The 72,089-nt window shown below is 44.1% G+C and overlaps 1 protein-coding gene, 1 long non-coding RNA gene and 1 pseudogene across 3 annotated transcripts; all 3 read left to right on the forward strand.

Moving 5' to 3' along the window:
* The first annotated feature begins 14,904 nt into the window (after window positions 1–14,904).
* Window positions 14,905–16,573, forward strand: LOC133905985 (uncharacterized; annotated as a pseudogene).
* An 8,756-nt stretch (window positions 16,574–25,329) lies between these two features.
* Window positions 25,330–26,287, forward strand: LOC133906574 (uncharacterized). Its single transcript, XM_062348517.1, has 2 exons — window positions 25,330–25,682; window positions 25,760–26,287. The coding sequence occupies exons 1-2, from the start codon at window positions 25,365–25,367 to the stop codon at window positions 25,766–25,768; spliced, it is 327 nt and encodes a 108-aa protein (XP_062204501.1). The 5' UTR covers window positions 25,330–25,364; the 3' UTR covers window positions 25,769–26,287.
* Window positions 26,288–43,233: 16,946 nt separating this feature from the next.
* On the forward strand, window positions 43,234–44,142 carry LOC133905702 (uncharacterized). Of its 2 annotated transcripts, XR_009907676.1 has the most exons (5): window positions 43,234–43,395; window positions 43,493–43,561; window positions 43,639–43,707; window positions 43,788–43,865; window positions 43,999–44,142. It is a non-coding gene; the product is annotated as an uncharacterized LOC133905702 (long non-coding RNA). The 2 variants fall into 2 exon arrangements; XR_009907675.1 differs by lacking the exon at window positions 43,234–43,395 and having other exon boundaries at window positions 43,424–43,561.
* Window positions 44,143–72,089: the final 27,947 nt, after the last annotated feature.

Consider the following 72,089-nt stretch of genomic DNA (forward strand, 5'->3'; position numbering starts at 1 on the left):
GGGCACCCAAATATCTCGAGGACCCACAGAAGGAAGCTCCGGGAGAGAGTGCTCGGGGCTACGTGCAGGGGCCCCCGAGCGCTCGGTCCCCCGAGGATCCGTACAAGCGTGCCCGGGAGAGAGTGCTCGGGGAGGTGAACAGTACCCCCGAGCACTCGGTTCTCCGAGGATCAAGAAAGGGCATTCTCGGGAGAGAGTGATCGAGGAGGTGAGTAGTGACCCCCGAGCACTCGGTTCCCCGATGACTCAGAGAGCCCCCCGACAGTGGCCCCAGAGGGGCCCACTGATGAGGTGTGAGCTAGTCAAAGGCCCAAGGCTACATTTAAAGAGCGCGCGTGGCCTGTCATCCCCAACTGCTCCCGCCACGCTCGGTGTCAGTTCCTGCCACATTCTGGCAGAAGGGCGTGGGGTCATTGAATGCACGGGTCCCATCCCGTGCCATCCGGCTCGTCTCGGGATAACGTCGTAAGGGCCGAGGCGTTCTGTCTGCCGCGCTGCTGTGGCAGGGGAACAAGACAGGGCGGGCACGCCAGGCCGCTCCACGGCTGCTCGGTGGGCCCTCTCCACGACGCCCGTTGCCAGTGCATTTATGGTGACGGATGACCGGGCGTGGGACGTATTTTCCATCCCCGGTCACTTCGCACAGAGGTTATAATAACGCCCTTTCCATTTATGGTATCTTGGAACTCGTGCCCACCTCCCGTTCGGGGCACGTTACTGCCGGCGGGTATTTAAAGCCGCCGGCAGCACGGACAAAGAGAGAGTTTTTTTTCGGAGGTTTGGAAATCCCTGAGAAAGCTCTCCGAGGTAAAGAAGAAAAGAGAAGATCGAGAGCACCCAAAGCCAGCAGATACACGCAGACCGAAGAACAAGGAGCCCCAGGCTCTAAGATAGATAGACATTCTTGTAACCAGCAACATCCTTGAAGGATATTCTCAAGGCATTTATAGTATCTATACAGGAGTAGGGTGTTATGCCTCCGTACGGTTCGAACCTGTCTAAACACCAGCGCATTCACTTCGTTCCGTATTAGATCATTCCACCCCACCGGTCATCGCATTCATACCCGTTTATTTCTCCGGCGAACATATTCAGGATCATCCCCCGGCTGAATCTCTAAAAAGGGGTCTCTCATGATCCTTGCGACAGGAGTTAACCCTCCGACACCTATAATATTAAAAAGGGTTCCTAAATGTCCTAGGCCAAATTGATTGTTTTTATGCTTGAAATAAATATTATCATATGGTTTTTCAATGGCAGAAATAATCCCGTCCTTGGGCTCACCTTGAGGAAGTTTTCAATAGATCGAACTCTGCTACATCTCCTGCTACCCGCCACCAGCTACCCGTTTTGCTGTTCGCCTCGACGTATGTTTTTATGAGAAGACGATTGAAAGACCTTTGAACTGGTACTAGTCAGGGCATACCACTGCACTGAGGAAGCAGGAAGCAACCATGCATGCTGTTGGGGAGGTTTGACACGGGATGGCGAAACCCGATGTTCGGCCAAGGTTGGCTTTGCCGGGAAACCATGGAAACCTTCAAGGACACTACAAATTCACACCTCAGCCCACGGAATCGCGCCCTCGTCAGGGCTGTGGTGCGCGTCGCGAGTCCAGGGGACCAGGCGCGCCCAGGCAGAGCAGCATGCATGGCTGCTTGCTGCTTCCCCACAAAAGAATGAACATAAATTCCATTGAAAACTTGAGGAAGGGCAAAAATCTAAAATTAGACAACATATACGAGCGTATTTACTGAAATAGATAATATGTAGTTGTATTTACGAATTTAGTATCTGTATTCGGCACTGTTGCCCGTATTCGACACACCGTGTGCCGAAAATCCCTATTTCTTGATAAAATTGTTGCTTTTTTTTTGCACGTGTTGTTATTTTATGTAATTGCCAAATATGGTTGTGGCCGGCTATGGTTTGATTCTGTCATTTGATACCGGCATGTTGTTATTTCATGTAATTGATAACTTTCAACTAAATTTGAAATTATTTGCTAATTTAACTGTCATTTTATGCCGATGTGTTGGCACTTCATGTAATTGGCAAATTTCAACAAAATTTAAAATTATTTACCGGTGTGTTATCATTTTATGTAATTACCAACTTTCAACAAAATTTTAAAATTATTTACTAATTTAACTTTACATTTTTAAATGCGTGAGAAAGAAAGCATGTAGTCTCTAAGACGGTGGGCAGTCTTAACACGTAGGTATGTTTGAACATGCACAACATTAACCCTTGTATCATTTATTATCTCAAAATGGCGATGGAAAGTGACGACGTAAATTAATGAAAGAATGCCAGTTGTGCTAGTCAAAGCTATCAGGATAAGATAGTTGTCGTCTTCGAGGTGGTGGTTGGAAGTTGTGAGAATGGGTATAAGCAAATCTAACATCATCTTCACGGTCATCACGGTCCTCCGGAGATGGAGGCCTCAGAGGGAGGGGTCGGGGTGGCATGAAATCATTGTCGTTGTCATCTTGAGCTATCACGGTAGGAGCACGTTCTATTTCATTGTTGGTTAGACACCATATCGATGTGGTGTGTAAACGTCCTCTTATAGTGTTCATTGAACCTTCTCCTGTATGGCTGCTGGAAGGTCGAGGCATTGACGGCATGAAATCATCGTCCTTATCAGTCTCGTCATTTTCAGGTAGAATAGTAGAGGGCGCTCTTGTACCCCTTAGGTTTGCTGATCTTCATCGTCTTCTACGCAAACCAGGTATCACACCCCCACCGAAGAGCATATGCATCACCAAGAAATGTGTGATTTCTTTGTTGATCAACTCTGCATCTTCTGGGAACGCTTAACGCGGAAGAGGAGCATTCGAATAAATGACAATAAGATAAGTAGGGTAACCAAATAGAAAATGACGAACCTGTATGTGGGATGCATACTAGTCGGGCAACATCGTCATCCTTCTTTGCCTCATACAGAAACCTAGCACAGAAGGATAGTCGGCTAGTTTGCACACCCTGAGGTATATTTGGCGGTGCTCGTGCAAGAGAGCCCTAAGGTTGTCGGTTGTTACATGTAGGAGCGAAGCGGTCAACGCAGAACATGGTGGTCTTGCATGCAATTTGGACACAATTTGGATTAGGTTGCTCTTATTGAAGAGATCATCTTTCCCTCCATGCATAACCTGTAAGGAGACATTTAGTGCTATATCGATCGTTGTAGGTGTCCATGAATAGGCTGTACTAAAATATCCCATCATATATGTATTGATCTTTGACTGCGACGTTCTTGCTTTGCACCAAAGCATGAATCTCTGTTTATTTTAATAAACATTAAACATGTATTAAATATCATAATTAATATGTACAAATGCTTAATAAGTAACTCATAAATAAGTTATGTGTCCTAATTATTTGATAAATATTATGTAAATTAAATGTAATTACTTTAACACTATAGTGTATAAGATATAGTACAGATGAGTACACAATATAGTGAATAACACATGTGTCATTAACAAGTACAAGTGCACCGAACCATTGCACTGGCTTATTAACGACGACGACGCCGCACGCAATCCCAAGGAGTGTAAGTGTTTGGCGGTTGTGTGGCCCTCATCCCAATGGCCTGCATTGACCCTTGCCACGTGTGCCCTTACTCTTCATCATCATCATCGCCGTGTCGTGTTACACCTCCACCAAACGTGTATCCAGAACTGCTAACTCGGCCCTGCATGTACCATGATGTAGGATCCTTATGCAGAAGTGTGGACACCGGTAGTACGTGCTTCGATGGAGTTTGGATTGCCGAAGTCTCATCATGCTGGTACCACTGTGAACCCCCAGGTGCATCAGCATATTGGGGTACTGGCCGCTTAGTAGCTCGGTGAAGCTGCCCACCTGCAATGCAGCAGCCCAGTCAAAATCTTGTGTGCCGCTCCAGGTTGGCGTCTGCTGCGTGTAGTCATTGATGTCCTCGTGATGATTTGATACTACTGGTGGAGGTGTTTGTGTAGTCTGAGGAGGTTGTATCCACTGATGGAGTTAGGAACCCAGTGTACATTGCTCAGGATCAGGAGCCTCCGTGAACTCCTCAGCTTCAGCACAAGAACGTGGCACATGATGGGCCGAAGACGAAGGTGCCTCCCGTGATTGTGCCTCACAGGTTAGATGAGTGCCAGCTGTGGGAGGCACGAGACGCGTCCATGGCTGGTACGTCGTACCCCTCGAACACGGGGCACAACCATCTAGACCACGTAACTCGGACAACAGGCGAGACCCTCTCATCCTCATGTAGTCCTAAAGAGGGTCCCGATCCCTCCGTGTTGATGACCCACTTGCTTCCCCACATGCTTGCTCTGCCTGCGTATGTATTTTGTACCCCGCTTCGGTCTATATTTGATGAGGGTCATGTCAGTAATATGGATATGTAACTAATTAAAATCGTTAGAAGTACAACATCACTTACCATCACATGAGAAGACAGGCACAATCCTCGGGGAAGGGTTTGGGGGCCCGCGGTACGAGTCCGTTGAGTAAGGTGGCACGCGTGCAGGAACGGTACCACAAAAGGTACTTTCAGTATATGCTGTCGTCGTACTGTCCCACAGGAACGACGACATTCACTACGCCTGACTCCGTCCACCTGTTCATGTGCTCCGCATTAATCTTAGACTAGTTAAGCGTGCCTGCGTTCCCCTGTGCGCTCCTCTTGTACGTGACATAAACAATTATAATTTCGTAACATAGATCACCTAACGTAATAATGGTTCATACAATAACACACTTACTTGTGTGCCCGACCAGCGTCTCGTGGGGGAGGTACTGGCACCAACTATCGATGACCGAACTTCCTCTGTACACGCTCAGGAGAATATACTTCCACATTGTTCATGTACATCAAGAAGCATCTGGTCATCCATAAGTCTAAGTCATGAAAACAAGAGGATGCGATGAGGTCTCCAGTCGCAATTTCGGCCACTCGTTCCATATGCCATGGATCCCACTTCACGAGATCGGCGCTAAGGACGTCCAGGTCACTGATCACCCGAGAGTAGTTACCATGGTCTTGCTGGTAAATCCATCTCAACCTGGCATGAATCCACTGATACCCCATCATAGGTCTCATATCATCTACAATGCCATCAGAGATGGGGACTGGATAGTAGCTCTTTCTCACCCACGATCGACAAACTGGGAGGTACTCCCAGCTCCAAAGCTGTAAAAGGTGTAGGCATACCTGAAATAGAGCCCATCTTCTTTGATCGTTGGGTTGCGACACACAATCCTTTGTACGTAGCAACCAACACAGCAGATCCCCAACTGTAAGATGTCGGCTCGTAAGGACGTAACACGAGCTGACCCGCTAACCATACAATATGAGGAAGTACATAATCGTCTGCCATGTTGCAGAACATGATGCCTCCCAGCATGGTGTACAAGTACACCTCGTAATGCTGCATAATTGTATCATCATCTGCATCCGGTGGGCATGGGCCGAACTGTGGTAGCCCATGAATCCATGATATGGAGAGCCCAACATCCTTCATATCATATTGCACCAAACCTACAAGATGTAGAGACTCAATGAAGCATGAATAACACTAGAATATATGAAGTGCATTACATAACAAATAATTACCTTGTCTCAATATAACTCTTCCACTGCTCCTTTGCTGGTCACGAAAGTACTAACAGGGTGCCCTTGATCGGCAGCCCGGTCAGCATGGCCATGTCCCGCAAAGTTATGATCATCTCTCCACAAGGAAAGTGGAACGTGTGCGTCTCAAAATGCCAGTGGTCGACAAGAATTGTGAGTAGTGACGCCTCAATCAACAGGAGGGGAGTCCTTCTACTGCCCTCCATGGGAGCTTCGGCCATCATGAGAGCGAACGGTAGTAGTCCTACCCATGCGAGTGGCTCGTGGAATCGAGGGTCTAACTCCTTAATCTTGTGCACACTCCTAGAACGTAATGGAACTAACTGCAAAGGTATCCAATACATTTATTGAGTAAGTACCAAGTTATTAGGCCAATTGGAAATCACGTATTATCGTTGTACCTATTGCCCTGTGAAAATCATCCTTCCCCTGTGGTTCTCGGCGTACTGTAGCTGAAGAAGCTCAGGAAGATGAACGTGAGCCATGCCAATGATTTTAACCCTCATGGTTCAATAAAAAAACAACGTAAGACAACAACTATTACAAAATATGTACAACAACTAATAGGTGAATAACAATTTACAATACAAACCATGTCTGCGATTAACTTCATAAAACAAACTAAATTGCAACAACTCTAATACAATACAGTTCGATCATAGCTTGATAGTTTACCACCGGGTCGGACAAGTCCTCCTGTCATTGCCAGATTGTTTGCATATTTTGCACTTGTGTAGTCCATCAATAGCATTTGCTGCATCCATGTCACCTTGCAGCCTCGTGGCTCTAGGCCTCCTAGGATCCGTGCGTCGTGCTCTGGGATAAGATACCCACTTAGACCCCTCGATCGTGAGTGTCATGGATTAGGGCCCAATGCTTCACCGGCTTTTCCGCTATCCACTGGCTAAATGTAGCACGTGAATAGCTAATGATGGTTTGCCCCCCCATCATTTGCGTCCGCAGATGGTCCTCCTGTGCTTCCTGCTCTGCCATCATCTTATGAGTGGTCTCATTTAACTCTCGTCATATCTCGTTGAACTTCGCCTGCTGGTTCTGAAGACACAACCCTTTGAACCTCTTTACAAGACCCTTGTTGTGGTACCTTGAGTACAGGTTCGCACCCAAGTGTCGCATGCACCATCTTCTCTCAACATCAGGCCATACAATGGAGTAGTTTGTGGTGTCATGCAGCACGTCCAACACATGCAAGAGGCCCTTGTTGCGGTCTGAGATGTTGCAAACTCGTTCCCTATTGCCAACGACACGTGTCCTCACCAAGCTGAGGAACCACAATCAACTATCACTATTCTCACTCTCAACCATTGCAAACGCTAGAGCAATGATCTGATTATTTGCATCTACCACCATCGTTGTCATAAGGTTACTATGGTACTTGCCGCTAAGAAATGTGACATCCACACATACAACCGGCTTGCAATGTCTGAAAGCTTCGATACATTGGGCAAAGGACCCGAAAACCTAATGAGGTATCGGTTAGTGTTACTGTATGACCCATCCTCCATCCTGACCGGCTCATCCGCCATGGCCCACCGAGTCCCTGGATTCGTCATGGCAATCTTCTACAGCAGCATCGGGGCATAGTTGTAAGACTCTTTGAAACTTCCAAACAACATCTTCAACGCCTTCTGCTTCGCTCACCATGTGGTGTGGTAATTGATTAGCATACCCGTCTTAGTCTGCACCTCCTCCATAATGGATTTTGGCGATAAACATATGTTCATGCCAATAAGGGTGATGAGGACTTAGGCTATGAACCTCGCATCAACGGCGTGGCTCATATTCCTAACAACCTCTTCGCTGCATGTATGTGGGGTGTGTCTACTTAGCCCAAAATAGTTCTCGTACTTTGGCTTATGTGCTCGTACGAAGTAAGGACAATTCGGGTACTTGATACATCTGACCTCATACTCTGTAGGGTTAGACCGGGCGTAGTTGTGGTTCCTTCTTGTGATTACATCATAGTTGCTGATAAAGTGGATGACCTCCTCCCTGTTTCGAAACTGTTGTCCTACCTGGATGTCACTATTCTAGTATTCCCAGTTAGATAAGGTGTTATACTCAATGATGGTACAATCTAGCAGCCCAGCACCATAATAGTACTGGATTGCCGGCACCGGGTCATCGTTGTCAGCACCTTCTTCATCCCCGCTACCACCGGCTTCATCATCCATGCATCCTGCATCTACCTCAGTAGGGTCAACTCCAGGTCCCTCTGTACCGGAACTGCCCTCCCCGACATGCCCTCCCTCCTCATCATGCATCACATGGTGGTCTGATCCTTCCACGCTAGTCACCGCTTCACCTTACACCAGTCGTGATACTATGTTTACGTACACCCCTATTTCAAAGTTCTCCTCCAATGCCTTACGTGAGTACAAAACTCATGCGTTGTTTCTTCTAAAATTGAACAACGTATGGACAATGACCGAGCTATTTGGCACAAGCCGTGGCTGCACATCATTTAGGACAACATTATAGGACTGCTGGTTCACATGCAAAAGGCTCATAACATGTGATTTTAAGCCATCTAAATCAATAGGTAGCTCAATCGTACTCTCTATATATGCTGGCAGTTCTGAATTGATACGAGCTTCCCATGCAAAATAGTGGGACGTTCTCCATAATAAATATGGATAGTCATAACGTCTCTGCTAAACAAACGTAAATGGGCAAATAACTACTTAGATGTAAGTACGATAAATAGCTAATTATGTCCTATACATTAACCTAAGTGATAAAGCTAATTAATCAAATTAGTTCTGTTAATTTGCTTCAAAGCTCTATTTTTTCTCTCCACTTTCATAAATTCATGCATGTGACGGGATCATAACTCCCATTATCATGCCTATGGCGGGATCATAACTGCTTTTCTGGTGGGTTCGTAACTCCGGTTACGATGCCTGTGACGTGATCGTAACTCCGGTTATCATGCCTATCGTGAGATCATAATTACGGTTACACTGTGGTAGATTCTGTTACGAGATCATAATTACTATTACGAGATCATAATTACTATTACGAGATCATAAATTATGTAAATATTTTACGTACTCTAATTTATCAACTTAATGCCATTTAACCAATGTATTCGAACGGAATAAATACTCTACTTACTCTAATTACATTTATTAATCTAAATATTAATTACATACATAATCTACGTACTTATTTTTATGGAAGGCAATCCTCTCCTAGCGTTGTTGCTCCTCCTCGCTGCTAAATGCCGAACACTGCTACTCCTCCTCTCCTTGCACTACTCCACCTTGCTGCGCTACTGCTGCGCTTTTGCTCAGCTGCTGCTGCCCTTTTGCTCGAGACATTTTATAGGCTGCATGCAAGCGAGCCAGTATGCAAACGCGAACGAATAAAACGAGCAGCGGAGCAGCAACAGCCGGCTGAAGGAATAAAGTGCAAAGGAATAAAACCGGCCGGCTGAATAAAGCGCAAAGGAATAAAGTCAAAAGCATAAAGCGATGTGACGTGACGGCCAGCAGTGCCGTATTTGGCACACGATGTGCCGAAAATGCTTTTTTTACATCATGTACTGAAAATAAATTTTTGATACACCGTATGCTGAATACGGATGCTAAATTCGTAAATATGAATACGCATATTTATTTCGATAAATATACTCATATATATTGTCTAATTTTGAATTTTTTCCATCACAGCTGATACCCACAAGGACAAGGACATACATGCTGTGAACAGGCCTTGCACTGGAGATGGAGGGCGTGTGTGTCGCATAAATTAGTTCAGTGGTAATGCAGCAAATAACGGTTAATTCAGTTCAGTTTAGATAACTCTGTAATAATTAACTCCAAACAGGGCGGACTCATGTGTCATATTAATATACGTGCAAGGCCTGCGCTCCATTTATGTGCGATCAGGTTTGCCATATTTGATAGCAGGTTATCCATTTATGTGTGATCAGGTTATATGTGTGTGTGTGTCATATAAATTAGTTCAGTTTAGATAACCTGAAAATCGCAGACGTGAAAACGTACTGTGACCCAAGTTGAATTTAACGTAAAGTTGCCACATTATTACTGAAAAAGCTATGTATATATATATATTTATTTATTGTAGCTATATCTTTAATAGTCATCATAAATATATGTAGGCCTGCAAGTTTTACATAGCTTTTTCTCCCTTAAGGCCTAAGTCCCTACTCACCTATCTTGATTGGGGTGAGTTTATTATTATTTTAATTATTGTTGGGACAAGTTGAGGCGGTGCACCAGTCAAGGTGGGCGGGGGCGGCCTTGAGGTCTGCTCCGTCATAGAGTATATATTATACGTATGTTTAGTGGGTTTATTAAGAAGTTTATTCTCTTGTAATAATTTTTTTTATTAAACTAACATATGTATGTAACTATTGTTATATTATGTTAGTTCCTGTGAATCTTAGATATTACTTTTTATTGATTTGTATGTTGTGGCAGCTGTTATCTTCTAATTAAATTTGATTTAGAACTTTTGATGATTTTAAACAGAGCAGGCTAGGACAGATTAGGTCAAAGTTAGAACCATGAGACGGAGCGGGATAAGAAAAAAATTCACCAAATCTCAGGACGGGACAGAGGACGGACGGATAGAAGCAAAACCCACCTTGCCCTGATACATTTAGATCTCTATTCTCCCTCCACTCACATAGCGAAAAATGAACAAAATCCGCCATTACTGCTCTGGTGGAGCTCCCCTCCGCTGACGGGAGCAGCGACAGGCCATGTATAATATCAAAATAGTGGGGAGCAGAGAGGCGGCGAGATCCTGTGCCAGATCTGGTCGGGTGCCGCCGGAGGTCCGGCAAGCGAGGTTCCAGGTAAGGCGGGCCGAGGAACAAAACGCTGGTCTCGGTCATGATTTTTTTTGCCAGTGGCAGAAGCGCATTATTACTTGTGAAGAAAATGGGAGGTAGGAAAGGATGGAGGCGATTCTGGTGTGAAACCATGTTTTGCATGTTCCTCCTTTCCGGTGTAAAAATGAGAAATGATTCCATAGTTTCTGTTTCTAAACGCCACGACGCCCAACTGTTTGGCATGGATCTGCCGTTTCTAGCTATAAACGGGTGTCAGAATCCCTGCCAAATGCCCACTACAGTTTGCAAAACGATCTCTAAAATCTTGAAATAAATTGATTTGCTTGGTCTGACTTGATCCTTTGTGAAACTGATTTGCTTGGTCTGACTTGATCCTTTGTGACACATCATCTAGAACTTCGATTTGTGTTAAATACTCCCTCTGTTGAAGAAGTTAATTTTTATAAGATGCGGTCTCTACAAATTCAGCCATCAATTACTGTAGCTACATGTTAATAAAAAATTAAATATAATATTGAGAATGTCACGCCCTCTCGCGTGGGTCTATGTCACGTCCTGAAATCCGTAATTGTGTGTTTTAATCCTAAAACATGCAATTTCAGTCTCATGTTCCAGTTTAGGTCACTGGAGCACTTCACTTTGAATCAATGAGGTGGGAGAAGGAAAACTAAGAGAAATAAAGGAGGTAGAAGTAAGTCTGGACTTTCCTCTAGGTAAATGGGGTCTACTTGGGTGGAAAATATCTCTCTATAGCTGGGCAACAACACTCTCTCTCCCCCTAAAAAGAAGAAACTTGCCCATACGTACTACTCACCCACTCCACCAGATAAGGCTTTTTGAGGAAGCAAGTTGGAGTTGGCTGTCTCTCACTCTCTCTCTTAGGCTCCCTTTTTTTTCCCCTTTTGGATCCCTACCTCTGGGAGCAAGATCAAGGTACGTATGTGGTACTCACGTGACCACCAGCTCAAGGACTACTCGTCCATCCAATTCATTTTCAGTTTCCCCGAAGGAATTCGAGCTGGTTCTGAACTTGTTTGGTGTTCTTTGGGTGAAGCAAGGAAGCAGCAGTTTTTCCACTCTTCTCCAAGCTATTTTCCATCGTTTCCTCCTTCAACTGGCGGTCACCAATCTCAGCAAAGGACCTTGGGTGAGTCTGCTAGGCTCCCATGGCAAGTATGCTCATTTTTGGTTGGATAGATCTTGAATCTGGAACTAGGGTTGTAAAGTTCTTCAGTCTGGGAACATATGAGGATTTATGTGGATTTGAGTTAGGAATCATGTTGCTAGACGTTTGAGCAAAGTCTAGACCCTCTAGACCCTTCTAGGCATTTTTACCTTTGATTTAGAGAGACTCCCATGTTAGTTTAGTCTAGTTTTTCCCTTCGTAATAGCTGCTATTCTGAAGCTGCACGATCCTGATTTTACTGTAGCGCTCAAGTACTGTTCACCCGAGCACCCGGGTACTGTTCACCCGAGCACCCCGGATACTGTTCATCCGAGCACCCCGGTACTGTTCACCCGAGCACAGTTCACCTCGAGCACCTCCGGGTACTGTTCACCGAGCACCCACTGTTCACCCCGAGCATCCGAGCACCCGAGCACTCTTCACCCCGAGCACCTGAGCACGGTTCACCCAAAGCACCCGAGCACGGTTCAACCCCCCCCCCCCAGCACTCCCGGGTACTGTTCACCCGAGCAACCCTCGTACTGTTCATCCTCTGGGTACTGTTCACCGAGCACCTCGGGTACTGTTCACCCGAGCACCCCCGGTACTGTTCGCCCCAGCACTCCGGGTACTGTTTATCCCGAGTACCCCGCGAGTACTGTTCATCCCGGGCACCCCGAGCACGGTTTATCAGGCTTTCCTGATAGCTGATAGCTTGTAAAATTCGTAGTTAATTCGTACGAACTCCAAACTTTATGAGACCACTTGGAAAATTCTGGTTTGGATAGTGTGATCTGGGAAAAATATTGTCATGTATTGTGGAGCATATTTTTCTTATATGATCGCATTTCATACATGCTCATTACATTGCACGCGTTGCTCTCTATAGTGAACGCCGATCCGTCGATCCCGGAGGCCGTGGGCGATCGTGAGGCGTCCCACCTTTCTGATCCAGGGCAGCAAGGCAAGCATCGTTCATATTGCACCGTGTCTACTTGAAAATTTAATATGTTATCTACGCTTATGTATACATTGCATGTGTCGGGTACTGAGTTGGGTAGAACCTAAGCCGATGCATTATCCCATTTCGGTCACGTGTCATGTGTTGTTCCTAGGAGCCTAGTGGTGTCATCGAGGTCTAATTTTAGTTCGCTATGCTTAGTGGTACTTAGGTTTTCCGGTAGAAGTCGACGACGGCGTCCACCGTTGTCGCGAGCCTAGGACTTATTACTTGTTCACACTTATGGTTGTGTTGATGATGAGTCGGTTTGGTGAGTGGTGAGTTGAGACGAGGTGTGGGCGGTGTTAGGGGTGTCATCTGCTCACGAGGAGTCCTCAGGCAGTTCGGGGAGGGAACCCGAACACCGTAGACCGCTTGCACCGGTTAAGCACCGATCATCGGTGTAGTCGGCTTTAGCACATACCTTACTCACCACATGCTGATATAATGGTAGGCGAGCTGATTACCTTCGCAGACGTGGTCATGTGGGCCTCGTCATAGACGGTGTGAGTCCGGTTTGAGTCCGGGCTTTTAGCGGTATTAGTTTGCTCGGGGAGTAGTTCTAATACCGCCTCGCCGAGCTATGGTTGATCCACATGGTTGGGCCTGGTTGGGAAAGGTTGTCACGGGTACCCCCTTGTGTGCATCTTAGCGGGTGGCACAAGCCGTATGGTTCCTGTGTCGTGTGGGTCCAGGAGTATCCCCTGCAGGGTGTATAATCAGTTCGAACTGCCGCGCTCTCGGTCATGAGCATCGCTATCGCTTATCTCCACCGAGCGACCATGTTTTGGTCGTAGAGTTTCGATGTGGGCTGTGGCATGGTTGGATTGGGGTGGTTTGGTCGGTATGTGGTTGGTGGTTTGGTGGGAATGGTTTGCTTTTATACACTTGTTGTTCATATATCTGTTCTGATCAGTTGGTTGGCAGGGTTTGAGTCGGTGGTTGGTTAAGTCAGTTGCTTACACCTAGAGTCTAGGTTGCTTACCGCTTAATGAACTTAAACATGTCTTAATCCTTGCTACAGCTTCAAATGCATGATCCTTGGAGTCGAGAATATATATACTCATACTGTGTAAGACTTGCTAGTACCTTCGTACTAAGGGGTGCTGCCCTTAAGTTGCTTTCAGGTTCGCAGGTTGGCGAGGAAGAGGCTGTGTTCGGCTACTTTGTGCCTGCCGATCAGGGTGGCGGGCAGGAGTAGCACCTTCTACTCCGAACTCCGGCGCTTGTGGTATGGAGCCTAAGGGCATACGGCTCCATATTCTTTTGTTGTATAGGTTTTTCTTCCGCTGCTTAGCTGTTGTTGTTCATCTTTTGTTGTAAATTGTGGAAGCAGTTGCATGTTTAATAATGGTAATCCAGTTTAATTATTTGCTCTCTATTAAACTGTGTTGTGATATTTGAGTTGGAAGGCATGTGTTCCGATCCTGGGCACAAAACACGTGCCGGGACTACCGGAATGGTATTTTGGTTAATCGTCGAGGTTGTGATTATGAATAATGATCCCCCTGATGATTAATTAGAATACTATTTGGACGGTTCCTCACAGTCTAGCACCCTCCCGAGTACTGAGCCCCATGGCCCCACGCGAGTCCCGTGCTGGCAGAACACCCTTCGAACCACGTCTCACAAGTTTCCTCATCCCGCACCACCCGACCCTAATCTGCATTGAGCGCCACTCCCCGCCACCACAAACCGGCACCGTGCCGCATCCCCGCACCGCCCCTCCCCTTAGCCACTTCTTCATGCCTCTCCCCTACACTGTGCGTCCTCTCAGCGACTGCACATGTCTCCCGTGCGCTGGCGTCGCATCCCGCGTTGCCTTGGCAAATTTGGTGAGGCACACGAAGGAGCTTGGGGTCAATGCTGTGGCGGGGAACGGGAGGATCGGAGAGGCAGGGGAGCCCTCCGTCACAGGAAGCTCCGAATCTGTTATCCACTCTTTCCCTCCACACGCATCTCCATCCGCCGCCGCTATGTCCTCATCCTTGGTGCCGCGGCCGCCCATCTTCGCGAGGCCTGTTGGCATAGGCTCGGGGGCCTCCTTCGCGAGGCCCACACCTCCCTTCCAATCCACTCCATAGGGCAGCCGATGTTCTTCGCTCCCATGCCACCCTCAAAGTTCTTTACTACGATGCTGCCCCTCTCATCCACTCTCCAATCGATGCATCCTCCTTCCGGTTGACGCCGATCCCATGGCTTTATGTTGACCTCCACCCATGGCGCAATGGGGGGGGGGGGGAGGGGGATCACCCGCGTGATGGTGGACCGCGCGCATCGCCGCCAACTTCCACCTCATCGTGATCCAGGGGCGCGCCTACGTCGAGCGCATCATGCCAGCATTCCAGACGCGTGACCTCTTCACCATGTGGGGCATCCTCTAGCTGCTCCATCACTACCCTGGACGCGTGCTAGACCTCGACCTGATGTTCAACTGCGTCAACTGGCCCGTCGTACGTGCTGACCAGTACGAGGGGGAGAGCGCCACCATCATGCCGACACTCTTCCGCTACTACGGCGACGAGGACACGTTCGATATCGTCTTCCCGAACTGGTCCTTCTGGGGCTGGTAAGCAACTACTCCTAGCTTCCTTTTCTTTTTGTCTCAAAATTAGTTATGCTTTTTGGTGCATCTGCATGGTTATATCAGTATTCACTGCATTCCTTGTTGATAACACAGTGAATGCAGTGAGAAACAAATGCAAAACAAAAGATCATTGAAAATTTTGATGCTTATGTATTTAGGAGCTAGCCAAGTGTAGAATTGAGGTTCATAGTGATACTACACCAAAGAATTGAGTCTGTTCTTTTTGTTGTGCTTTGATGTTCAGATGAAACACAAGTAGTTAAATAATTGTTTGTGATGATAATCCTGAGATCAACATAATGCCATGGGATGCTCTACAGATGGAATTGGACAGTGGCAACAAGAGGGTGAAATGGTTGGATAGAGAACCTTATGCTTACTGGAATCCAGATGTTGTAGCTACAAGGCAACAGCTGTTTAAGTGTAATGTCTCCAGTAAGCAAGAATGGAATGCACGTATTTACAAACAGGTACTTTGTTTGTGTTTATGTTACATTGCAGTTTGATATTTCTCTTCCCACAATTATACTTTCAATATATAGTCAGATTCCATTGCCCATAAAATATTGAAATCCTTCTGAGTTAGTGCATAGCTACTTTTTCAAGGAAAGAAATCTGGTAATGCTGATTCATGATTGATTAGCTAGATCAAGGCATACTATTTTTTCAGCCGTCGCAATATTCTTAACTTGAAATTGGTCAGTATTCCATATGTATGATCTAATAATATATTCTTCAACAACAAATAGCTGATGTTGAATGCTCCCCAAGTTCATCTGGGCACCACACTTATTCTAAAAGTTAGCATAAGTCTTGCAGCGCCTTTTTTTTTGCGCGTAAGCTGTTCGACGGTTTGACTGAGAGGAACATGGTCTCTTGGACCACACTGGTGTCAGGGTACACAAGAGCCGAGAAGGTAGAGGTTCGATCATGCTGTTTGAGCGGATGCCTGAGAGGGATGTGGCTAAGTGGAATGCAATCATTGCGGGCTGCATGCAGAATGGGTTTTGTGTGGAGGCGGTGGGGATTTTGGGGAGGATGGTACTCAAGGGGTTTTGGCCAAATGCAACCACATCTTCCTATGTTCTATTTGCATGTGGGCATCTCGTGATCTTGAAGACCGAAAAGGTGATCCATGGTTATGCGTGGAGGAATCACTACATGCATATTTTTCTCATTGAATATTATTACTTTTCTACGAAATTTGTTGGCAATGTGTTTGATGAATTGACCATGTGAAAGAATCTCTTGGGGTCAAGTGTGACCTGCTGTATTTCATTTTGTGGATCATGCAGGTTTCAGGTCATTTTTTACCAGGTGGAGGCAGTGTGTATGAATGGGATGTTTGAGAAGGCTACATCAAATCATTCAATGCATTGCATAATATTTTTGGTGTCAAGTACACTTCTTTTCACTTCTGCTTCAGCAATAATTGTTGTGTCTATTGACAACCTATGATGAATAGAGTGAAATTTCTTCCTGTAGGACATTAGACGTGCATGATTTAGGGATACAGATTGGCTGTAACATCCTGAGTTTAAGCATGCTGATTAATCACCAAGTTCACTCCAAATTAAAACTTTTTATGATTAATTAAGGTAATTAAAGTTAAGGGACTATGTGTGTATGTATGTATGCATTCATATGTGTGTTAAGGGTGTCAAGTTGAATAGGTATTCCCAAAAATGCACTAGAATCAGTTTCAAAATAATCTCTGCTTTAATATGGATCATATGCATTAGTTGAGATTTTTGTGGTTCTTTGTGTGGAGATTTGAAATTGAATATCTCTCAATTTCAGTTCTACTCGTATATTCTATTAAGCACAAATCCAGATTCGAGTTCGGATCCTTTGATTCAAATCATCTTAGAAAGTCTCAAGATCCAAGTTAAAACTGAAGTTGATCTGAATCCAAAGTAGAAACCAAATTCAAATTCTCCAATTTGAATTATTCTGAAACCTTTTTCTTTCTCTCTTTCTTTTTCTCCTTCTATTTCTCTCCCAGACCGGTTTCTTTCTCCTCTAACTTGCTTGGCCGGCTCCCTTCCCCTTTCTTTCTCCTACGCAGCCCAACAATGCAGCCCACCAGCCGCTTTCTCTCTCCTCTTTCTTTCTCCCGCGCGCCACACACGCCCCAGCTCGCCGCACTGGACGGCTTGTGCACGCCCACGCACCCTTGGCCGTCCATGCGTCGTTCATCCGACGGTCGCTCGCACGCCTCCTCTTCCTCTCCTCCCTCCTTCCCTTTCCAGCGCATCGTACTCACTGCCAGCTTCCGTTCCCTCTGTGAAAAATCCCACGACCGGCTTCCCCTTTCTCCACCCTCTCTCTTCTCTCTCCCTCCCTCTGTCTCTCTCTGCTGCCCTTGCCTCTACACGTGTGACTTCCGCACCCCACTTGTGCATGGACAGCGCAGAGCCCACCCATGCTCTGGGAAACAAGGTGGGCATCGGCCGCCACATCGCCGCTGACGTCCCGTGACGCCAGCAACCCGCATCGTCTCTCTCCAACTCTCCCTCCCCTCTATAAATAGAGCCCAGCCACTACCTCTCTCTCTCTCTCTCTCTCTCTCTCTGTCTCCATCATGCCTCACTTCACGCTCCCACCATCGCCATTGCCGCTGCTGCATCCTCATCGTCATCATTTTGCCGTCGACTTGCTACCGAGGAGCCATAGGAGCTCGACACCATCCTTGTGCCGCCACCCGTCCATCGGAAGCCGACGTGAGCCGTCCGTGCAACGGAGCCGAGCCATTCGCCGCTGCCTCTTTGACAAACCACCAGTCACCGCGACCAACCCACCATTGTTCATCCCCCGGTCAGCATTCCTAGCCCTCTTGCACCCTCCTAGATAGCATGTAGGTGTCCCCGTGCCCCTCTCTCAGCTAGATGCCACGCGCCGCCGTGAGCTTGCTCTTCGCTGCCGTGTAGCTGTCGCCGCCGGCGTGTTCCTCGCCCTGTCTTGTCCCTAGCCATCGCGCCGTGATGCCGGGATGCCAATGGCCCCTTTTTCTTGTAGGTTTGCACCTCCCCGTGCAAGGGAGGTGCTGCCAAAATTGCGCTACACCGTAGTCTCCTCTTTGACCGTGATCTGGCACCGCATTCGCCGCCGGCCGCCATCGAGGTGCTCCCAGCCGAGTCTGCCATGTTGAGTAGAAGCCCGGCGTCGAACTCCCATCGATGAACTCCAACGAGACCCTCCCTCTAGCGAGCTTTCTCTAGCGTGTCGCTGTAGGATTCCTCGTCGTCAGCCAAATTCCCTCTCCTTTGCCCAGTCGCCAAATGGGCCGCTTAGTGGATCGGCCTACCTCTGTGGCACGTTAGCCAATCAGTCCAAACCGAGTGGGCTAGTATTGTGTAGCCCAGTACTGTGCAGCCCAAGCATGGTTCGACCTATCTAGGCCCAGAATTGGCCCAATCCAAGCCCATTTTGGCCCAATTAATTATTGTTCATGTGGGTCCCACCTAGCTCCTGTTCATGTGGGCCCCACCTATGGGTCCCACCTATGAACAATACCATTTTGTAATTTCCTGATTAAATCTTCTGGGAGTGGTAACTTCTCCGTTCTGGCTCCAATTTCAGCGATTCTTTCACTAAAATTCGTCTTAAATCAAGATCTACTCATTTGTCACATTGTGATATCTATTAGGGCTCCTTTGACTTTCTATTTGGTGCTATTTGATCTCTAGTGTGAGGACCCGTCCAAACAGTATTCATATTAATCATCAGGTAGATCATTATTCATAATCCAACCTCGATGATTAACCCGAATATCATTCTGGCAGTCCCGGTACGTGTTTTGTGCCCAAGGATCGGAACACATGCCTCCAACATAGTGCATCACAACATAGCTTAATAAAGAGCAAGTAATAAACATTTATATTACAAATATTAAGCATGCAACTGATTTGAACAATTTACAACAAAAGCGAGCTAGGAGGAGACAAAACCCTTAAACTCCTAACTAACAAAAGAGACTACGTAGCGGAAGAAAATAAACTATACAACAAAAGGATATGTAGCCACATGCCCTTAGATTCCATACCAAAACACTGAGTTCAGAGTAGAGTGTGCTACTCCTGCCCGCCACCCTGATCGGCAGGCACAAAGTAGCCAAACACCGCCTCTTCCTCGCTGACCTGCGAACCTGCATCAACTTAAGAGCAGCACCCTGAGTACGAAGGTACTCACAAGTCTTACACAATATAGAGCACATATACATAGCTCAACTCCAAGGATCATGCATTAGCTGGTAGCAAGGATTAAACATAGTTAAGTGAATTAAAGCGGTAAGCAACCTAGACATATGTGTGTGCAACTAACTTGACCAACATATATGACACTACCTTGCATCACCAACTGAACATAAGTAATTGTAATCAACATGTGTATCAAAAGTATAACAAGTACCAACTCTGACCAGACCCACATAACCACCATGTCCATACCACCACCACAAACCTGAACCACAAATCCACAACGAACCTCTACGACCGATACAGATGAAACAATAGCATGCTCATGACCGAGAGCGCGGCAGTTCGAACTGTTTATACACCCTGCAGGGGGATACTCCTGGATCCACACGACACGAGGACCATACGGCTTGTGCCACCCGCTAAAGTGCACACAAGGGGGTACCCGTGACAACCTTTCCCAACCAGCCTCAACCGTGTGGGGCATGCATCGCTCGGCGCGACGATACTAGAACTACTCCCGAAGCAAACTAGTACCACTTACAAGCCCGCTCGCTCACACCGTCGATGTTCACGCCCACAAAGCCATAGCTGCGAAGGTATTCGGCTCGCCTTATCATTAGATCGGCATGTGGTGAGTAAGGTAAGTGCTAAAGCCAACAGTATCGACGGACGGCCTTAAACGATGCAAGCGGTCTATGGTGCTCGGGTTTCCTCTCCCGACCTGCCCCCTGGACTTTCCACCGAGGCAGACGACACCCCTAACACAGCCCACATCTCGTCTCATACTCATCACTCACCAACCACCTCACCAACAGCATGTATTTGTAATCAATAGTAATCCTTATACTCACAAACAACAGAAAACACCGTCGTTCGACTTCTACCGAAAGACCTAAGCATTGCTAAGCATGTATATAGTACTCGTACCTAGACATAACACCATCTCTAGGCTACAAGGAAATTACTTGAACAATAGACCAAGGTAGAAAGATGCAATCGGCATAGGTTCTACCCAAGGGTATCCGACACATGCATACATACATAAGCATATTCATCAATTGAGACTTCCAAATTTGACATGGGTGAAATATGTTAGTTGCTTGCCTTGATGCACTGGTTCACAAAGGTGTGGCACCTCGGGATTGACCTCGGTCTCCGGGATCGATGGATCGGCGTGTTCTAAGAAACATAACGCGTGCAATGATAAGCATAAATGAAATGCAACAATCTAAGCGATAAGGTGCAAATGATGAAATGCCATGAAAATATGCTTTAAAATGTAGGAAAATATTTTTCCTAGCTAGAACAAGTCATAAGAAGACTAGCAAAATTAGTTTCATCCATTTTGGACTTGTAAAGAATTAATGGTGAATTAATGAAGCTTAAACCTAATTAATTAGCCTCAAAAATTTAATTTGACATTTAATGGCTGGGGATATTTTTAATAGATATATTAGTTTATTATAAAACCAACAAAATTGGTTTTCTTAATTTTTGGACTTCGTATGAATTAATTATGAATTTTACAAGTTATCAGCAGAGGCTGATGAACAATGCATCCGGATACTCCGGTGAAGGCCGGATACTCCGGGGTACCGGAGACTCCGGGAGACTCTCCGGCAGCACCCTCTCGGTTATCGGAGACTCCGGGGAAGCCCGGATACTCCGGGAAAGCTCCAGAACTGGACTATTTTGAGGGGAAAAATGCCCGGAACGAATTGCGACCTTCTCCAAACCAAAAGGGAACATGTTTGAGCTAGTTCAAGGGTTCTAGAACTCATTTAACAACCTAGAAACTCCATTCCTAACTCAAATTCATCTAATTGCTCAAATTAGGTCTAAAACATCCAAAAATGCCCAAACTTCACCACCTAGCTTCAAATTCAGATTTCGACCAACCAAATGCATATCCAAGCCATGGGAAGCATAGAGGACTTACCAAGGTGCTTTTCCGAGGTTGGGGACCGCCGGGAGAAGGAGATGGGAAATCGAAGAACTCCGGTGTTCTTCACTTTTCAACCCTAACACCAAAAGACATCAAAATCGGCTCAAATCTTTCAGGAATGAGCAAATAAATTGGAGGAATGGAATGCTTGTGAGCTTGTGATCGCAATGGTACCACATGCATACCTTGATTCGGCTCCTAGAGTGCGGATTTGAGGGAGAAAGGAGAGAGGGAATGAGAGGGAGAGTGAGCTCTTGCTCCCTAGCTTTGGCTGGTTGGGAGAGGAGAAAGGCACATGAGTGGGAGTGAGGGAGCAGGTGGGGCTGCTGCCCAAGTGGAGGGAGCAGGTGGTGGGGCCGGGTGGGTCCCACATGTTAGAGAGAAAGAGGTCTATTTTAACTGCGAATTTAATTCTTTTCTCTCTCGAATTTCTTTCTCTCATCTAATTGATTTCAAGCAAAGTGCTCTAGTACGCCAAAATAATTTACCTCAAAAATAATTATGACGCTAATGATGCATGATTAAGCTTAATCATGCGATTATAGAATTTGGGATGTGACATCTAGTATAGCTCTTTATTGATTGTGGTTATAACTGAAGAAAAGCACGACTTTTGCGAGTTCTGCGTAGGAAGTGTCAGAAATGAGGAAGACCCCAATTTCAACCAAGACTTCGAGGAAAACTCCATGAAGAAAAGTCCTAATTCCTTGATCATATTGAACCTATGTTTTCAAATAATCTGCATGAACAACTAAAACTTGACCTATTATCACATGTGCTATGTATTGCGCTTTTACATACCACTTGCACTAGTTAATCCTATTAAACACTTGCCATGCCGTAAATGTTAGCATCCACTATACATATCACCCTAGGATTACCTATTGTTAACTATAATAACAATGGACAATGCATTGATATCTAGCATGCTTAGGATTGAATACGTCTTTTCGGAGATGTCGCGTTTAAAATGCATCTCCTTGGAGATGATGATTTACCATGATCAATATTAACTCATATACCAGGAATCGTTGATGGTTGTGAATCCCGCGATGGTTGTGAAATCTTTGATGTCGTATGTGATTTGATGGGAGATGTGTAAAAATAGGTGAAAACTGTTTTGGCGCGGGCAGACAGAGTGGTCCTCTGGGGAGGATGCTCTTGAGGGCTTGGGTTACCTGGAGGTATTCATTGCTAATGAAGATGCCTAGACCGACCGCTTAAGGACCGAGTCTTGCGCCGTCATGCTTAGTCACCCCGTGCAACCATACATTCTGTATGGGCAAGACTTAACTTTTCCTTCACCGAACTGAGTTAGGCATCATACCAGGAGGCTGAGAGCAGCGAGCATCCAAGAGTCCATCTGTCCCGCTATTTGGAGGTTTCAGGAACTGGCCTAGGCTTAAAAAGAGAAGCTGGCCTTCAGAACATGCAGTTCTGGTACTTGGCGTGTCTCATGGAAAGGCCCAGTAGGAAAGGTGTTTGAGGGATCTCGGTATGATTCGCTCCTCCACTGGCTACGGTTGAAGGCTAAGCATATCGTGTGGGTAAAGCTGTACAACCTCTACACAGTGTAAATCTATTCAAATAGCCGTGTCCACGGTCATGGATGTGCGAAGGCATGGTCACACTTGAATAGACTCCGGATGTTTATGTCTTGATGAGTGAGTGTGTGGACTAGATGTCCATGTGATGTGGTTCCTAGCTTGATCCGCTAGAAGCTGTGTGGTACTAGAGGTACACCAAATGTGATAATAGGGAATGCGGAGTAAGGTGTAGCCCCTCCCAGGATCAAAAAACCCCATATAAAGCTTGTTACTGGTTTTTGAACTACGTGAACTGTTTTAAAGTCATTAGCTGATGATGCCACTGACCACCTGCATAAAACTGCTTTACGCTAAAACTAAAACCGTAAAGCCTTGCCCTTGAAATACCCCTGTATGCATCTATTAATACTTTGAAGTAGTATAGGGCTTGCTGATTACCTTCCATACTCACTCTTGCTATCATTTAGATGAAGAAGCCGATGCCGACTTCACCAGAGGTGAAGCTGGGGATGAAGAGTAGTCTCTAAAGTCACATTCGCACCCTCACTGCTTGTGGCTTGGGCTTTTGTTCTGCTGTGTATTTTGTTGGCCGCTAGGCCAAGCTTGTAATATACAATACGGTTTGTAACCTTTTGTATACTGAGCCTTATAATATATGAAGTCTGACTATGATAGTACGACTGTTATACTGTGCGTATCAGCTACGTAATTCAAAAATTGATGCAGGAGGCATAAGAGATTTCGGTAATGGGGGTCTTACATTGGCTATGTCAGGCTGGTACCTTTTGTGCCGTAGGACTTTGCACTCCTGACACTTTTATTGTACATATATCCTATATTCGAGTCAGTCGTTTGAAACACAACAATATTATGAACTCATAATGCCACATCTTTGTTGAGATTATTTCGGTTATGAGTTTGAGGTTAGTGTTTTCTTATTAAGATCACACAATCTCGCATATCACCACAAGTATGCAAATTTCAGTATGAGCATGAAGACTTTAGGTGATTGTGCAGGATTTGAAATTTTGACGAAGATAAGGCAACATAATGAGTACACAAAGAAGATAAAATGAAAGCACCGGAGAAGTAGCAGGAGGATGTGCTTAAGGCTTTTAGCATTTGTTTTAAATGGTGGTCCGTTCATTCTTAGTCAAGATACTGGCATTTCTTATACAGTTGATATTTTCCTTCTCAATTTTGTGCTTTAATTCCTCAAGTTGTGATATTTATGCATTATTATTTTTATTGCAATGCACGTGTTTCACCCGTCAACTATTTTATCTAGCGAATTTTTTTCTCTCATTATAATGTACAGGCATGTAACTAGTTCATGTAAAAGTCTAAATAGTGTTTATAAATTAGTGGTAAAAGCTGTCGGACCATTCAAATTGTAAAACACCTTATATTTCTGAAACAGAGAGAGTACACATTTTTTGTTAACTTTGTTACCACCATTCATCTGCTTAGTGGTTACTTTAATCATTTGAAGATTGCCGCTCATGGCATCATAAACCGATTTGGTTTTCGGAAATCACTCTTTTAGTACAACGGCTATAGTTCTTCTGATGTACATGGCACAAATCGAACATGTTCCGCTATGTCCCACTCCGTTTTCTTCCACCAAAACATACTCTTCAAATCTTGGTACATCTTTGCAATATCAAGTATGTTTTATTTTTCCGGGTTCAATATCAAGTATTTGATCCCTCGATCTGTTGTCAGGTGCGCACGGTTGACCTTTAACTTCACACACATGGTTGACCTTTAAACCCACCTTGTACTGTAGAAGCTGTGGTATATATCATTGTGAAGCACCGAGGGGGCAGAAGGGTTGCGGTAGAGCCACTCAATCTGGTTTTGCCGCCACTTAGAAAGTATGCCCGCCAAACGAATTTGCAATATCAAGGACCGAAGCGGAAGTAAGGTCCAAACTTGGGACTTGTGGTGCAATTTTCTCAAGTTTTTTAACTACGAGTTCAATTCTTAGTCGATCGCCTGCATGGTATAATTTATCACCCAAATTGATCCCACCAACTAGTAGCTTCCCCAAGAACACCGCGTAACGATTGGCACTCCCCCGGAAGAACTGCTATACCAAACGCTGATAATTTGCCGCTAATCCTAAAACAAAATGCAACTTGCGTTAAACAATTAAACATGGTCAGCGAGGATGTCCTTAGTTACTTCCTCATCAAGTAGTCTTGATTGATTCTCCTTCTTACTCGTAGTTTCCAACTCATCTGCACATCGTCCCTCCCCATCTTCTCCAAATTGACCATAAAATTTTAAGCGTCCTACCCAACCATTATTGCGCAATTTGCCATAGATTATGAGCCTGTTGCAATCTTGCCAAACATAGTATATATACGGACAGACATGCTCAACCAGATGCCCAACCACCACTAGCCAGCTAACTTTCCAGCACCTACGCGGCTGCACGGCGTCCATGGACGGAGCTCGCCGGAACGGCGCGTGGGATATCGTCCTGGTGCGTCCAGACGCGAGCACCGCGCGGTCGGACCGCTGCGCGAAGCTCCTCCTCCTGTGGTGGGCGGCCATTGCCGTGGCCGTCGCGCTGTACGTCTTCGCCGGCTACTTCTGGGGCTCCGTCGCCACCGCCGTGCTCCTCGTCGCCGGGTGCTGGTTCACGTGCTACTACTTCAAGGCGGCGCCGGAGCCGCCACTGCTCCGGGAGACAGCGCTGCGCGGGCCAGTGGGGCAGGCGCAGATGGTCAACCGAGGTCTGAGCCAGGGGTCAACCGTGGTAACTTTCTCATCATCGAAAATATACTAAGTAACATAATAGTGAACTTTTTTTTTTCTAACTCCAGTTCAATTTAGACTTTCTAGAGCTTGACCTCCAGCTCCAGTCAGCTTAACACGTCAGGTACGACTAAGGACCGATCAAACGTTCCTCTTCTTCCACTTGAGCTACTCGATAATCACGACTGTCGTATTAATCCAGAGTTCTAATCTTCTCCATTGCAACTTCTAATGTGTGCTAGCCTGTTCTCTCACTAACCGAAGAAAAAGAAAAGAATCCATATAGCTTACTTCCTCCTCATCATCACCATACCCACTCAAGTAGCCTCCTCTGTTGTTGTTCAGCTAGCCCTTGCCTACGCTTTTCTTCGACCGCGATCAGCAGGTCGAACTGGGCGGTGGCTCTCTTCGCTGACTTGGGATATGACGGCGAGGAGGTGTTGGCCAAGGATCCGTTGGTGGGGGTTGAGAAAGAAGCGTAGGACCCTAAGGAGGTTGTGGAGGAGGTGCCCAAGCCAACGCCAAGCCCAAAGAAGAGGAGGAAGAGGTGCCTGATATTGAAGCCGAGCCTAAAGAAGATCTGAAGGAGGTGGCTGAGATTGACGTCGATGAGTAGCCCGAGAACGATGATGATGCAAAGCCTGAGGAGGAGGTTCCCGAGGATGACGAGGACCCCAAGGACAATGATGAGGACCCTGAGGATAAGGCAGAGCTGGATGAGGAAGACAATAGTAGCGACGAGGATGGTAAAGATGATGAGGGCGACAACATCAAGGTGGAGGACGGTGGCTGCAGTAGTGATGACAAGAGCAGCCTCAACACCACATGATATTAAGACCTTTCTATCAAAGATGACTTCGATGGCACATCACCATCGAAGCATCCGATGATAGAGTAGCTTATATATATATATAGGCTATTCGGTGCCTATGCGTAGCTACCATTCGCGCTGCGCACATCCCGCAACCGCCAGTTACAATCTGAAGAATTGTGAGTTATAACTTGTTTTATAGACCAGTTACAACTCTGAGTTACAACTCAGCCTCCAACATGCACCAAACAACATGAGCTAGCCAACCAGCTTGTGCCACGTCACCTATCATCCACCCGCCAGAGCGTTGCATGCGGAGAATCTTTTGTTGATTCGAATCGTTAACATGCAATATCTCTAGAACCATAGATCCGATTCTCGATCTGGTTGATGCATATTATTGGAAAAAAATGCGTTTAACAAAATAAGATCCATCAAGACTATATTTTGATGAAGTTTTAGAATTATAAAGGAGTTACGTTCACATAGTTACAACATGGGGAACATTGCAGTTACAACATGGTGAACATCGTAGTTACAATATGGTGAACTGCAGTATTCTCTGGTGGTGGTAGGCACTTTAGTTACAACATGGTGAACTCTTTAGATACAACATACTGAACACTACAGTTGCAACATGGTCAAGCAGTACAGTTGCAACATGAAAAAATAAAATCAAATTAATTGCATCATGCAACTTAAAACAGTTACAATATGGTGAACACTACACTTACAACATGGTAGACAATCTAGTTACAACATGCATATAGTTGTAACCGCTCTGTTTGTTGTTGCAACTAATGGTTGTAATCGCTCTATCTGTAGTTGCAATCATTCTATACTACATGTTGTAACTCATCTATACACCTAGTTGTAACTGGATGTAAATCGCTGTTCACGAGGTGGGAACGTGCTAGGTCATACAGTGGGCCCACGGGGTAGGTGGAGGGGAGCGCGCTGGGCCAGTGGGTAGTTACAATACAGTATACGGCGAGTTGCAACTCGTGAGTTGCTATTCTGTGCCTGTACGCATGCTGCACATACGCTGCACATAGACACAGGATAGCAACACAGTATGTTTATATATATATATATAAGCATATTTGGTACTCCCTGGAGTATGTACTCCCACATACGTATCTTATTACATAGGGAGTATCTCATGTGATAAAATGGTATATACATGGAGTATATGAGTATATAAGATCATCTAAATGGTATGTATAGATTTTTAGGTGGTTTATACATATTTTTTTAGTGTATTACATTTTATGTACAAATACAAAGGTATTATCAAAATCTAATAAAATTGATGGACTTCTTTTCTATTTTTTCATGTAGTTCACATTGGAGTATCTTAGAATGAGTATATAAGTATACTTATAGTGACAAAAGAGTATATTTAGTTCATTTATGTGGTATATCATAGTAGGGAGTATGTACTTCTGAGAGTACAGACTAGTTTTCCTATATATATATATATATATATATTATGCAGGTACGTGCCAGCAGAATGCGCACAAGCCATGCGCATGCCTGACCGAGCAATCAACCAGACTTTGATGTGCGAGCGAGCCCCACCTGCTCCCACCCACCTACCCTACAGGTCCACTGGATGACCAAGCACGTTCCCACCTCGTGAGCAGTGATTGTGACCAGTTGCAACTACGTGTATAGAAGGGTTACAACTATAAGCATAGACTGATTGTAACTACCCCTTGTAACTATAGGCATAAAACGGTTACAACTATATGCATAGCAAGATTGCAACTTATCTGTCCAGCCTGACTGATTGTAACTAATTGCGATCATATTGCAATTAACTTTGTTGTAACTAGAGAGTATACCATGTTGTAACTAGTTCACACACGATCATACATATCGTAACTAGATTGTCTACCATGTTGTAACTATATTATTCAATATATTATAACTAGAGTGTCTATCATGTTGTAATTAGTCCACCCTTGATCATGTGTATTATAACTAGATTGTCTATCATATTGTAACTAGAGTGTTCTCCATATTGTAACTAGAGTGTCTACCATATTGTAATTAGTATTCATTAGACAATGTATTATCGTAAGTAGTGTCTACCATCTTGTAACAATGTTATCATAACTAGAGTGTCTACCATGTTATAATTTTGTTGTTCAACATGTTGTAACTCGACTATTTCTGAATCACAACTATAATCCAAGTTGTAATTGCAGTATAACACAAAGTGTAACTGGATAACTTACATGGACGTAACTTCGTTACGATCCTAAAACTTCATCAAAATATAGCCTTCTTGGATCTCATTTTGTTAAACACATTTTTTTCCAGTAATATGCTTTAAACGGATCGGCAATCCGACCTATGTTTCAGGAGATAAGGTATTTTAAAGATTGAGATCACTAAAAGATTCTCTACATTAAAACTTATCTAGTGGGTGAGATGGTCGATGACGTGGTATAAGCTGGTTTATTGGCTCTTTTGTTTTGTGCATACAAGTGGTGGAAGAGAAGCGTAGGTGCTTGCACCCGGCTTGTGCCCAGCCTAAGTCTGTTATGCGTGTATGTGCATTAATGCACTAAGTACTGAAGTGCATGTGGATGGCATGTTATAATTTTTGGAATGTATAAGAACCTAATAAATATTTTATTTGGAATGTCTTAATCTACATGTCTACATTTTACTCATCCCAAATGCAAAAAAATAATCATAATGTTCAATTATAGGCTTCTCCTCCGGAAAAACTCAATCATAAACTATATTGTGTCTTCCGGTATAACAATAGGCAATAGAGTAGTAGACTATGCCGATGGTTAGTGCATTTGAACCGTCTGCATAAAAGTTGCTCCTAGAAAATTGCACTGCAATGGAGTGACTATGCCGATGGTTAGTACATTAAAACCATCTGCAATATAAGTTTCTCCTAGAAAACTGCACCCTCGATTGCACACGGTTGTATGTTATATCCGTCTGGAATATTAACCGATGGCAGTTTTCTTTGTTCATGCAGGAAACATCACTTCAGCTTCGTCTTCCTAGTCTTTATATTCTCACTTTTGATCGATCCTCTTCTCGTCTTGCACTTTCAACTGCCAATAGTCTCTCTTCTCTCATGGTAATAGATTTGCCTTCCCCACGCCACTTGTCAGCTACCGTGGTGGCGATGAGAGGAGGAGGAAAGGAGGCCGAAGATGTATATGGCACCGGCAACAGCGAGCCACACATGCCCTTCATGACAAATTTGTGGCCATGGACGACGATGCCGCTGCACCTGCCACCCGCTGTTGGCCTCAGCCACGACAACGCCAATGCTAGTGAGACCCTCATCCTCCAAGATAGTAAATTTAGTTAGAAATTTAAGTTAAAACTCAGATTTAGTAATTTTAGTTATAAATTTTAGTTACTAATTAAGTTAGAAATTTTAGTTGGCAGTTTTAGTTAATTAAAGTTAGCATTTTCAATTAGGTTTAGAAATTTCAGTTAGAAATTAGAGTAGAAAAACAAATGCATGTGTCACATCTCATATTCAAACCTGTATTTTGAAATCAATTTAGGTTAGAAACTCATCTTGATTAGCCAATAATACATCTTAACCTTTCTTTGTATCGTTTCTATCGGCAGTGCTAAAGTATTTGCAATCTTAAAAGCACCAACGTAGCTAGTGGAGAAAATACAAAGAATGTTACTGATGCTTTTTGTGGGACTAGTTCCAAGAACATGGTCAATTTCTTCCTGAGCATGCAAAGGTTCAAAGACTAGTTTCAGGAACATGGTGAAATTCAACCTGCTAGAACTAGGAGTGATACCTTTTGTGTTGCTTTCCTATTTGAGCATGCAATTCAACTCTGGTGAGTGCAAAGCTCTATTGGACTTGTTTTTACATGCAGATATGTACATGTACTGAATATGAATTGTGCATCACAAAGACAAAAAAGATGGTACTGTATTTAATCAAGATTGAATGTGATATTTTATGGTATTTGGGTTTAAGTAAGGCAAATTACCTAAACTCTACTACCAATAATATCACGTTCAATTTTTGGGACACACAACTGAGGCACAAATGAACATTTTTTGTTTTTTTGCAATTGGTGACATGCTATTATGCAATTTATTTGTCCACCCTTATGTGTGTGGGGTTATAGGGCTTTTGATGTTTTTTACTGCTGCTCTTTTGTTGGCCTGTGATGATGGGAAGGGTGAACAAGGATGAAGCTGTGGTTTGTACCATTACTGTGACCATTTACTTTTTTAATAATATTTTTTCTTAGAAAATGGCAAAAATAATGTCAGTTTATAGATAATTACCAAAATAGCACCTTATCGGCAACCGAAATGCCGACTAGCACCATATCAACATTTCACATGCCAAAATGCCTATTGTTGGCACTTCACCTGCTGACTGAACCTTCTATCGGCATGGGCACTTGCCAATAGGACTTGTCAGCATCTGGCGTATCGACAAGCCAGTCTACCATGCTAACAGGTCCCAGTCGGCAAACTAGATGCCAAAAATTCTTTGTTTTTTTTTTACTTTTTTTAACAACCTTTTTTTAGACACATTGATTTTTTTAACAACTTGATGTTCTTTCCTTATTATATTATTAAAGAACTTGTACATCCAGCGGACACATACAAAAGCGATAGTACAGAGATTGCTACGAAGAAGATAAACCCCGACAAAGCAAACCAGGTTGAGAAAGAGTACAAGGTGACAAGTCAAGCCATGGGCCCACAGCAAGGCCATGGTCGACCGTGAGACATGAATGCCTCATGACTTCACCAAGAGGTCCCTCCAGAAGACCACCTTCACCTCCTATGGGTCCTGGCAGAGGCGACGCATGGGGCGGCGTATGCGCCTAATCTGCGGCCTGCTGCTACGAAAACCAATACAGTAGGCAGCTCCCGAGCTATCGAAGGACAAAGAAGAGTCCGAGGAGGTCACCGGCGGGGCCTTCTCTCTAGCCTTCCTGGCCTCCTCCAACATCGTCAAAGTCACCGCCGTCTCCATAGACGCCTGCTTCTCCTCATCGCTCTCCCCTCGGAGGAGATCCCAGTCGGTCTCCTCATCGTCGTCAGAGATATCGATGATCCCGACGGGCGTGACCTCGCAAGCCAACAGTCGGGCTGGAGCGGCAGGTAGCCACCTCCCCAGTGGAGATGGAAGCAGCGTGGCCACTGGCGCCTCCACCGACGATCGAAACTGTCTGGCTCCTGAAGAAGCTATCGAGATCATTGACATCTCCGAAGTGGATAAGGAAGAAGATGACGCCATACTCAAGTCATGGTTAACTGCTCACTCGTAGGGCTATAGAGAATCCAGCCGAGTGACCCCAGCTTTATACCTGGGCCAAGCAGCCACGTAAGCTCAGGAGATGAAGCAGAATCGACGCAGCAGTGTCTCCCATTGAATGCCTGAGGGGACCTGGCCATACCTCAGTCGTTCCACCAGCACGTGGCAGCGCTCCATAATGAATGCCTCATTTTTCTCGCACGGACGTCCCATCACATTAATAACCCAGACTCCTTTCGGCGCGTGATAGGGGTGTGGGCACAAGACCCTAAACGACCCCCCGCATTCTCCAGTCAGAACGCGGTAGTGGCATGTCTCATCTTGCCAAGAAAACGCGTAGGGTCCCATGATCCTACATGTAATCTCTACTCTGGCGACCTCAAAAGGCAAGAAGAACCATTACCGAAGGAATCCGGATAGCCTGTATCGGCCCCGTTATGGACCCCGGAGTACAACACATCCATCGATGCCCCTCTGGCCCGGGGTCCCGACATCGCGCATGCCAGCTCCAACAAGCTCCAGAGCAGATCGCCACCACCAGCACGCCATCAGCCTTGGGGCTCGCCATCGACGCCCACGGTTGCCGACGAAAAAACTTCTTAAGGACAGGAAATTGCCATCGGGCATCCTTGATACTATACCAGGTTGTGGTTGGTTTTCCTCTACATCCTATCCCCCCTCCAAAACATCGGGGCCCGAGAATGAGGGGGTACTGATGGGGGAAAATAAACCAGCCTGAGGATAATGGTTGAAGATTACTATCCAGGTCCCTCTGGAGCCTTGATCTCCGGATCCTCAGCTAAAGGCTCGACCTCCGAAGCCATCAGGCTCCTTCGTGCCACCTCTTCGTACCTGTGAAGCCTTCCCTTGGCTTAACTAGCCCGGCCTCTCGAAGGCTCAGCCTCCCAAAGCCTGGCCTCCCGAAGACCAGCCCCCCGAAACCTTGTTCTCTCGAAGCCTCGGTCCTCTGAAGCCTCGGCCTCCCGAAGTCCCAGCCTTCCGGAGTCCTGCCTCCTGAAGCCTTCACCTCCCGGAGCCATGCCTCCCGAGGCCCCCGTCTCCAACTGCTCGGGCTGGCTTCCCGGAGGCTACAAGATGAGTCATTAGGCCTCAGGAAAGATTTGCTGGAAGGGGAGCACCAGTCATGCTTTGCCTGTAAGGAAGTGACCGGTGTTAAATGCCTAGGATGGTGGATGCTGCTCTGACACCCCGGCGTAATGGAGGCTATCCTGACACCCATGACAGTACGATGCTGGGCCACAATTGGCGACCGGCTCGTCGCCTTCAGGGGGCAGGCACCACAATAGTTACTCCAATGGATATTTATCTCCAAGATAGTGTAGAAAGTAGTTATCTGGGATAAGGTCTAGTAATTCGATCAGATCCTAGATATTTGTACATTGTGATAAACTTGGACACCAAGCTATGCATGGCCCTATAAATAGAAGCCCTGGTCGCCTGGGCGAGGGAGACGAGCTAGACGGTAGAAAGACGCAGAGGTGAAAAAACACCAAGTCACGCTGTAATACTCCCCCCAAATCGACCCATTTTTTCTACCATCACTACATTCGTGGTGTTCCTTCCTCTTAAACTTCGTATCCAAGCTTGAGTCTCCTCCTTAGAAGAAACTCTCTCCGTACTTGCTGGGGCAAGATAAACTCTTGCTCCAACAGACGCCAAGAACCTTGCTCTTACAAGCAAGCAAGTACCATACCCACACATGAAGGAGAAGATGAGGAGACAAGAGTAAGAGTCAAACTCAAGCGAAGATGATGAAAATGAAGATAAAAAGAGAGATGAAGATGAGAAAATCACCTCATGTGATGAAGAGATGTATCCCAAAGTCACCATGCTCATCTCTCAAGTGGAGAAGAACATCAAGAAGATTAATGACAAGATTGATCACTGAATCTCTACGAAAGACTTTATCAAAACAATTGATCACATCAAGGATGAGAAGAAGACCAAGAGCAAGAGGAAGACAAGGGGAAGAATCAAAGCATTTGCATGCATGGGAAGATGGGTGAGTGAAGATGAAAATTCAAGCTCAAGTGATAAGAGCTTCACCACCCACTCCTCCAAAGAAGCTCTTCCTTAAGGTCATCATTACACAAGTCATCATCACACAAGTACCTTATGCCCAAAGGTTTGGGAAGTGATGTAAGCGATGATAAATCCGATGAGGATTCCCACTCTCAGCAAGAACTTCTTGATTTGATCAATAAGCAATAAATGGCCTTAAATAAACAAGCCAAAAAAATTAAGAAATTCAATGCCCTTAAGGACATTCATGTTACCTTTCTGTCTAATTATGAACCATTATTGAGCAAATTCAATTTGCTAAATAAGGAGCATGAAGTGCTTAAGGCTAAATTTGAGTGCATTGAATCTCAAACTAAGGTCCCTTCAAAGAAATCTACCTCACTTTTTAATTTCAAGCCTAAGGTAGATGCTTCCACTTCTTGTGATGATTTGATTGATTTATCTAGCGCATCCCTTTGCAATGATACATGCATTGAGAATTTTGTTGTAGAACCATCTAATAAACCCATTGCACAAGAGAATGACGGGCTCAAGCACGAAGCAGAGAAGCGTAAAAAGGACTTGGCAAGATTAAAGGGCAAAAGCCATCTCCAACCACCTCAAGATAACCATGTTACCATGGTGAAGAAGCTTATGGAGGAGTCCACCGTGACATACTTCAAGTGCCATCAAGAAGGCCACAAGTCTTTTCAATGCAAACAAACCAAGAAAGAGATCAAGGAGAAGAAGAAGATCACGAACCTCTCCAACAAGACCTCCAACATCTTTACCAAGCCCAACTACAAGAACAAGATCAAGAGTAACCACTACAAGCTCAAGAAAAAGGAAAATGGTATGATGGTTGTACATATGGTTGGGAGAAAGGACCGGGAGTGGAACCAACCCATTTATGTGCATAAGGAAGTCATCACCAATATGAAGGAGCTTCAATCGGTTTGGGTTCCAAAGAAGACTTGAAGCCCGAGGCGGCTATGGGAATTTGGAGACTTGGCTCACAAAATGAAGTGAAGATTCAAACAAAGAAGCCGAGTGTATAAGATTGAGCGCATTGATGAAGATCATGATCATTATATACCTAAATCATCATCTAAAGGTAAATGAGGTAATGGAGATATATGCAAGATCTTTCAACTATTGTAGCTCATTTGCCTTGTCTAGGATGCATGTGCATATTTCAATTTGTTGCAATACCTAGTGTAGGTTTTTCATATGGTAGTTTGCTTGTGTTTTTCTCTTTCTTATGAGTAACCTACTTGGTTTATTAGTTGTAGGTTCCTTTTATGACACTAGTTTTACAATTGATATCTTTCATGTGCCATGATCCAATCTATAGGATAAATCCTCATTGTTATCACAATCAGGTACATGTCTCTCACAAGTATTCAATATTTGTATGCACACCTTTAGGGAGAGCATATCCTATAGGTTGTGATTTTGAGACTAACATGTGTTGTTAGATGTATCTTTTGTAGTCTCATGGAGTGATCAGAAGTCCCTGGAGGTATGCAATGCTTAAAGGTTTAAATTGGTATCATTGTCAATTCATTTCTACATTTAAGCTACCTCTATGCATGGTATGACTTAAACTTCCTACATCTACTTATTGTATAGATGTGCATATATTTCTACATTCTTACAAATGGTATTCACAAGTGGATCTCATTATATCTATGCACATATATAGGGGGAGTTTAGATTATATCATGTGAGTTTTATGAATTGTGATCCGTGTGCTTTTATTTCAATTGGTACCATATTCTTGAAATTGTATCATACAAGTAGTATCTATTAAATCGGTATTATTTCATTAGATCATGATTTATGAAGCTCTCTCCCATGTGCTCTAACGCTCTTCCTTGAGTTCAACATGTGTCTATATCCCTTTTTGAGATTGATGATAAAGGGGAGAAGTTTGACAACCAAAACAAGAGGCATGCCTAGTGGAGAACAAGCAAGATGCCTAGGTTGACAAAAGTGGACTCATATACATTTGATACCAAAATCATGCAATGGAGAAGCTCTTGCATGAGTCGATCAAGGGAGATAGTGGCAATGGAGAAAGGGAGAGCCACAACAAAAGGGAGACTAAGTGGTAAGAACATGCATCCAAGTAATGTGGTAATGCTTTGTGCTCTCTACAATTGGTATCATTTATTATTTGCTAGTTGCTTTGATTGTCTTGTCATCAATCACCAAAAAGAGAGAGATTGTAGCAAAAATGACCCTATTAGGCCATGATTATGATTTTGGTGATTAATGACAACATAGTCATTGGAACTAACATGTTTGTCAAGTATATACTTTAGTAGGTCTCATGGATGCAATACATAAAAAAGCCACCATAGCTAAGACAAAGATTGACTAAATTGGAGAAGTCCCAGGAGAATTGCTCTCACCAAATGGTACGATGCTCTGTGTGTTGAACTCACCAGAGCATCTCTGACAAAAGGGGAGAGAAGGCTGAAGAGTTTCACTAGATAGTCCGATGCTCAACAAAGTATAGCTCCAGAGCTTTATCTGCAGAGAAAAGCAGAACTGAAGAAGCCACCGGATAGTCTGGTGTTGGTGAAGAAGGTGAACACCGGAGTATTTTGGCTTAGAACAGAAGAAGTTGAACTCAATGGAAGGTTCGATGATCAGTGGAAGATATATACTGGAGCATGTCTTGCAGTGGAGATTCTAAGTGTCAAAGAACGAGGATGAACTAACCGGATGATATGGTGTCAAGAGGAAGTGCACCGGAGGGTTACACTGGAGCAATTTACATAGAGAGGCTACAAAGGCTCAGATGGCTCAAATGTACTCACCGGATAGTTCAGTAATAGAGATTTAGTATACACCAGAGTGTCCAATATTCACATAGGCTTTGAGTGGGGTTCCAATAGCTAGATTATGAAGTGTACTCACCGGATGATCTGGTGTTACTACTACTGTTCTCACCGGATCATCAGGTGTTAACAACTTTTTTGAACTGTTGGGAAAATAACTAGTTGGCGGGTTTGAGGATATAAATATCCCTCCACTCAGTCATTTGAATGTGTGGCATGCTACTGGAGTGCAGAGAAACACAAAGACACTTGAGAAGACATCCAAACCGCCAAAGTACTTAAAGTGATCATCCAAGGCAATTAAGCACAAGATTAGTGAGTGATTAGTACTTATATGCCTAGAGTGAGTTGTAGCTAGGTGCTGCAGCTTAAAAAAAGGACTAAGGAGTGATCCTAGCTTCTACCAAGTGTTACATCGGTGTCTTAGAGTCTTGCTAACTCGCTGGCAACTTGAGCCAGAATTGCTCGAGCTTATTGACACTTCGACTTGGTGTGTAGTGGCGGCAAGACACATGTACGGGGATGCAGAGACCCTTGCCTTGGTGGCTTAAGCTCCAAAGTCATCACAGTGGCAAGTAACCATAAGAGAGGCTAGTGATGAGGCCTTACCTTTGTGGCTTGGTGGCTCATCCAGCTTGAGGCCTTGTCTTGGTGGCTTGGTGGCTCAAGAGCCGTGACTGGTTGCTGACCGGAAGTATATCCTTTGTGGAGCTCCAACATGGACTAGGGGGATATTCATGGCATTGATACCACGAGATAAAAATCCCTTGTACCGAGTTTGTCTCTCTACCTTATTTACACTTCCTATTTACTTTCCTAGAGTAGTTTGCTAGGATTAACTATAGGTTGCAAACGTTTTGAGCGGTAGAATAGACACACTAGATAAACCTAGAGTACATTTTGATAAAAATTGATATAGGTTTATCTAGTGAAGTTTTTGGAGACAATTAGGTTAGATTTTTAAGTGTCCTAATTTACCCCCTCTTAGGACGTCACCGATTCTCACAGTTTGGCAAATCATTAGATGGTGCTGCGTCGAGTCAGGCGGCTCTGCGATGAGGGGTCAGGCATGAGGCAATGCATTTAGCCAGAGAGACGGCGACTATGTTACTCGTGTAGTCATATTTGGTATGTGTGGATTAATGGACCAACTAAGAAGGGCCTTAGGTTAGTGGTGGGCTGGCAAACTGGGCCTGGCTCGCTAGGCTTGTGAGCTGGCTCGAGCTGGTGAGCTCATTACTAAAATGAGTTAAAATATTAGCTTAGCTCGTGAAAAAATACAACGAGCCGATCCAAGCCGAGCCGAGCCGAGCCGAGCAATGCTGGCTCACGAGCTTCAAGCTTTTCGTCCACCCCTAGCGATAATGGAGGGCGTCGATTCTTCCGATGTCCTCTTGGGAGGGTGAGAGCTCTGACAATTTCAACATCTATTTTAAGACAAATTAGTAATAAATTTTTAAATATTTGCAGGACCTGATGACGATGACAACCTCTACTACATGAGATGTCTTAATCCTCCTGTTGAATAGAATATCCAAGTTTAAATCCGTCACCTCCGAGATTGTATCTTCGACCTGCAGTGGGAGGCTGATGCTGTTCCAACTTCTCATGAGGAGGATGAGCTAGCCATACACCTCGATGATCCTATTGTATGCGTCGATCCGTGGTGCCTATGCCCGTGCCACAAAAAGTATGGTTCTCCTTCTCCTCCTCTACCACCAACACAATATGGTGATGGCGGCTGCTGGGAGTCAGGATCATGCTCACAGTTCATTCTAAGACAGTACAACTAGAACCACTGTACCCCGATGTGTTGCCATAGCTTTCTGCTTTAATGCCTTGTACTGTGTTTTTCCAAATGCAATAAAGGTTCATCCCATCATGTAATGTAGTAGTACAATGGATTGAACTACCACATAGTATAGCATGCAAATTTTTAGTAAAGATGGAAATCTACCATTACAATAGATCCTACTGCGTGGATTGGAGATTTTTACCCCTTCTTTCACGTGCTGCTTCGCACTTTGTTTTTTTCTAGCGATGCAGGAGAGCTTGACGCCTCTCTAGTTGTTCATCAAGGTAGAAGAATGCAAGTGGCATAGGTTCTACCCATTTATTCGTGACATCGACTCCCTATACATGCAAACCTATACATAAGAATAATTTATCAATATTTAGACTTCATTCATCTCAATTGACAGGGTTCAATATGATAGATGCTTGCCTTGGTATTCAGGTGGTTGCCCAAAGTTTCCCTCGCTCTCCTGGATCACTGGCTCGACGTTCTCTAAAAAGAATAACTCGTGCAATGCCATGAGTATGAATAAAGTGCAACAATGCATGCCACAAATGCTTAACAACATGCTAGAAGTATAAGATATAAGAATCAATGCAATACTAAACGATCTAAACAAAAATCGGAAAATGACAGTCATCCGGAGTATCCGGGCTCGGACCCTCCGGGTGACCCTCTGGGAGAGGCGCTCGGTTACTATTTTTTTTATTTGACTGGGCCGAATTATCCAGGTGAATCCGGAGTATCCGGGTTTCGGAGTATCCGGGCCATCCTCCAGGAAAGACTTTAGGTTTGCATTATTTTTAACTTGACTCAGAACCTCTAGGTTGGTCCGGACTATCTGGGATATAATGGACACTCCAAGTGAGTTCCCAACAGAGCTCTCGGCTACGCGATCACATAACTACCCGGAGTCTCCGGGCTTGTCCGGATAATCTGAGCTATACAGACTTGGTTTCTTCACGATTTTTCCACTTGGGTGTTTTGACTCATTTTACAAATCTGTGCTACACAAATGTGTACATGCCCTATCCAAAGGATCCTAAACCAAACTCGCACCCTAAACCCTAATCAATTTTGAACACAATTCATCGGACAAAATCTGCTGAACCCTGAGTATCCGGATGAGTCTGGAGTATCCGAGTCAGCCAGAAAAGCTGTTCTCGAGTGGATTTTTTGGTCGATTCGAGTTGCGATCTTTTCCAAGCCTAAAGGGAACATGTTAGGGATAGTCTAAGGGTACTAGAACTTGTTCATCAACTACCCACACGACTCTAGAGCTCAGATTCGACCAAAACTCCATTTTTGCTCCAAAAAGCTCAAGAATGCCAAGAACTTCAAGAACTACTCGATTCCTCCATGAAAACGAAAATGGATTGGATGGATGAGTAGCCTATGAGCTAGAGAATACAACGTTACGACATGCATACCTTAAATCCTCCACGTGAGCTCGGATTTTGGAGGAAAAGAGGGAGTGAGTGCTTGAGCTTGAGTGAGAGGGGGAGGGAGAGTTGCAGCTATGCTGCACTTGGTGAGGACGTGGTGGAGTAAGGGAGGAGAGAGAGAGAGAGAGGGAGAGCAGGTGGGCTGCTGCCCACTTGAGGGAGGGAGTGGGTCCACATGTGGGGCCCACATGTTAGAGAGAATAGGTATTTCCAATGCATTTTCCATTATTTTCTCCCCCAACCTTCTCCCTTATCCAAATGATTATAAATGAAGTGCATTAGCGCTCCAGATTACCATTACGTAAAATTTAAGCATAATGCTTAAGAGGCATAATTTTGCTTAAATACGTGATTAAGAAATTGGAACATGACAACAAGTGACAGGTAATAACCATGACCCATTACTTATATCCAGTTATCTTCAGAACGTACACGAGTGGAGGTCGCTAGTTCGATTCCTAAGGAACACAGATTTTAAAAACAGTGTGAAAAATAGCATGTGACACGTGATGAGTGGTGATGGTCCTGCGTTGGATGGCTCGGCTGAAAAAAAATATCTTCTTGACTTTTTTTGTTCGAAAAACACAAAAAACTGTTCATCGGTCATGATCCGTCACTTATATTATGACTTTTTATAAGTGACAGGTCATAGTTATTATCCATCACTTATGACCTTTATTACTGACGGGTCAAATTGTGATGCGTCACTAATAATCTTATTGGTGATGAGTTCTTACCTGTTACTTATGATTAATTATTAGTGACATGTTTAGAGTGATGCATGTAGAACCCATCATGCATAACAATTATCACCCATTACTTCTGACCTTTTTCCACGTAGTAAATCAAATTCAGCTCAGCCTTCGTTGCAACTCGAAATTTTCAATGGATTGTAGCAACGGTAAATTCAATCGGTTAAGGAATAGCAAACCCGTAATCATATAATCAAAAGCAACGACAAGGTGCCAGCCGGGACGGCAAGTTGGTGGATATGACCGGCGCCATGGAAGATGGTCGTTTCTCTGCTGAACCAGGGTGAGACCGACACCAAGTGGTGATTGTTGAAGATTAGTTCCTAACAATGTGTCCGTAAATTGACTGGGTACCTTTGAGTGCAGGGATTAATCACGAGATAAGACAATCGATTTATACAGGTTTGGGCCTCCGATTAGAGTAATACCCTACGTCCTTTGGGGGTGTTGCTGCGGTATATTGATGATCTCAAGTACAAGCAATGAGGCTGAATCTATTATAGAGAGTATATCAGATCTGATCTAACCTAAAGCTAAAGTCATCGAATATCTTCTCTGCTAGGGTCTTGATGCTTGCCTCGAGTTCCCTCTTCCTCCTCCCCTAGCCTTTTCGTCTTATATAGAGGTGAGACACCGACTCCTATCCAGTCATGGTTGATAGGGAGTTGTCTTCCTTAACATCTAAGTAGATAAATCTGTTTTGAGTACTATCGTATCGAGCTAGGTAACCAATCGAAACCTTCATGATATATACTTCCTTGATTCTGGGTGTATCAGGTACCGATGATTTGGTTTCATGATATCTAAAGCTTCTTAATATGTGTTGTACATACCCTGTTCATATATGATATATTCCTTATGCACATATACCCCATAGTTAGACATTCGACAGTAGCCCCCTAACTCTACTCAGGAGGAAAGGTTTCCATAAGAGGCCATTCAAGTACCGCCAAGTTTAAGCTTGGTCGAGTAAAGTGGATCAGTCTCATAGTCGAAAGAATTGAGTATAGGTGGGTGCTTCCTTAAGTGTCAAGTGGAAGCTCAGTCGGGTCGAGTGCCTTGCGGCTAACCGCACTCGAGACTTGAAGGAAAAGACTAAAGAACTCAACTGATTGACACCCGACTCCGAGTAGAGTTAAAAAACCTTTCGAAATTTGAAACGATGGATGTAGGAGCATTTAATGCAGGCAGAAGGGCATGCAAAGATTCGCACGTCATCATCATACCACTTTTCACGCCAGTCGAAGCATGGTAAAAACGGGCGTGGTGGTCGAAGAGACGGTAAACTTTTGACTATTTACCCGTATGACCCGGACTTGTGGTGGCCATTCCTCATCATTGCCACCGGTCTTCCTACCCAAGCCTTTCAGCTTTCTCCACCCCAGCACACACTACCGCTAGAAAGAACTTCTAGATCCATGGATCCCATCTCTTCCTCAGAGATCCCGACTTCCTCCTCACCAGAGAAGTAGTCGGACGCAGCAGCTGCTGGCACCTCGCCCGATCAGTACGATGAGGCAAGGTTTATGATCGAGGGCTGGACACCCTCGGCAATGCAAGAATCTATGCTGGCGGAACTTGAAGTAGAAGGAGTGGTGCCGCTGCGCAGCCTGGTTGAATGGAGGACAACATTTGGTGAGAGATTCCCTTCCTGCAAGAGTGAGCATGAATTTGTAGTTTTCAAGTCCTTCTTTGGTTGTGGTTTTAACATTCCTCCATTCAAGTTTCTCCTCAATGTACTCGATCGATATCAAATTGAACTTCACCTTCTGAACCTCAACTCCGTCACCATGTTGAGTGTCTTTGCTCATCTTTGTGAGGTTTTCCTTGGTATTGAGCTAAGTTTGAATCTTTTTCAGTACTTCTATAAACTGAAAAGAATTACTGAGAAAAAAAGTGTAGGGGGTGTGGTTTCCAATTGAGGAGTGGAATGAAGAACTCCTATATCTTGGTTCCCCTAACCTCTTCTTGGTTGAAAGATTGGAAAAAACTTTGGTTTTATATCTCCAATCCTGACCCGATTGGTTTTCCATTAGTGTACAGAGGTATTTTTTCCCGTCCAAAATCCTTATTTGACACAAGATCACCGAGAGTCTGACCACACTACCTATTTCGCCAACAGGATTGGCATGTTGAGGCAATTTGGCCTAACCTGGTGGCATGTGGTTAGAGACTTTATTAGTAAGAGATTAAGTCCCTTGAAGGCGCGAACACGCCTGGCATGGGAATATAGTGGGGATGAGGATGCTTCCAGGGATGCAGCTGGATGTAAGGCTTAATTAATATTTTTCCCTTTTCATTTCGCTATGAAGGGCTTTGTCGAGTAAACCTTTCTTCTCTTTTTCAGCTCTACTTGCTCAGGATATAGCTGCCTAATTGAACATGCTTTTCTCTTCTGGTGCACCAGAGTGTGATATTCTTCCTTACTCCCTTGAGAATCCTTGACCAGATGTAAGGGTTTTAATGCAAAAGTAGGACCAGTTATCGTCCATTTGATCTGACTTGTTTGTATGACCATAGGCTCCATTCTTCCACCAAGAACACATCCTTTTGAGCGAGGTCTTTGATCTCGACGGCACCTTTTCCGCTGATGTTGTCTCCTGGGGGAAGGGATCAGCCAATGAGGAGACCAAGGTGTCTCTTCGATCGAAGAGATTATCCCCGTCTTCTCAACTGCTAAGAGATTATCCTCGTCTTCTCAACTGCTGCCTGATCTGAGCCCTCTCAAACGCAAGCAAAGGAGTCCTCGGGTATACTGATTAAAGTTCTTATTACCTTCTTATTTCCTTTCAAATTATTAAGTAGATACCTGAATGCATTCGGTTTGGATGAGTGGCCTCTTGTTAGGGAACGGCGAGTGTACCAGCTCAATCGCCTCCTCGAGCAACCGCCGCTCTCGATGTCTCGGTCGAAAAGGTAAGTCTTATCGAGTCATCGATTTCCTTTCGGTCATTCTATTGATGACAAGTTGCATGAATGGCTCTCTTTTTTAGGGGACGTCTGGCGTGTCCTCACAATCGCCAACTCGAAGGACCGTCATGCCTGATGAATCGACTAGAGATGTAATTTCAGTTGAATTATTGCTCTTTAGTTGGTCATACTTTCACTCAATAATGCATTCTTATTATTTGGTTCTTTGTAGGCTACTGACGACTTGACATTGCCTGGTCCATATGTAACTCCTCCACCGGCTTCGCCTACCGGACCAAGAACAAAGAAGGTGACCACAAAAAGGCAAAATCCAAGCATCATTTCACATTTTCCGATTTCAAAGAGGTTTGTCTTGGATTATGATCTCGACTGGTCAATTAATAATCCTTTCTTTTCCTCTTCTCTTTTTCTGTTGATTGCAGACTATCGATTGAGGTGCAAACAAAGGCTGTTAGTGCCTTGACCAGTCATCTGGGGCTAACTTCCCCGGTTGACTTGGCCTCGGCTCCAATCAGAGATCCTGCCTCGAGTGCGCCCGAAGAAGACCCGCAGCTCAGGGGAAGTGAAACTTCAATACCAATTCCAACTGATGATCCGTGGGCGGCGATAAAAGCTCTTCTCCAGGCTACAATTGCTCAGGTAGCTGCCACTGAGGCCAACCACCACAAAAAGCTCGAAGCCAAGAGGGAGAAAATTGAACATAAGTTTGTTCTTGATCACAAGTGCGTGATTCGATTATTAGGTGACTCGCAAAGAATTATTGTTCGATTTACCTTTTTTAGGCCTTAAGTCCTCCTGCAACAGCAAGGAAAAGCTTCTTGCTAACACAATGAAAAAGGTTAACGACGATGTCAAGTTTTGGGATAGACTCAGGAATCAAGCGAACATAGCTTGAGCTGAAAAGAAGGCGATGATGGCTGAAAGGGATGCTGCTGTTCTGGCTCTTTAAGAGCTAAAAGAGCAGACCTCGACCTCATGTCACACGCAGCCTCTGCAAGTGCTACCACATTGCTAGGTATTCTCAAGAGCTATAACCCCACGCTCGATACCTCATTGGTGGTAGTTGGGTTCAATTGTACTAGCGAGGAAGCCGCAAAACTAGTCGAAAGCGACCAGCCGGTAGTTGCAGCCTTTGACGAGTCTTTGAGGCTTAGTTTACCTAATGATGATAGTCAGGAGAGTCCTTCAGACTGATGGCCTAGCCTATTTTGGCACTTGTAAGATATATTTTATGATCTGAGAATGCCCGCAACTATGCTATACCTTGCTAGTCTAGTATGCTTTTGTCTGCTATTTCCTTGTTGATGAAATAAGCTTAGCATAAGTAGATGCAAAAACTGATAGATACATGTTGTTATCGTTCTCAAGACCATACGATTATGCATCTGTCAACCTGAAATTTTAACTAGATAAGCTATTAGATGCGCGGCCCTTGAGTACTCGAGAAGACCGTAATAGTAAGGAAAAAGTCTAATACAGAGCTTAGAGCATATCGGATTTTCTGTGAACTTTTATCAACTTGCGCATTCAATCAACACATAAACATGAACTATATAGAGAGCACACGTGAGGCAGACTAGGACTTCAGAACCCTTGTGGTCGTTAGGCGTGAGATGTCTGACAATCTCTATGCCGTTATGCCTCCTGAGGTATAATTGCCCATCATCGACCCAACACATGTCTCCGTTGGTTCTATTCAATGTGACCAACGCAGAGCCAGATAAAATTTTGCAAAGAACATACAACAGAAAATATGGCATTATGATGTAGCCCCCGACTCTATGGCCGAGGAAGAAATTACTCGATCAGAGAGTAAAAAAGGACATACTTGTACCATTGGTCGATAATGTAGTCGAACAAAGAGTAAAGTTCCAGCATCAAAGGTATGCGATGTAGCCCCCGACTCTCTATTTGATGTGGCAATCAAGACAGAGAGTCGAGCATATGCATCAACACACCATCCTCGACTGAATACTCAAGAGTGCAAGCCTCCGAGCATTATTGTTTTAACTGGGATGTGAATACTAAATGAGCTCGAACCGTCGGGTAGGTGGGCATTAAAAACCCACTCCCGTTTGTGCTTGTTTTCACTGCAATCTTGATTTGACGTGTCATAATGACCGTCCGTCCCTCTTTGCAGAGATGAGACAAGCCATAATGCCATCGTGATGTCTCAACTTCGCCGAACGTGCTACGCGCCCGAGGCAACACCATCATTTTGTATCTTGACGACTACGTTTATACTGTAAGACTCGTTCCCCCCGCTATAAATAGAGGGGACTCGAAGCCGTCTATATTTCATATCGCCCCCCTTTGTTTCCATTGCCTATTGCCTTCTAGGATTTGTAGAGCTTGAAGCCATGGTCTCCTCCACTCCATCTCCACCTTGTGAATTAATCCTAGAAGTCCTTTCCCCTAGGCCTCTCGTAATGGTCCCTCCTGAAATCATCATCGTTTCCTCCTCCGATGAGGACTTGAGTGGTAGGCCTAAGAAAGAGAGGGAAGAAGCGCGCACCATAGATAATCGTCGTCCCCTCATTCAGCATGTTCGCCATTACATCAAGACCTATGCTTCAAGCCAGACAGCGTAGCGCTCCGCACAGGGTAGGATTGAGGATAGTGGTGATCTCAATTGGATCGTCGACAAAGCCGCCATCGATGTCTTCGGTGGTGGAGCCTTCAGGTCATCACCAGCTAAGGAGGCGCGATCATCTTTTCCGTCGACAATTGCCAGATCACCTTGGCACCATGCAGAAGACCACTCAGCATCACCAGCGTTGGCCAGCAACTCTAGCAGGGTCTTCGCCTCGGCCACATTCCCTGGTCCTTATGCTGGTCGGCGGCCGGTCCCTAGAATGATCAGCGGCTGCCCGAGGGAGGAGTATAAAAGGTTCCTCGACTCGTTCAAGGGTGAATAAGGTTTTTTGAAAGATCTAAGCTGATCCTTTCTGTCAATTTTGCACTAGCCACACGGATTAGAGTGAAAAAGAAAAACTATGTAATCGAGTAGCCAACCGAATCGAATGTAATCGACTTACCTGTAACCTATCTTTTCTATGAATAAAACTTTCAGAGTTGATCGATGTTCCACGAGTGCTCGAGTTCTCGCCGTTTGGAGTAGATAGCCGTACCGACCCATGTCGAGTGACCTCGACTACTATATAAGGTCCTTCCCACTTAGGCGATAACTTGTGGCGCTAGGCCTGCACCTTCCGTAGGATGAGGTCCCCAGTAGCGAGTTGCTTGGGTTGAATTTTCTGACTTTGATATCTATGCAACACCTGCTGATACTTAGCCGCTCGAGTAGATGCTCGATCTTGGTACTCCTCGAGTAAATTTATGTCATCCACTCGTAAGTGCTCCTACCCTTCTTCAGAGTAACTTTTCACCCGAGGTGATCCGAACTGCAACTTAGTCGGGAGCACCACTTCCGCTCCATAAACCAAGAAGAAAGGAGTTTCACTGGTGGCCCTATTAGTCGATGTACGAACGGCCCACAGTACCAAGGGAAGCTCTTTTACCCAGCATTTCGAGTAGGCTTTTAGCCTGTCGAAGACTTGAGTTTTTATACCCTGCAAGACTATACCATTAGCATGCTCAACTTGACCATTACTTTGCGGGTGAGCTACTGAGGCAAAACAAGTCTTAATCCCGAATTCTTCGTAGAACGCAATAAAGGTTCTGCTTCTAAACTTGCTACCGTTATATGTAATTATCCAATGCGGAATGTCGAATCGAGCAATTATGCTCCTCATGAACTTCTTGGTTGCTTCTGTGGTTATTTTTCCTACGGGTTTGGCCTCTATCCACTTGTTGAACATGTCAATAGCCACGAATAGGAACTTGTAACCACCTTGGGCCCTCGGGAATGGTCCTAGGATATCCAAGCCCCAGATGGAGAAAGGCCAAGAAAGAGGGATTGTTTGCAGAGCTTGGGCTGGTCGAGTGGTCTGCCTTCCAAAAAATTGGCAGCTTTCATACTTTTTGATCAGCTCGGAAGCATCTTGGAGGGTGGTCGACCAATAGAATCCCTGGCGAAATTTTTTTCCGACCAAGGTGCGAGAAGACGCATGATTACCACACGTGCCTCTATGGATATCGAGCAATATTTTATTACCCTCTTCATGAGTGTTGCACTTCATCAAGATTTCGTTACTCCACTTTCGATAGAGTGTGCCGTCTACCAAAACGTGAGCTTGGATTTACTAGCAATTTTCTCTGTAGGTGCATCATCATCATGAATGTCTCAACCCTCGAGATAGGCTTGGTATGGAGTCATCCAAATCAGGTTGCATTAGAGTAGTCCAACATCCATGTCTGCGAGTTCTGCCTCGCTGACCTGACCAGACTGCTCATCGGGTTGGGTAGCATCTGTTCACTGAACTATTAGGACAGATGGCTTAAGGAGTTTCTCAATGAACCCCTATGGGTACTGGTGCTTGAGAAGAAGTGAGTCTATCAAGTTCATCTGCACCAGAGTTATCACTCCTTCTAATATGCATCACTTCTAGCCCTTCAAACTTTTGCTCGAGCTTTCGTACCTCGAGTAAGTAAGCCACCATGTTGTCGTCCAAGCACTGGTACTCCTTTTGAACTTGGTTTACGACTAGCTGTGAGTCCCCTTTTACAAGAAGTTATTTAATCCCAAGCAATGCAGCTATGCGGAGCTCGTTTACCAGTCCTTCATATTCTGCAACATTATTAGAGGCTTTAAAGTCTAACTGAACAAATACCTGAGTTTATCGCCCATTAGAGATTTGAGCACAATGCCAACCCCCAAGCCCTGAAGCATGAGCGATCCATCAAAATAGAGCATCCAGTGATCTTCAACCATGTTTGGCCTTTTTCCTCAATGCTTGTCCATTCGGCAATGAAATCTGCTAACACTCCGGATTTCACGCTTGTGCGTGGTGCATAGCTTACATCGAACTCATTTTGTTCGACCGCTCATTGCACGATTCATCCAGTAGCTTCCCGATTGTGTATTACATCCTTCAGGGGATACATCGTTAAGACCGTGATCCTATGCGCTTGGAAGTAGTGCTGTAATTTCTAGAAAGACATCAAGACTGCATATATCAGCTTCTGTACTTGCGGGTATCATAGCTTAGCATTGCATAGAACCTCGTTCACGTAATAAACAGGTTTTTGGACCTTGGCCTTTTTCTCGGGGCATTCCCATTCGACCGCCAGTACCGTGCTTATAACTTGTGGGGTAGCTGCAATATACAAAAAGAGCTCTTCTTTCTCGTTAGGCAGTATAAGAATCAATGGGGAAGATAAGTACCTTTTTAAGTCTTGGAAGGCGCATTCTGCTTCCTCTATCTACTCGAATCGGTCTTATTTCTTCAACAACGTGAAGAAAGGCATTCCTCGCTCGCCCATCCTAGAAATGAACTGACTAAGAGCAGCAATGAAACCTGCCAGGTTTTGAACCTCCTTCAGTGTTTGAGGTGACCGAATTTGGTCAAGAGCCTTAATTTTGCGTGGGTTGGCCTCAATGCTGCGACTTGGCACCAGGAAGTCGAGAAGCTTGCCAGACGGCACACCAAACGTGCACTTTTCGAGGTTGAGCATCATGCGATACTTCCTGAGGTTGTCAAATGTTTCTGTGAGATCATCAACCAATGCGTTTCTTGTTTCCAACTTCACTACAACATCATCGACGTAAGTTTCTACATTGCATCCGATTTGGGGTTGTAGACAGTTTTGAATACACCTTTGATATGTAGCACCAGCATTTTTTAAACCGAAAGGCATCTTTACATAACAAAATACACCAAAGGGAGTAGTAAAAGCTGGTTTCTCCTCATCCTCTAATCCCATGCTAATTTGGTGATACCTTGAATAGGCATCTGGAAAACATAGCAATTCGCAGTCTGCCGTAGAGTCGACGATCTGGTCAATGCGCGGGAGGGGAAAAAGATCATCGGGGCAAGCTTTGTTGAGGTCGATGGAGCCGATGCACATTCTCCATCTGCTATTAGCCTTCTTGACGAGGATAGGATTTGCGAGCCACGTAGGATGACGCACTTCTCGAATGAAGCACGCCTTTAGGAGTTTATCGACCTCCTCCTGGATGGCCCACTTCCTATCTTCCACAAATCATTGCTACTTCTGCACCATAGGTTTGGCTCCAGGTTTAACAGCTAGTTGATGCTCGATCACCTCCCTAGGGACCCCGGGCATATCGGATGGTTGCCATGCGAACACGTCTTTGTTTGCCTGAAGGAAGGTGACGAGCTCGAGTTCCTATTTGGGGTTAAGATTGGCCCCAATCTTAACCGTCTTGGATGGTTTAGACGGGTTGAGGGGCACTACCTTGATGCAACTACCAGTCTTCTTATTGTTGACGCCATTGTTGATCTTGCCTTTGGCGTCGTCGGACTCAGAAGTGCTAGCAAGACTTACAAGCCTGGAGTTTTTGGCCTCGACGATACCTTGGTGCCTTTGACACTTAGAAGTTGTGTCCTTGGGGGTGATAGCCACTCGACCGAAGTGTTCAACCATATCCTAGCTTTTCTTATCACATTTGACCGCTGCGCGCTGATCCTCTTTAACTATAATGGCCCACTTAGGACTCGGGATCTTGAGCATTTGGTAAGCATAGTGACCCACCACCATGAACTTGCCCAGCATTGAGTGGCCTAGAATTACATTGTACGGCATCTTGAAGTCCGCAACATCAAAGGTCAGCTTTTCTGTTGGAAGTTGTCGAGCATGCCAAACGTGACCAGTAGCTCGATCCGGTCGAGAGGCATGGTCGATGAGTTGGGAGTTATGTCGTGCAAAGACTCGACTCCTGTTTTAAACTCTGATATCTGAATTCCCATCTTGTCCAAGGTTTTGGAGAAAATGAGGTTGAGTGAACTACCACCATCGACCAGAGTTCTGGAACTTTGATATTGAGTATCATTGGCTGAACCACGACCGGGTATCGACCAGGATGTGGTATCGCGACTGGATGATCAGTTTGACCAAAGGTGATCGATTGTTTTGACCACCTGAGATACCGAGTGGACCTAGTTTGGGCCAAGTTTACTTCTCGCTCGACCACCTTGTACTGCCTCATGGAACTAAGGCTCGCTGCCCTCAATGTTTGACTTAGACTGCTTATTTCCACGCTCAGTGTTCACCTTGATCTTTTCATCAAGCTTCTTCTTGAACACATAGCACTCATTGAAGTCGTGTTGGTTGCTCTGATGGATGGGACACCACTTTCCGCCACCTCGACTGAGGCCTTTGTTGTCCCCAGAGTTACGCGATTTGTTCCTATCGACCGCATCTATTGTCGTATCGGGTCCCTTATGCTTGTCACTAGGTTTGGTTTTCTTTCCTCCACTCTTCGAGGACTCGGGTTTCTCCTTACTAGATTGAAGGTTTTTAGCGCGCACCTGCGCTTCTGCTCATTTTGCGCACTTGTTGGCTAACTTGAAAAGTTCTTTGACTGTACGGATCTTCCGAGTAGCCATCTTTCCACAGAAATCTGTGTCCTGAATAACTCGTTTGAAGGCGATTATTACCGACTCATCGAAGATGTCCAGGATCGTGTTACGCTTGTCACTGAACCAACGGATAAAATCTCGAAGAGATTCATTGTCGCCTTAGTGTAGCTGCTGGAGATCGTTCTCCGTTCCTAGGAGCTCAAATGTGCCTTCAAAATTAGCTATGAACTGAGCCTTAAGTCTTGGCCATGAACTAATTGAGTTGGGCGGCAAGTTTAGCAACCAGGACCTTATGGGTCCATCAAGGGCGGTTAACAGGTAATTGGCCATTACTCAATTTTCACCACCTGCTACTCGAATAATAGTGGTGTGGATCTGCAACCACTCATTGGGATTGATTTTCCCGTCATATTTCTGGATCGGGCCCGCTTTGAACTTCTCAGGCCATTGAATTGACTGAAGTTCATGTATGAAAGCCTCACAGCCTCCGTCGAACTCATCAGGAGGAGGTGGTGGGGACTGTCACACCTGCCTCTTCGAGGAGGGGAGTCATATCGACCATCCCGTCCTGTAGATTTGTTTTCATAGTAGTGGCAATCATCTTCACTGTAGTTTTCGATCACCGTCCGTAGATCATGCCGATTGCGAGGAATACATTCCTCAGGTCTTCCTAATTTCTGCGCCTATGGACAGGGCAGCTACTGTTTGGCCCACATTGTCGTGTTTGGGCTCAACCACCTGAGCTTCCCATCTGAGATTCCCCTACTTCAGAGTGTTCCTACCTGTGGCACCTCGAGCCGGGACCGTACCGACTGGGGGGCCTGGAATTGCTGGGATTATTTGCTTGAGCAACTTGGATCTGAGCTGCATCGAGTAGGGTCTTGACTTGATTAACCATAGGAGTTAGCGGATTCGCCAGATCTAACTCTGGAAGGGATCGAAGGATCAGATGCGCTCCTCGTATGTTAGCATCTGGAGTATTGAACACGTCGTTACTAAGGCTCAGTGGTGGTCGAGCCGATGAGGCTTCATGGTGACTGTTCGGAGGGAGCTTCTCCCTTGAGCCGTGAGTCGTCACGGGCAAAGGCGTACCCACCAGAAGTCACCAGGAGAGGCTAGGAGGCATCTGTTCTCCCGTGGTCCGCTGGTGAAGAGTCATGTTGGGTATACACAAGGCTCCAGCTGCGGATGTTTCTGGTGGTAACTCACCGGATCTTTAGGAATTTCCATGCCATGGTCGACTATGGCCTCTGGATCTATCTCCATTGGGTCAGACGACGGGGGATCGTTGCTTCTAGCCATATGCACAAATAGATCTGTTCGGCTGCTCTGGCTAGCGTTAGAAGCACCGTCGCCACCCTCATCGCTGTCTGTGCCCATGCAGTGGAGAACATTAGGCTCCGTGGGATCCCACTCGAGATGTCCCACCTCACTGGATTCGAGGGTACCGGTATAGATCAGTCCACCTTGGCCGTCCCAACGAAAAACCATGGTTCCTTAGATGATCTTTGAGTCAACGAGAGAGGACTCGAAGCTGTCTATCGTCGACTCGAAGTGGTTGTAGAAGCCGTTGTCGGAGAATTCGACATAAACGTGAGCCCGAGATATGATTAATCCTGCAAAGTAGAAGAAGACCTCTACCTGGTGCGCCAACTGTCGAAGATTAGTTCCTGATAATGTGTTCGTAAATTGACTGGGTACCTTTGTGTGCAGGAATTAATCATGAGACGAGACAATCGATGTATACAGGTTCGGGCCTCCGATTGGAGTAATACTCTACGTCCTGTGGGGGTGTTGCTGTCATATATTGATGATCTCAAGTACAAGCAATGGGGCTAAATCTATTACAGAGAGTATATCAGATCTGATCTAACCTAAAGCTAAAGTCACCAAATATCTTGTCTACTAGGGTCTTGATGTTTGCCTCAAGTTCCCTCTTCCTCCTGCCCCCAGCCTTTTTGGCTTATATAGGGGTGAGACACCGATTCCTATCCAGCCGTAGTCGATAGGGAGTTAGGTAACCAATCGAAACCTTCCTGATATGTACTTCCTTGATTCCGGGTGTATCAGGTACCACTGATTCGGTTTCGTGATATCTAAAACTTCTTAATATGTGCTGTATATAGCCTGTTCGTATATGATATATTTTTTATACGTATATATCCATAGTTATATATTTGACAGTGATGAAAATGAGGGTGGCGGAGTTTTGGAAAAATAATGGCATGCTCGTCATGTATTTCAATAGTAGGAGATCGACGGGTGGAGATGGCGAGTCAATGCCACGAGTAGCATGCTAGCCATGGTGCGGAGCAGGGCAGAGCAAAGATGGGCTGTGGGCACGCGTGCTACGTGCCGTGGCGGAGGAAATTTTTGCTCAGGGCGTGGTGTCACCATGGCGGCGTCGAGTGAGTGAGAGAGAAAAGGGAGACGAGAGGTGCGAAGGATACGGGAATGTGCCACTGTACGGGAAGGGCCACGCCCACATCGGGCCATTGCTGCTGAGGCGGGCTCGGCCTGTTGCTGTGCTATGGGATTTCGTATTCAAATTTTCATCTGAAATAATATGTGATGGAATTCTAATGGATTTGTTCTCTGCCCAAACATGCTTCGAAAGTTCTGGAAAAACTTTAAAATCCCTAAAAGGACTCCACTGCAAACTAATCATAATTTTACTGATTACAAGTGCTAAACTACACTGAATCACTGAACAAAATTTGTATTAACAACGTTCAATAGCAACTTGCTTTGGGTTCAGTAAATCGCAATTCTTTGTTCAGTAATAATTATTGGTCGTAGAATATTATTGTATACCTTAGGTATAGAATAACGCTATGGTTTTATTGATTATATATCTTGTGCAATAATGGTAAAGAAGTATCTGAAAAACATGAAATACATTTTTTTACAAGTATCCAGGAATGCTACAAAAATCCAGAATCTATATGAACTGAAGTTTAGCACATATTTGAACAAGGATTAGACTTTGGGCTATTACACATGTAAACCTCACAGGATATTTTATTTGAAGGTTTGTATGTGAAGCTAGGAAGCGAATTGCTCCGGTAAAGCATATCTGAAACTTACATATTGCGAATTCAAATGATATTGTGGGTTTTACCGCCACATCAGACGAAAAGGCATAATAAGTTGTTTGCATTCGTTTTAAAAACTATAAGTTGTTTGCATGATCAAGGACTGAAGTAGAACTAAGATACAGATTTGGGACCACGGTGCAATTTTCTCTATCTCTGACCAAGAATTTGATTCATTTGCCAATGGCTTGCATATTGAATAACCGACAATAAGGCCTATACAAATGATATACTATAAATCTACTTTGCGAATTAGTCACGTCATCAAGAAAAGCTCGCCGTTGGATCCACCCTGGTCTACTCTAAAGTAGACACATCATCCCTATACAAGTGGTCCCACTATCTGGTATCACTACACTAAATCTTCCTTTTGAATTAGCCACTTCATTAGCCACATGCTACGTTTTCCTCCCCGGCGTCAGTTGCAGCGGTGGTCTCTATCTAATATGCATTTGATTCTTCACCGACCACCATTTAGTTGTATTCCATTGGTCCTCTAATCGGCCTCACCTCGCCCTTTTATCAATGTAGATTGCTATTTGACTTTTTTTGGAAAATGAGCTTTATTACCTCTTATTATCATATCAAGATGATACAACTGCATAAGAGTTTATCCCGACCTCTGTATAATAAAGATGTACATATCCACAATTAAAGAAACAACAACCCAGAATATGTGACACAAAATAAGGGAAAGTCTAACAAGATGGAAACACATCCCCTCAACTATGGTTATTCTTTTTAGGTTTGGATTTAGAGTCTAGACTGCCATCCAAATAGGGTAAAGAGCTCCCTAGCTGCATGCTCCAATCTCATACATGCTATAGTAACCATCTCACGATATTCCTGTCGATGTAGTACAGACCACAAAATGGAGCCAATGTACAAATAAAAATAACTTGTAGAGGATAAACAAAATTTCTCTTGTTAAATACAATGTCATTCCTACATAGCTATATGGACCAACAAAATGCGTATGTTACTGCTAGTATATAGCCTTTCAAGATTTTACTAACATCTCGGAGCCAATTCCAAACCAATTCCTAGACATATGTTGTACACTTCATGGTTGATAAAGATTCGATACTACATGGACAATTAGTCATGCAGAACCTGCGAAATGACAAGATGTGCTTAATTGTCTTAGATTTATGACAGAAGTAGCACTTATGAAAACTGGGCTATTGTCTTTTTCTTAGGTTATCCTTTGTTAATAGAACACCATTGTGTAAATACCAAATGAATGTTTTAATATTAATGGTAGTTTTAATTTATACATTTGACTTCTTTAAATTGGTTCACCCCTCTGCACAAGGGACCTGTACAATGAGCTAACTGTGAATCTTCCAGTTCGATTTAAGCTCCATTTGAACTCATCTCAGTACCCAGACAAGGTGATGTTGGTGAGATGTGTCGTCAATTCACTCCACGCGACCAACATCGGGCCCGTTAGGTCCCGCACGATTGAAACATTGGTGGGGGAATGACTCCATCGTCTTGGATGCCGAGGTTTGTTTGTTTTGGATGATGTTATATAGTTATGGGACTTGGACTCTCTGTTGCGAGTTGCATAACCAAATGTCCTCTCAAAATCTAATTTCAGAGTTGTCCTTTATATTAAAAGTACCATATCGGAATATGATACTTTTTACATTCATTAATCCGGTGCAGAAGTGCGAGTCACCTGGTTTTTCTTCGACTTGTGAAAGTGGTTTTAACCCCATATATTTATTTCTTAGGAGTTCTTGCCAAGTTTCATCCTCAGTCAGTACATTGTATAGCTATTTACATAGGAGAGAGGTATTTTGGATATCAATGTTCTTTAACCCAAATCCACCCATGTCTTTGGGTTTACACATGGCTTTCATTTCACCAGACGATACTTCATTTTGTGACTATCGCTTTGCTAATAGAATCATAAACGAAATAATCGATCTTTTTAGGACCCTGATGGGCATTTGCTTAATCTTCTGAAAGGTAATATGATAAGTCGATTGGTGGAGCTTCAACGTTGATGACCCAAAAGCTTCGAACAGAACAGATCAAGAACCATCGCAACAACTATACCACTACTCCGTGGTTATCAACCATGCCAAGACGTGATTGATCTCGCCAAGAAGACTTTTCCTACAAACGAATCGAGAACACAAGTAAGAACAAGTAGAAACAATCTGAATATTGCTAATTACCAATTAAGTACTAGAGTTGGGGTTCAACAAACCGATAAATGGTGAAACTGTCTAAAACAGAATAATCTAAGCTAAACCCAAGCCTAAACTACGATGAATACTATGTATATATAGGAGGGATGTGAGGAGATCGACCTCGGGTTGTGCAACCATGGAAAGAGGTGTACCCAACCTGGACTCCAACTCCGACACGATTACAAGACCCAACAGGGTCCAAAATGGTAGTGCAGCACATATTTCTTTGGCTCTGAATAAACTATAAGGAATATTTGGTCGAGCTCATATCCATTGGAAAAGGCTCCTCGTAAGCTTTCTAGAATGTCCAATATTGCCTAAAATAGACTTCTTATGAGAGAATTATGCCCATTTTACTGATGCACTGTCTAGAGACTCGACCACGACCTAGTTGGGTCTCATCAGTCGTGGTCGTGGTCGTAGTCGAGTCGCAGGACAACTCGTTAGTAAAACGGGTACAACTTTCTCATACGAATTCCATTTTAGGCAATCGTGGATATTCTGGAAAGCATACGACGAGCCCTTTCCGGTGGATATAAGCTCGACCAAATATTCTTTATAGTGTAGTTAGAGTCAAAGGAATAAGGTACTGCACCACCGTTTTGGACCTAGTTAGGTCTTGTAATCGTGTTGGGGACAGAGTCGCATGCCTCTTTCCATGGTTGCACAACCCTAGGTTGACCTCCTCATGTCCCTCCTATATATACAGAGTAGCCATCATAGTTTAGACTCAGATTTAGCTTAGATTATTCTGTTTTAGATAGTTTTACCGTTTATCGGTTTGTTGCATCCCAACTCGAGTACTTTATTGGTAATTAGCAATATTCAGATTGCATCTACCTGTTCCTGCTTATGTTTTCAATTCACTTGAAGGAAAAGCCTTCTTGGCGAGGTCAACTACATCTTTGCACGGTTGATAACCACAGAGTAGTGGTGTAATAGTTGCGAAGGTTCTCGATCTATTCTATTCAGAGCCTTTGGATCATTAACGTTGAAGCTTCACCAATCAACTTATTATATTACCTTTCGGAAGATTGGGCAAACGTGCATCAACAACTTCGGCCACGACCACGACTAGAGCTCAGCCTCGAGTCCGAGTAGACTTGGCCTTCGAGGGTTGATGTCCGAGTAAGATTTTGGTGCTTCTCCCACGTTCCTAAGCAATAAAACATCATAAGAATTTAGTATAGTAGTAATCCATCTAAGGAAACATGAACAGCAAGGAACAAGTTCACCTGGTGGTCTAATTGTCGTGCACGTGCTTTTGTAATTGAACTTTGTATGATTTGAGGATTATTGGCGGTATTGATCGTATCCGAAGGAGCCATGGACTCATCATCCTCGCCTCTTGGATTGTAGTCGTCCTCAACTCAAGATCTTCTTCTTCTCCCAAGTAGGGCTTCAGATCTTGGTGGTGGAGTGTACTGACCTCTGTTTGACCATCAGTTTGGGATGACACGTAGTAGAAAACAGCAGCTTCATCCCCATTTTATTCCAAAGTGATCTCCAAAAGTGACTCAAAACTTTGTGTCACGATCCGATTTCCCTGAAAAACAAATCAGCTATGTTTGTAGCATCATCACTCTTGTGATAAGGTATAAAGAGTACCATTTTAGAGAATTGATCCACAACTATAAATATGCTATCCATTCCCCTCATTGTCCTAGGCAGTCCTAAAATAAAATCCATAGAAATATTCTCCTATGGTGCACTAGGAACAGGAAGAGGCACATAAAGACCATGTGGATTTAAACGAGACTTAGCTTTGTTACAAGTGGTACAACATAAAACGTAGCACTCGACATCACATCTCATCTTTGTCCAAAAGAGTCGATGACTAACACATCTTCAGTCTTCTTTGCTCCAAAATGTTCCATTAATCCTCCTCCATGCGTGTTTTGTAACAACAAAAGACGAACAGAGCTAGCTGGAATGCATAGCTTGTTAGCACAATAGAGCAATCCTTCATTCAGCACATACTTATTCCATGTCTTCTCTTATTTACAATGTTCAAGCACTCCTTTAAAGTCTAAATCAGCAGTATATAAATCCTTAATGATCTCTAAACCAAAAATCTTATGATCAAGTTGTGATAACATGGTATAACGCCTAGAAAGCGCATCAGCAATCACATTGTCCTTTCCTTTCGTATGTTTTATGATATATGGAAATGACTCAATAAATTCTATCCATTTAGCATGTCGTTTATTCAGTTTAGCTTGACTTCTAATATGTTTTAGTGATTCATGATCAGAATGTATAACAAATTATTTGGGCCATAGATAATATTGCCAAAATTCAAGCACACGAACTAAAGCATATGATTCTTTATCATAAGTGGAATAATTCAAACTTGGCCAACTTAATTTCTCGCTGAAATAAGCAACATGTTTACCTTCTTGAATTAGCACACCTCCCCAATTTCAATCCTACTAGCATCAGATTCTAGTTCAAAGGTCTTACCAAAATCAGGGAGTTGGAGCAATGGAGCATGGGAGAGCTTCTCTTTCAACAACTTGAATGCTTGTTCTTGTGCAGGTCCCTATTTGAAAACTACTCCTTTCTTTGTCAACTCATTTAATGGGGGTAGCAATGGTGTGAAAATCTCATACAAATCGTCGATACAAAGCCGCAAGACTATGAAAGCTTCTTACTTGTGTAACAGTCTCAAGCGTTGGCTAGCTCTTTATGGCTTTGATTTTTGCTTCATCCACCTCTATTCCCTGTGGAGTAACAATATAGCCAAGATAAGAGATTAGATCCATGCAAAAGGTGCACTTTTCAAGGTTACAGAACAAACGTGCATCTCTCAAGGCGTTAAAAATAGCACGTAAGTGATCAAAGTGTAGTTCATATGACTTGCTGTAAATCAAGATGTCATCAAAGTAAACCACCACAAATATCCCAATGAAAGCATGTAAAACTTCGTTCATCAATCGCACGAAAGTATTAGGTGAATTAGTTAACCCAAAAGGCATTACTAACCACTCATATAAACCAAACTTAGTTTTAAAAGCAGTCTTCCATTTATCTCCAAGTTTCATTCTAATCTGGTGGTATCCACTTCGCAAGTCAATTTTAGTGAAAATTATAGAACCACTCAACTCATCAAGCATATCATCTAACCTAGGGATAGGGTGATGATATATTATAGTAATATTATTGTGGAAGTGAAAAGGAGTGCAGAGTTGAATTTGATTAGGTGGTCGAACCCGAAAGGATGGTCGGATCCTAGAAGGTGGGTGATTTCGACTAGGTAGTCGGAGTGACTGGTCGTGACCCTGAGTGGGTGGTCGGAGTGACGAGTTGGACCCTAAGTGGGTGGTCAGAGTGCCTGATCGGACCCCGAGTGGGTGGTCGGAATGACTAGTCGGGACCCCGAGTGGGTGGTTAGAGCGACTAGTGGTCGAACCCGAGTAGATGGTCAACTCGACTAGTGGTCAAACTCGAGTAGATGCTTAAAGAGACTAGTGGTCGAACATGACTTGATGGTCAACTCGACTAGTGGTCAAACTCGAGTAGATGGTTAAAGTGACTAGTGGTCGAACATGACTTGTTGGTCGACTCGACTAGTGGTCGAAATCGATTAGATGGTTAAATCGACTAGTGGTCGAACACAACTAAACAGAAAGTCTTACACTAGAAACTAGATCACGATGACTCGACCAGCAACAAAGACACCGACGATGGATTCAAAATCAACAACACAAATATTGAAAACAAAATTGCGAAGGCACAAAGTGGTTTGGATAGCAAATAAACTAAGATATAAATATTTTTGTGGGGCAATTTTCTGGACTCTAGGTAATGGAAAACGACAAAATAAAAGGGATAACTGAGATTACCTAACAGGCAACCGAGGCTCTGGTACCACTTGATGCACATTTGCCTGATCTTCCGAAAGGTAATATGATAAGTTGGTTAGTGGAGCTTCGACATTGATGATCCAAAGGCTCTGAACAGAACAGATCGAGAACCCCCGCAACCATTGCACCACTACTTTGTGGTTATCAACTGTGCCAAGACGTGGTTGACCTCGCCGAGAAAGCTTTTCCTGAAAGTGAATCAAGAACACAAGCAAGAACAAGTAGATGCAATTTGAATATTGCTAATTACCAATGAAGTACTCGAGTTGGGGTTCAACAAACCGATAAACGATAAAATTGTCTAAAATAGAATAATCTAAGCTAAACCCAAGCCTAAACTATGATGACTACTGTGTATATATAGGAGGGACATGAGGAGGTTGACCTAGGGTTGTGCAGCTATGGGAAGAGGCGTACCCACCTGGACTCCATCCCCGACACGATTACAAGACCCGACAGGGTCCAAACGGTGATATAGCACCTTATTTCTGTGACTCTGACTAAACTATAAGGAATAGTTGGTCGAGCTCATATCCATTGGAAAGGGCTTGTCGTAAGCTTTCCAGAATGTCCAACATATCCTAAAATGGACTTCGTATGAGAGAGTTATGCCCGTTTTGCTGACGCGCTGTCCTGAGACTTGACCACGACCACGACTAGAGCTCAACCTTGAGTCCGAGTAGAATTGGCCTTCGAGGGGTGATGTACGGGTAAGGTTGTGGTGCTTCTTCCTCATTCCTAAGTAATAAGACATCACAAGAATTTAGTATAGTAGTAATCCATCCAAGGAAGCATGAACAGGAAGGAACAAGTTCACCTGGTGGTCTAATTGTCGTGCACGTGCTCTTGTAATTGGACCTTATATGATTTGAGGATTATTAGCGGTATTGATCCTATCCAAAGGAGGCACGAGCTCATCAGACCCCATGTGGGATTTAGAAGAAGGACATCATATAGACGGGTAGGCTACTAAGAACTGAGTTTAGAAGTACCAGTCTACCCCTACAATTAAGTACTTGACCTTCCAACTGCTCAATCTTTTTTCAATTTGTTCCTCTACTTGTTTTCAATATGAATTTCTGAATTTTCTATAGTGATTTGGGATTTCTAGGTACCACATAGGCAACTCACCCATTGGACATCCAAATATACTGACATATTGATCGGTCTTGTCTTGAGCTGCTGCAAAGCAAAACAATTTATTTTTTTGGAAGTTTGTTTTTAACCTTGCAATCTTCTCGAAAGCAATAGCTTCATCTTCTTGGACTTTTATAGGTCATCATCCATGAATAAGATCATGTCGTTGGCATATTAGAGGATTGATAGCCTACTTTCTACCAAATGGGGTACAACTCCTTCAACTTGACCAATATTTTTAGCCCTCTTAATGAGTGCAACTAATATATCTGTGACAATGTTAAACATAATCAAAGAGAGAGGGTCGCTTTGACGTAGACCCTTTTTTGTTTGGAAGTAATGGCTAATTTCTTCATTGAATTTTACTGGTACGCTACCCCCCCCCCCCCCGGAAATGAAGCTTTCAAGCCATGTGCACCATTTAGATGAAAAACCTTTCAACCAAAGGAGTGTAGCAAAAATGTTCATTTTACTTTGCCGTACACCTTCTCAAAGTCAATTTTGAGGATTACACCACTCATAATTTTTTGATGGAGTTCATGTAACATCTCATCTAGAATGATCACCGCTTCTAGGATGTTTCTTCCTCACATGACCACATTTGTGTGGGATGGATTATACGGTCTGCAACACTATTAATTCTATTGGTTACCACCTTAGTGAAGACTTTGAAGCTGAAATTTAGCAAGCAGACCAGTCTGTATTGCTGAATGCGACAAGCTTCTTTGAGTTTTTGGCAGGAGCGTAATTACTCCAAAATTTAGATTATAAATCAGGAGATGCTCTGCATGCAATTAATGAAACATTTCCATTAGGCCTTCTTTGATGGTGTCCTAGAAGGTCTTGTAGAACTCTGCTGGGAAGCCATCCGAACTTGGTGCTTTATTACATTTCATTTGGAATGTGGCGTCCTTTACTTCCTTTTCTATAAATGAGGCTATAAGGATGTCATTTTTGATGTTAGTCACCTGAGTGCTGTCATCTGTCCATGATTCGGTCATGGAGAAATGATTGTTCACAGGTGGTCCAAATAGTTCCTTATAATATTTAGTTATGTATGTTTTTAACTGAGCTTGTCCCTCAATATTTCATTCTTTTTGTTTTAAACAGAAGATGCGTTGTTTCCTATGTTTGCCATTTGCAATCCTATGGAAATAGTGTGTATTGTTGTCTCCTTGGAGGATATCATTGACCTTAGCGTGTTCATACAATTTAGTCTCCTCTTCTTGGAGTAGCTTAATCAATTTATCGTTTGATTGGTTTTTTATGTTAATCTCACTCTCTGTTAGGCATCGAAACTTAGACTTTTTGTCAAGGTCGTCGATTACTGCTAGGAGATCTTTCTTTTGTTGTTTATATGTCCCACTGGTGTACGAGCCCATCCTTTAAGGTGCCACTGTAGTGAGCTAAGTTTGTTTGTCCACCTTTGTGTAGAATTCCGCCCCCTTGATGGCCAGTTTCATAACTCCTTGACCCAGTCCATAAACCCCTCGCGAGCCAGCCAGCCTAGCTCGAAGTTGAAAGGTCTTTGACCACTAGTTGGAGTTGAGTCACCGGTATCTATTATGATAGGAGTATGATCTAACATTGATGTCCGCTCGAGGGCTTGAATGGTTACTAACAGGTATTTTGGTTCCCACTCCATAGTCGTTAGGACCCTATCAAGTTTTTCAAAGGTGGGGTTATCAAGGTTGTTCGACCAGGTATATCTTCTCCTCGAAAGTTGTATCTCTCTTAGATCCAAGCTGTCAATGACTATGTTGAACAAGAAAGGCCATCGGTTCAAGAACCTATCGTTATTTTCCTCCTGACTAAACCTTAAGATGTTGAAATCCATGCTGATAAATACTAGGTACGGATTATTGTGACATAGATTAACTAGCTCTTCAAGGAATTTGGAATTATGTTCCGCTTAGGCTGGACTGTATACTTCTATAAGCATACAAACAAATGCATCTGATTTATTTCGGAGATATCATTTCACAGAGAATTCCCCATCTAAAATTTCAACGATATGAAATGAAGATGTATTTATCCTAAGCAGGATGCCACCCAATCTACCTTGAGGGGGAGGCAATGCCAATATAGGTCTAGACCGCTAGATAAGGGGTTCATGAGCCCAGCTTCTGCCTCTTTTTTCCCAGTTTCTAGTAGTGCAAGATGTCCAAACAATGGTCAAAAGAACTCTTGTTGACGAACCAAAATATAGCTAAGTCACTAAGGGTATGTTCGGTTCCTTTGCCTACCCTTGCATAGCAAGGCTAGTGGACAAGCAAGTATGTTTGGTTTCTTTGCTTGGTTTGAATTTGGGCAAGGTGGGCAAGAATTTCCATGCTTTTGAGAGAGAGCCGAATTGACTCTCCTCTTCTAGTAAGGTTTGCCTTGCCTAACCTTGTCAAGGAAGGCTAGTGGGCAAAGAAACCAAACATACCCTAAGACCTCTGTTGTTCCATAATATACCTTTAATGTTGCACTATTTTGTTTTTTTGGATTTTGTGTTCTTAATTATTGGCTGGTTCGAATGCACTTTTTTCTTTGGTAAATTCGACTTGAACTTTCGAGGGGTAGCCTTCAGGTCGCAAAGTAAGCTTCCAAGCTCCACCTCATCTGTGTCTACCTCCATAATTTCGTTTATCAAATGAGAGATAATGTGGCCGTACCAAGCGGCACCCATCTCATCATCGCTTGAATCTAAGAAGTCATCAGTAACTACATTTTCATTTTAGTTGCTTTGCTTCGTGTTCTTTGATTGAACTTCACTCTGTCTAAAACCATATGCTTTATAGGCTTAATAGAAAATTCAATCTCTGTTTCATTATTACCCGTAGACACTCCTGGAGATTTAATTTTTGGTGAAACCTTAGCATGTGATGTAGGTGTACTAGATATTGCTAGTGGGTTTGGGTTACCTAGAAGAGACATAGTGCTATCCAAATGGGCCTATCGGGCCAGCCCAGCACGGGCCTTGATGAGGACATCACTCTTTCGGATACACACACACACCGAGTATTCCTCCAACAATAGGTCCATTGATACGAGCTCGTGCACGTCAACTAAATCATGAGGTGAGCTCGTTCCTTAGTGTTCCTTTATATTTTGATAAGGATGGGATGCTACTGAATAATTGTGATGTATTATTACTTAGGAATACGGGAGAAGACCAGCAAGGGCGCCCAAGCCAAGGTGAAGGTCCAATCAAGTTCGAGTCCGTTTCGGAGTCCAGGACCAGATTGCACTAAAATCATCACCCAGGACGCATACGGACTCCGTTTTCGACGTTCTACACATGGTTGGAAAGCTAAGGAGATAGACTTTCCAACGGGACTACTCCCATATCCAAATTCTTTCTGAATCAACAGGAATCACCAAACAAGTGAACGTCCAGAATCTGTCAGGGTGCTGCGCCACCATCTTTTGGCCCATTGGGCCGTGTAACGTGTTGGAGTCCATTAGGGACGCGTCCAGGGGTCCTTGGCTGACCCTAGTCTCTTATATATAGTAGCTGCCACCCCAATTAGGGTTGGGTTTTGCTTAGATATTGATCTACACACAGATTGTGAGATTTTCGCTCTTGTTCCGGATCGACTAGGCCGCCGCCGCAAGTGTTTGTGGAACCCCAACTTCGAGTGCTTGAATTCTATTCACAATATTTCAGATTGCATCTTCTACGTTCTTGCTTGTGTTCTCGGTACGCTTGCAGGGATTGAGCCTTCTTGGCGAGGTCAACCGCGCGACACGGTTGATAACCAACGGAGCTGTGGTGTAGTGATTGCAAGGGAGACGATCTGTTTGGGTCGAAGCCTTTGGATTATCAACATCGAGTTCTCCACCTATTGACTTATCGCTACCTATCGGAAGATCAGGCCAACAATCCCATCATTTGGTATCAGATTTTCAGGTTGCCCGTTAGGTAATTTCATTTTCCCGTTTAGATTAGTCTGTTTTTCATTACCTAGAGTCCAGAAAAAGCCAAAAAAAAATTCCGTCAATTTCCGCTGCCCTAGAACCCTTTGTGCCTTTGCAATTTTTGTTTTCAATTGCGCGTTGTTGAGTTTGTGTCCGTGGTCGAGTCTTGTTGCTGGTTTAGAGTCGTGTTGTTGGTCTTTAGTCAACGCTCCGTGCTGTTTTGATCACGCCGCTATCCCATCGCCACCATCTCCACCAACAAGTCGAGCCACAACATTACTCGATTTGCCACAGCGAGCCGCCTTATGTTACTTTCCGCCACGCCAACCCTAGATAGGTCGCAAGCTGCCTTATATCAATTGCCCTGCCACCGCTGCCCTCCTTGTTGCTCTCGCGATCCTATTGCTTGCCATACCTTAACGAGAACAATTTCTGCAAGAGGTGCTTTGAAAAAAAAAACCCTAACTCGACAGGGGTTCAGTAAAACGGCCATAACTTTCTCATACGGACTCGGAATCAGAAATTTTTTTTTCACGGACATCTATAGAAAAAGTATATCCGTTGCTCCCCCGCTTTGCTGGGTTTTGCCAAAAAAAATTTCCCAAATTCGGCTTGGAAGATTGAGTATTCGAGCCGTGAAGTTTTTGCACGCTTTTCAGAGAACGTGCTTGATTTTCTATAGGCCACATCTTGCATTCGTTTAAGCTGAAAATTTCTGTGGTTGTTTCTTGTGTGCTCCTAGTTCAGAAAAAAATATCAGAAAAATACAAAAAAAAATTCGTTATTTCTACTAGTGCTAAAAGACAAAAAAGAGGAGCACATAGAGAACACCCAGATAATTGTGCTGTTTGCTGTGTCTTTCCATCTTGTTCTTTATCTGATCATCCTGTTTAGCTTTGTTTTAGCTGTTGTGCTAGGACTAGGGACACATAATAGACCAGCAATTGTGATTCATACTTTGGACACTTATTTAGCTTTGCTCATCTGATTACAGTTATTGCTAATCCTTGCTACCATATTGTGCCTTTCCAAGCTCCACCTCCTTTGATCCGAACAAGTTCACTCTTGCAATCATCCCACGCTTCACACGGTTTCCAGACTTGTCACCGGTTGTTCCTCCTTGCTGCGTTGGTAAGAACATTTGTAAGAGCGTGGTAAGACGTTTGAGTGTGTGTGATTCCACCTTCCACCACCTAGTAGTTGATAGGGATAATATTGTGTTGTCCTTTGTTTTCTACTAACCATGTCAGGTGATGGCTCTCCGTCGGATTTTAAGGATTGTGTGTCCAAGGAAGAACTCAACAAAGCCTTGCAAGATCATACTAGACTATTGACAGACATTAGAACAAGCATTGCTAACCTTGTCACGCGAGTGAACAACCTTGAGTTGCGACAGCCACCACAGGATGATGAACATTCACATGATGATAATAATAATGGTGACGGAGATGGTGACCAGGAAGATGGTGAGGTTTTTGTTGGGCAAGATGCGCGTGCTAAGCAACGTCGTCCTGCTGAACAATTACGTCGTGAACAACAACAACGTCGTCAAGGTAACGGAGGTAATAATGTTAATCGCAATGGTCGCGATGATCCTTATTCTAAGATTAAGTTTTGAATGCCTCATTTTAATGGTGCATATGATGCTGATGCTTATTTGGATTGGGAAATGACGGTTGATCAAAAGTATAGTTCTCATATAGTTCCTGAAATACATAGAGTTAGACTAGCCACTTGTGAGTTCACGAATTATGCTATTATTTGGTGGAATGGCTTAGTTTATAGCGGCTTAGAACCTGAATCATGGCCTAGACTAAAGCGTGCCATGTGCAATAGATTTATTCCTCCTGATTATACACGTGAATTGAAAAAGAAATTGCAACGCTTAAATCAAGGTTCTAAATCTGTGCATGATTACTATCAAGAGCTTCAAATTGCTATGCTTCGTTGTAATATACAAGAGGATGATGAGGATACAATGATTCGTTTTTACTCCGGGTTGAGACGTGAAATTCAGGACCTTGTTGATTATAAAGATTACAATACTACCAATAGGTTGTTCCATTTTGCTATCATGGCAGAAAAAGAACTGCAGGGTTGACAACAGGTGCAGAAATTGAGGAACAATTTTGGGAGTACATCTACTTCACGAGTACCACTGGGACAAGCAACAACATTCCCTTCTGCATCTACACGATCTGCTGCCCCCTCCTCCAACACTCGGGCGCGTTCAGCAAGAGCACCACCACCATCACGTGAGGTGAGCAAATATACTGTTTCACAGGATCCAATGCCAAGCTCTTCTTCAAGTGCAGCTACCACGGGTCGTACAACGGGCATTATGTGCCGTCGCTGCCAAGGTATTGGCCACATCATGAAGGATTGCCCAAGCTAGCGAGCATACTCCGCAACAGCAGATGGTGGATATGTTAGTCATAGTGATGTCGAGGAAGAATATGCATTTGAAGCTAATCTTGCAGCCGATAATGTCATGGATAGTGAGGGGGAGCAGATTAGTGGTACCGCTGCCACAGAGAGTTATGCAGCACGCACCTTCATTGTGAAGCGAGTTTTGAGTTGTCAAATGGAGCAAGCAGAGCAGCTACAACGCCATAATCTATTCCAGACATTCCTCATTGTCAAAGTTGCACGTGTTCGTACCATAATTGATGGCGGGAGTTGCAACAACCTCTTGAGCTCCGATCTTGTGAAGAATCTTTTCTTGCCAACATGTGCACATCCTCATCCATACTACATTCAGTGGTTCAATAACAGTGGCAAGGTTAAGGTAACACAATCTGCGAGAGTACATTTTTCTATTGGTTCCTACCATGATTATGCTGATTTTGATGTAATGCATATGCAAGCATGTTCACTTTTGTTAGGCCGTCCTTGGGAATTTGATACCGATGCTGCACACCATGGTAGAAGTAATAAATACTCTCTCATGCACAAGGGAAAGAAAATCACTTTGCTTCCTTTGACACATGCTGAAATTGTGCAATGTGATAAAGCGCTAGCTGAAAAAGAAAAGAAAGAACGTGTTTTGGAATCTGAAAATCAGCAAGTAGCTCAATCTGTTTTCCCACCTAAGAAAGAGAAGAACACACTTAGGTTCGAAGGCATTAAGTTAAAGGGTGGTGTTATGCTTGCTACTAAATCTGATCTTGCTGAAATTCAAGATAATGATGCTTTGTGCTATGCTTTGGTATGCAAAGAGGTTTTATTTTCAATTGATGATATACCTAGCTCTTTGTCTGCTGCTGTCACTAACCTTTTGCAGGAGTATAAGGATGTTTTTCCAGCTGAGATACCCCTGGGGCTGCCACCATTGAGAGGGATAGAGCACCAAATCAATTGATGATATATCTAGGCGTTATACCATGCTGTCCCAACTCGATCATAAGATTTTTGGTTTAGAAACAATTAAAGGATTATATGCTACTGATTTGGACTTTAAAGATGCTTTTGAACATTGTAAAGAAGGAAGAACTTGGAATAAATTGTGCTGAATGATGGATTGCTAGACCGTGCTAACAAGCTATGAATCCCAGCTAGCTCTATTCGCCTATTGTTTTTGCAGGAAGCGCATGTAGGTGGTTTGATGGGACATTTTGGAGTGAAGGTGACCGAGGATGTACTGGCTGCTCACTTCTTTTGGCCTAAGATGAGGCGCGACGTCGAGTGCTACGTGGCACGCTGCACTACTTGCAATAAAGCTAAGTCTCGCTTGAACCCACATGGACTTTATATGCCTCTTTCTTTTCCTAGTGTGCCTTGGGAGGATATTTCTATGGATTTTGTTTTAGGATTGCCTAGGACCAAGAGGGGGAGAGATAGTATATTTGTCGTTGTGGATCGTTTTTCAAAAATGGCATATTTTATACCTTGTCACAAGAGCGATGATGCTACACACATAGCTGATTTGTTTTTTAGGGAAATCATTCGCTTGCATAGAGTGCCTAACACCATTGTTTTGGATCGTGATGCAAAATTTTTGAGCCACTTTTGGAGGTCACTTTGGAATAAACTTAGGACAAAGCTGCTGTTTTCGACGACATGTCACCCTCAAACCGACAGACAAACGGAGGTTGTGAATCGCACATTATCCACCATGTTGCGGGCTGTTTTGAAGAAAAATTTGAGGATGTGGGAAGAGTGTCTACCCCATATTGAGTTCGCTTACAACAGATTAGTTCACTCCACCACCAAGGTAAGTCCGTTTCAGGTAGTGTATGGTTTTAATCCCCGTGCCCCTATTGATTTACTGCCTTTACCAACATCCGAGAAATTGAATTTTGATGCTAAGACACGTGCTGATTTGATTATGAAAATGCATGAGTTGACTAAGGAAAATATTGAAAAGATGAATGAGAAGTATAGAACTTATGGTAGCCAAGGTTGGAAACATATTATTTTTGAAATTGGTGATCTTGTGTGGTTACATTTGCGTAAAGATAGGTTTCCTGATTTGAGAAAGTCTAAATTGCTGCCTCGAGCTGATGGTCCTTTTAAAATTGTGGAAAAGATCAATGATAATGCATATAAGCTTGAGTTGCCTGCAAATTATGGGGTTAGTCCCACATTTAACATTTCAGATTTGAAGCCTTACTTGGGAGAAGAAGATGATATTGCAATTCAAGAGGGGGAGGATGATGAGGACATCACTCTTTCGGATACACACACACACCGAGTATTCCTCCAACAATAGGTCCATTGACACGAGCTCGTGCACGTCAACTAAATCATGACGTGAGCTCGTTCCTTAGTGTTCCTTTATATTTTGATAAGGATGGGATGCTACTGAATAATTGTGATGTATTGTTACTTAGGAACATGGGAGAAGACCAGCAAGGGCGCCCAAGCCAAGGTGGAGGTCCAATCAAGTTCGAGTCTGTTTCGGAGTCCAGGACCAGACTGCACTAAAATCGTCGCCCAGGACGCATACGGACTCCGTTTTCGACGTTCTACACATGGTTGGAAAGCTAAGGAGATAGGCTTTCCAACAGGACTGGTCCCATGTCCAAATTCTTTCTGAGTCAACAGAAATCGTCAAAACAAGTGGACATTCAGAATCTATCAAGGTGCTGCGCCACCATCTTTTGGCCCGTTGGGCCGTGTAACGTGTTGGAGTCCATTAGGGACGCGTCCATGGGTCCTTGGCCGACCCTAGTCTCTTATATATAGTAGCCACTGCCCCAATTAGGGTTGGGTTTTGCTTAGATATTGATCTACACACAGATTATGAGATTTTCGCTCTTGTTCCGGACCGACTAGGCCGTCGCAAGTGTTTGTGGAACCCCAACTTCGAGTGCTTGAATTCTATTCGCAATATTTCAGATTGCATCTTCTACGTTCTTGCTTGTGTTCTCGGTACACTTGCAGGGATTGAGCCTTCTTGGCGAGGTCAACCGCGCGACACGGTTGATAACCAACAGAGCTGTGGTGTAGTGATTGCAGGGGAGACGATCTATTCGGGTAGAAGCCTTTGGATCATCAACATCGAGTTCTCCACCTACTGACTTATCGCTACCTATCGGAAGATCAAGCCAACAATCCCATCAGGCCTGGCTAGGCGCGGTGTAAGGAATGGTGACGTCCTAAGAGGGGGGGTGAATTAAGACACTTAGAAACTATTTACCTCCAAAAAGCTTCACAAGATAAACCTATCTAAATTTCTATTAAAATATTCTATAGGTTTATTTAGTGTGTCTACTCTACCGCTTTAGAGGATTGCAACCTACTCTAGTAAGGTAAATTGCAAGTAAATACGGAAACATAAATAAGGTAGAGTGACAAACTCGGTACAAGGGATTTTTATCCTGTGGTATCGATGGCATGAATGCCACCCTAGTCCACGTTGGAGCTCCACAAAGGATATGCTCCCAATCGGCACGACTCTTTTGGTCACGGCTCTTGAGCTACCAAGTCAGTAAGACAAAATCTCAAGCACGATGAGCCACCAAGCCACCAAGGTAAGTGTCACGTCCCGAAATCCGTAATTGTGTGTTTTAATCTAAAAGCATGCAATTTCAGTTTCATGTTCCAGTTTGGGTTACTGGAGCACCTCACTTTGGATCAATGAGGTGGGAGAAGGAAACTAAGAGAAATAAAGGAGCTAGAAGCAAGTCTGGATTTTTCCTCTAGGTGAATGGGGCCCATTTGTATGGAAAATATCTCTCTATAAGTGGGCAACAGCTCAATCTCCCCCTCAAACTTGCCCATACGTACTCCTCACCCACTCCACCATATAAGGCTTTTTGAGGAAGCAAGTTGGAGTTGGCTGTCTCTCACTCTCTCTCTTAGGCTCCCTTTTTCCCTTTGGGATCCCTACCTCTAAGAGCAAGATCAAGGTACGAATGTGGTACTCGCGTGACCACCAGCTCAAGGACTACTCGTCCATCCAATTCATTTTCAGTTTCCTCGAAGGAATTCGAGCTGGTTCTGAACTTGTTTGGTGTTCTTTGGGAGAAGCAAGGAAGCAGCAGTTTTTCCTCTCTTCTCCAAGCCATTTTCCGTCGTTTCCTCCTTCAACTGGCGGTCACCAACCTCAGCAAAGGACATTGGGTGAGTCTGCTAGGCTCCCATGGCAAGTATGCTCATTTTTGGTTGGATAGATCTTGAATCTGGAACTAGGGTTGCAAAGTTCTTAAAGTTCTTCAGTCTGGGAACAAATGAGGATTTGTGTGGATTTGAGTTAGGAATCATGTTGCTAGACGGTTGAGCAAAGGCTAGACCCTGTACACCCTTCTAGGCATTTTTACTTTTGATTTAGAGAGACTCCCAGATTAGTTTAGCCCAGTTTTTGCCCTTCGTAATGGCTGCTATTCTGGAGCCGCACGAGTATGATTTTACTGTAG

This window comes from Phragmites australis, chromosome 23 (assembly GCF_958298935.1).
Source record: "Phragmites australis chromosome 23, lpPhrAust1.1, whole genome shotgun sequence".
Lineage (NCBI taxonomy): Eukaryota > Viridiplantae > Streptophyta > Magnoliopsida > Poales > Poaceae > Phragmites > Phragmites australis.

Bases quoted from the DNA above. Each gene is read 5' to 3' on its own strand.
- LOC133906574 (XM_062348517.1), top strand. From the start codon at position 25,365: ATGGACGGAGCTCGCCGGAACGGCGCGTGGGATATCGTCCTGGTGCGT.